The sequence below is a fragment of the Pecten maximus genome, chromosome 18, assembly GCF_902652985.1.
Source record: "Pecten maximus chromosome 18, xPecMax1.1, whole genome shotgun sequence".
NCBI classification, from domain to species: domain Eukaryota; kingdom Metazoa; phylum Mollusca; class Bivalvia; order Pectinida; family Pectinidae; genus Pecten; species Pecten maximus.
In genome coordinates, this window is record NC_047032.1 from 18,335,600 (window position 1) to 18,395,734 (window position 60,135).

At 36.8% G+C, this 60,135-nt stretch overlaps 3 protein-coding genes across 3 annotated transcripts; 1 reads left to right on the plus strand and 2 right to left on the minus strand.

The window, feature by feature from the left end:
• Window positions 1-343: 343 nt before the first annotated feature.
• LOC117316841 (poly(U)-specific endoribonuclease-like) lies at window positions 344-6,524 on the minus strand. Its single transcript, XM_033871623.1, has 5 exons — window positions 6,390-6,524; window positions 2,807-2,966; window positions 2,209-2,411; window positions 1,509-1,729; window positions 344-592 (listed from the first exon to the last, which is right to left on the minus strand). Exons 1-5 carry the CDS (start codon window positions 6,436-6,438, stop codon window positions 365-367), a joined length of 861 nt encoding a protein of 286 aa, XP_033727514.1. The 5' UTR covers window positions 6,439-6,524; the 3' UTR covers window positions 344-364.
• Window positions 6,525-13,661: 7,137 nt separating this feature from the next.
• On the minus strand, window positions 13,662-31,373 carry LOC117316842 (zinc finger protein 704-like). Its single transcript, XM_033871624.1, has 7 exons — window positions 30,705-31,373; window positions 28,181-28,338; window positions 27,536-27,786; window positions 18,931-19,031; window positions 18,640-18,817; window positions 18,280-18,438; window positions 13,662-17,988 (listed from the first exon to the last, which is right to left on the minus strand). The coding sequence occupies exons 1-7, from the start codon at window positions 31,214-31,216 to the stop codon at window positions 17,779-17,781; spliced, it is 1,569 nt and encodes a 522-aa protein (XP_033727515.1). The 5' UTR covers window positions 31,217-31,373; the 3' UTR covers window positions 13,662-17,778.
• Window positions 31,374-32,014: 641 nt separating this feature from the next.
• LOC117317158 (protein cereblon homolog) lies at window positions 32,015-47,228 on the plus strand. The gene is made up of 6 exons (XM_033871957.1): window positions 32,015-32,136; window positions 35,124-35,270; window positions 36,668-36,723; window positions 42,188-42,267; window positions 43,651-43,742; window positions 45,005-47,228. The coding sequence occupies exons 1-6, from the start codon at window positions 32,016-32,018 to the stop codon at window positions 45,046-45,048; spliced, it is 540 nt and encodes a 179-aa protein (XP_033727848.1). The 5' UTR covers window position 32,015; the 3' UTR covers window positions 45,049-47,228.
• The last annotated feature ends 12,907 nt before the right edge of the window (window positions 47,229-60,135 follow it).

Here is a 60,135-nt window from a genome sequence, read left to right on the forward strand (position 1 = left end):
CCTGAAGTCTTTCTATTGTTTGTCTATATAATGAGTACCTAATATAGATGTATTGACACTATCACAATGTTGATATGTATTTGTTGAGAGAGAGAGAGAGAGAGAGAGAGAGAGAGAGAGAGAGAGAGAGAGAGAGAGAGAGAGAGAGAGAGAGAGAGAGAGAGAGAGCTTCGACAATGTCACATAACTTGTGTCCAGCCTTTTGCTTCAAATATTGGAAGATATTTCATACATCATATACTTTAATAATATGGACGGCGGGGCCATCTCCCGGTTTGACGCTGCATGCTATTACCATAAATCTCCTACAATAACATCATGTACTGACGAAACTCAAAGCGTATTCTTCTCTCATAACATCCCTTTAATCAAAATAGGCTGTAGCGACTTGGTCGCCATGAACGTAGCTGACGTCATAGGATTTGACCGTTAGGTGATTGCCCGCCATATCGAAATTACAGTTGATATTCTGCCTGACGAGAAAACATGTGGTCAGAACGGCGAGGTCAAACTCCGGACTTGTTCCGACCATAAGGGTGGTCAACGGCTTTGTTTTGTCGTACCAGGTAAAATGGACACCCAGCTTTCGGGGCTGTGGATAAAAAAACGAATATATACTATTTCTCAGGTATAAAACACGGGCTTGGGAATTTGTTACAGTCTACATGTATTTATTTATGTATGTATGTATGGTAAATGGCCGGAAGATAGCATGTACAGTGACACGGCCAGGTCGACGGTTTAACAAATTATTAATAACTAGGGTCATGTAAAGACGTGCCAGGTTTAGGAGGTGGAGGAAAACCACAGAGAAAAAAACAAGTGCTATCAATGATTGCGAAGCTCACCGGCATTTATTACGCACGTATAAGCACGTCATTTTGAAATAGTACGTCACATAATATTGCTCCAAGACCTCTAATAGATGTTAAACCAAATTAGAAGGGTGTGGACTCACAAGCTTTCCAAAAACTTACCTCAAAATCTTTACATTGGGTTTTGGTGCCAAAAAAGTTGATGCGAAAAAAAATCACATTTTTTTTTGCATGACTTTGCCATAACATCTAAACCAAATTAGAAGGTTGTGATGTGTATACTTTTGGACTAACAAGCTTTCCAAAAACTTACCTAAAAACTTTAAAGTGGGGTGGGACGCCGACGCCGGGGGTACAGCATTAGCTCACGGTTACTCGTAACCGGTGAGCTAAAAACACCGATATTCGGTTAGTTCTTGGCAACTACCCCACGTGGGTTTCGATGTGGCGACCCAGAGGTGGAGGGCACAAAGTGACAATTTTTAAAGTGTCGGGACACCTTAACCACTCGGCCATCGCGCCCCTGGTTCCACGGATAGACAACCGAGAACCTACTTTCAGTATGAAACCCCCTCCACCAACACAAACACACACACACACAGATACTTTGCATTGTAATGTTGATTATCCAGTATCCAGGCACGTAAAGAGAATAAATGAAAAAAAAACCATGATAAAACTGTACGGCGATACCTGTTTAGTATATACGTATCCAAGGTAATTGATATGGCCCCTTTTCTCCTCGAGGTAAAATTGAATCCAATTATGGAAACCGGAAACAGCTGTGCTGGATGTCTCTCCGACGAACACGTGCTCGAACCCGTTACTTCCGTGGGAATTTCCGGATCTCGAGTACTGAGTGAACCAAAGGCTCTTCAGCATATTACGGAAGTCTGTGGTTGATGTGGTGTAACCTTCGCATTAAAACAAAAAGCAGATTTCGTTATACATATATTACATTATTAAAATAACCCCTCCCCCTGTCGTCGAGTCCTTAGACTGTTATTATAAAAGACCTGTCTGCGACACAGGGACATGTAACAATGCTTCTGGAGGATGGGGCTTGTAAAGTATATACCTGTCAAGAAAACAGATAAACTCGTGTACAGCGATTGTATGTAGAGTGATCCGCTACTGCCGCAACAACTGTACTGTACTATAGTATAACTAGCACCCTTCCGGAGAAACAGTGTTACATGCCCCTGTGACCAGCAACCTCTCGGACTCGCATGAGCCAAAAAAGCCCTTAATTGAAGAAATTGACAGTTCATCACGTTTAGCTACGGATAACACCATTCTGGTATACTAAGTTATCATGATATGTCGTTTTCATGTTCTTCGAAAATGTGAGAAGGGGCAATAACTCCGTAAAAACAATGGTACATAAACATACCTTTCTCGTGCAGAAATCGGTAGGTTTCTGTCATAACCGATGTTTGCATCACTGCCGTAATGAAACGGTCGATTTCGGCAGTTTCCGCCGAGGTCGTGTGCTCCGAGTGAGCAGTGTTCTTGTCAAAGTTATCGAGCAAGGCAATGAAAGCGGAGTATGTTGGTTTTGTGAAGAGATGATTTTCATTAACATACTGGAACAATCTGTAATGAATGTATTTTTCGGACTTTATTCGGACTTCAACGCAACCGTGTTGTCTAAAATATATTTTTTAAAAAAACTAGTTTTAAATATTCATATTTAGAGAAAGAAAATTTTTGAAGATCAAAGACGTTTATGTCGAAATCAAGAAGGGGTAGACTGTCTTAACAATATGGCCAAATCTCAACATATCGATCGGCCGATTCCGTCAAGGCTTGGAATCACGGACTTACCCCGAGGTGTGACTTTTGCCCTAACAGCATGTTTATCAGGAGGTCACTTTTGGATGACACGAATAGCCCGTAATCTCCCCCAAATGATACTCTACAAAATGCTTAAACCTTTCCAGACCGTGTATTTTAATGGTTTGCGTTTAACCGCTATCTCGTTTCCTCACTTCTGATGGGCGTGGTCCGTAGTCGTTGATGTTGACGTCTGTGATTGGAGGTTGTACGTGACATCAGAGAAAGAGGCGCCATTGGTGTCGTCGTTCCATAATCCGGTGATAAAGGACGATAACTCTGTCTTAGAAACGCTACCAAGGGCGAAAGAACAATCTACGAATTCAAAACATAAAATTGATACTTCATTTTAATAAAATATCAATGTAAAAAAATAAGAAATCTCTTGAAGCAGATTTTTTTTCATAACATGCCCTGGTTTAATCAAGGTTCCTTTCAGGAAATCCCTTTAAACATAAACTATTCCATCAGAAAATATTATTGGATTTAAGACAACAATCTTGATTAAGGAACTTGAACATCTGAGGTGTGTGATTCGATTCCTACGAGGGATGGTTGATATGTTATGAGCCTCGTATTGAAGGAGGTACTTAAGCACCGTGGAGAAGGTTAACGGACTTGTAGGGCGCAGGACTTGCGTCCCCTTGCATTAGGTGGCGCGGCGACGCACTCGGAGGGAGAGCGAAGCCTGAATATGGCGAGAGATACGAGTATGAACTGTTTTGATCCGATCTCGGAGAGAGATATCGATAGCTAATCTAATTTTAATTAATTTTTGCATGTTCAGCAATAACTAATCTATCGTTGTGGGGTGTTGGTTTCAGCGAAGAGTTCGCGATTTGCTCAAGCTAAGGCACATTAATGACGCGAGTGGAGCACTCTAAAGTAAACAAGACAAGCAGCATTTGCAAAATGGACATTATCGGTAAAAGAGCAGTGATCCAATATTTGCATAAAAAAGGTTTAACACCTAAGGATATCCATACTGATATGGTAGCAATACTAGGGAAAGATGCCCCTTCATATGCTGTAGTGAAAAATGAATTTAAGCGCGGCCGACACAGCCTTGAGGATGACCTCGTACTAGAAGGCCTGTCAATGTTCCCACCCCAGAAAAGGTAAATAAAGTTCATGATATTGTTATGACTGACAGATGAGTCACAGAAAGATATATAGCCAGTAAAGTTGGCATTTTACAGGAAAGAGTACGTTCATTCTGACCGAGGATCTTGCAATGAAAAAGCTTTCGGACCGATAAGTACCAATAATTCTGACAGTTGCTCCTCCCCGCCAAAGAAGGCAAGGACTGTTCCATCAGCTGGAAAGATTATGGCCTCGGTTTTCTGGGATGCAGCGGAAAGCTCATTAAAGCTGTGTTATTCCATCAGGACAATGCTCCTGTTCACAAGTCTGTCATTGACATAGCTGCCATTCACGATTGTGGCTTAAATTGATTGAGCATCCGCCTAATTCATCTGATTACTACGGAAGAGCATTAGGGCCATGAAGCAAAAAAAAATAAATTCATTTTTTCATGTTAATAACTCGAAATTTCGAGTTATTATCTCGAAATTTCGAGTTAGTAAGTCGGAATTTCTGTACCAGTACCAACAAACTATTACTTAATTAGTTCATAAAACATATAAATACATACTACAAGGAAGTTGAGTTGCGGCCATAGGTATTTCTGGCTAGGTGATTTGCTGCCATATATCGAGAGTTCGAGGCCCTGACAGGGCACTTTAAAAATTGACTTTATTCATCATTTGTGTTTCTATGTTAATCATAAGTATATTCAACACAATCTATCATATTCACTTATTGGGGCATCCCACGAAAGCAAACTAATTTTACTTTTGGTTATTAAGACGAATTGGCTATAAATCATCCTGACCTAAACTGATAGAGAAGATGAAGTTGATTTCCCATTCTTGTGTATATATATGTATGTGGGAGGCCACTTAAAAGGGGCCAAGAACTAAGAAGGCTTATAGTAAATTGAAAGTGGAGGTAATAATGACTATAAGGAGGGGCCTTTCATCTATGCTTTCAGTCTTTGACAAATCACGGAATTACAAGTACAGATGCTATCGAAGACTTTGATTAAATGAATTTAACAATTCTGCTTAAAACTTCATAAAAGTTGAAAGATGGTCACACATGTACCTGTATATACACGTCATAATGTGGTAACCTAGACGTTGAATAAATGAATCGCCTGAAGATGGCCGTTAGGCCTGAAAACGTTAACAAAACACAACAGTTGTCTTGTTGAATTTACATTTTTCAACTATATATACATATACATACAGTGCATTCCTCTTAATATCATGTCCTATTTGTCAGACAAAAACATGATATTTACAGTAGTGTGACATTAAGAGAAACATGTTTTTTCACTAAATCTAGTGCATTACCAATCTCCATAACTAAAATTATTATCTCGAAATTTCGAGTTATTAAGTCGAAATTTCGAGTTACTATCTCGAAATTTCGAGTTAGTAAGTCGAAATTTCGAGTTATTATCTCGAAATTTCGAGTTAGTAAGTCGAAATTTCGAGCTATTATCTCGAAATTTCGAGTTATTATCTTGTAATTTCGAGTTATTATCTTGAAATTTCGAGTTAGTAAGTCGAAATTTCGAGTTATTAACATGAAAAAATGAATTTAATTTTTTTGCTTCATGGCCCTAATGCTCTTCCGTAGATTGCTCTCCATCAGACTTTCCTCTATTTTCAAAACCGAAAACAGCTATTTCAGGCACCCATAGGCAGTCCGATGATGACGTCATACATGCAGTGGATGGCTTTCTGAACAGCCAAGAAAAGGAGTTCTATAAAAGTGGCATTGAGGCACTTAAACACCGCTGGCAAAAGTGTATAGATACTGAAGGGGATTGTGTTGAAAAATAATACAATATGTCCGGTAAAATTCAAATCCTTCAATATGAGGCTCACAACATATCAATCTATACTCGTATCTGGGCGGGTTGTCTCTTAAACGACACCTCGCCTCAAATTAACTTGATAGCATTTGACAGGCTTTAGTATGTTATTAATGGAAGAAGTATTCAGCTACTACAAGGCGACCCTGGCTGAAGGTGCTTCAGTGAATATTCATACTGGAGTAACATGTGGAGTACAAGTGTCATGATCCAAATTAAAATGACCCTAGCTGTTGATGGCCGGGGCAATACTTCATGCGCCGAACAACATACAAATGTACGAGAGGCCAGGCGCATGCCATCATCATGCAGATCATTTGGCGTTAAGTGTCTTGCGCAAGGACATAACCACGTCAACCTTATAGATCGCCCGTTTCTCATCTTCCCGAGAAACACGACCGCTGTTGGTAGTCCTTACCTGAGATTACGTACACCAACGGTCTAACCGAAGGAACAATCGCGGCTCCACCAATGAACGAACAAATAAAAACAAATAAACAAACTTAAATTTCGGAACCGTTACAGATTTTGCCCCAGAGATAACCATACACCTCGTCCAGTTACAGGTAATAATTGTAAACAAAACAATGTTGATACAATATGTATATTTGAACTTCGTACGGGACGGAATAAATTATCTAAACGACAGGAAAACCCGGACTTCGTACAAGATGGAATAAAATATCTCAAAACAAAGATTTGATTACGGAAAAGAACGAGATATAACCTGAACAGGAGAGTGAGAAAAAGGTTTGTTGTATATGTAAAAATGTAGTATATGTAAATATACTTACAGTGAAGACCGACCAGGATAGGAAACAAAATCACACGTCCGCCGGCCATCCTGGGACATGAGCGATGTGGTTCTTAATATAGATAGCACATGAGTGCCTCTATTATCTTATCAGTTCACCGTCAATGTAAACGTAACAAATATTTTCCATTACAGCTGTGCTATTAAAGTGACATCAAGGTAATTTTTTTTTTGTTCGTACTGTAATTTTTTTTTATCATTATTATTGTTATTCCATATATACATGTGTACACATATACATGTATCACGTATATTGCCTAATGAACAAAAACAATTGGATTTCGCTGAAATACGTACATAAAGATGTGAATCAATTATCATAAAAGGGAAATCTCTCTCTGGTTATCATTAATCTTGGTTTGTATTTGTTTTTTGTTCTGTTGTTTATTTTTGTTGTTGTTTTTTGTTTGTGTGTGCGTGTCATATATAATAGCGCATGCGCACAACACACCATACACCTGTAATCAAAAATGGCTTTCCGCGTGAATCATCTGCGGTTAAAAGGTTACAACGTTAGTTTAAAAAAATGGCCAAATGGACTAAAGAAATCCCTAGAATGTCGGTAGGGAAGCAGCACATACAAGCCGCGGCTCTTGGCCGATGTACATATTCTTTGGCTTTGCCGTCAACTTCAATGCTTGGAATATACGTCACATATTCATGACTCTGAATTGAGTCTGACTTATAAAATATCATCAACCACAACTGAAAACAAATCCGAAGTCAAAAAACAGGTGTTTACGTTGTGTCTACAAAATGACTGCCTCGTTTTCAAAAAAGCCACGTGATATTACCAACGCTATATTTGAGAGGGGTTTCCCGACTAAATCGCGTGTAAATATTAGGATGGTATAGAAACGTTATTTATAGTGTATAAAACACGTTCAATCAATAAAAAAAGTTTTACCTTGATGTCACTTTAACATGGATGTCGCGCCTTATCAAGACACTCTGGACGTTATAATCACAGAGACTGGACACGGATTCACAACCCATAGATAATACTGTAGATACTACGGGCCGGAGTACAGCCCCTTGACTTACAACAATTGTCCATATTTTTATTAATGTATACTGATGACATGGTTTTGTTTTCTGAAAGTATAAGTGGTTTACAGTCGATGATTGACAAACTTAAAGATTATACAGAAAAGTGGCCCCTAACAGTCAATGTTGCTAAAACTAAAGTTGTGGTTTTCCGAAAGTCCGGCAGAATATCACAAGATAAAAATGTTATTTTAATGGTACATTACTTGAAAATGTAGATAGATTTGCTATCTTGGTTTGTTGTTAAACTATAACGGTAATTTTAATCTATCGCAAAAACAGTTAGCTTCACAATGCAGGAAGGTATTATTTGCATTAAAGAAAACTTGTGTTTCCATGTTTTTACATTTTTCCACATTATAAGTCTGTTGGACACATACGTAGGAAGTGTGGCAGGGTATAGTAGTGAAGTTTGGGGATTCCATACAGCCCCCGATATTGAAAAAGGACATTTAGATTTTTGTAAAGATATACTTTAAATTAAACGATCGACACCAAATGCTATGGTATACTTTGAATTGGGAAGGTTTCCACTCGTCCTCTTTCGTAAATTGAAAATACTCAAATACTGGTGTTAATTAACTTCTACCAAAAATTGTATATTAAAAGTTACGAATATATGTACAACGACTGTGAGGTGAACCCAAATTGTAAATCACGAGCTGTACTCACTAGGTATGATGAACATGTAGGTTTCCCAACACGTTACAAATATAAGTTATTTCATAGCTACAGTAAAACAACGATTGTTAGACAATTTCAAACAAGAATGTGAGATTTATTTTTCATGTCATCGTCGAAATGTGTTTTATACAGGCATGTTGTAGATCACTTAACGTTGCAAACATATCTTTTAAAACCAATTCCTGCTAATTACAAAAAACAAGAGGCCCATGGGCCTTAACGGTCATCTGACTCAAAATTAAAGACCCTTATACTATTGTAGTATACATTCTCTGTAGCGAGTAAAGTGGCACTGTTGGCCATGGCGGCCATCTTGGATTTATGACCGACCTGAAAAATAACAACACTTGGTCAAGACCATCTCAAAATCATTTCTGGTAAGTTAGAGTTAAATCCCACTGATGGAATTTGAGAAGAAGTTTTAAATAGGTGTTGTTAAGGAAGAACCATGATTGCGCAATCATGTTACAAAATAGCCACCGTGGCAAAGTTTTTACGGGGCCGAAAAATAACAACACTTTGTTGCCTCTCCTTCCTTAACATCCTCACCAATTTCCAGCTCAATGGCACCAGTGGAACTGGAGAAGAAGTCTAAAATGTGTTTTTCAAGATGGCTGCCATGGCGGCCATCTTGGATTTATGACCGACCTGAAAAATAACAACACTTTGTCAGGACCATCTTAGGATCATTTCTGGTAAGTTAGAGCTGAATCCCACTGATGGAATTTGAGAAGAAGTTTTAAATAGGTGTTGTTCAGAAGAACCATGATTGCGCAATCATGTAACAAAATGGCCACCGTGGCTGCCATGTCAAAGTTTTTACGGGGCCGAAAAATAACAACACTTTGTTGCCTCTCCTTCCTTAACATCCTCACCAATTTCCAGCTCAATGGCACCGCTGGAACTGGAGAAGAAGTTTAAAATGTGTTTTTCAAGATGGCTGCCATGGCGGCCATCTTGGATTTCGGACTGACCCGATAAATAACAACACTTGGCCAGGACCATCTCAGGATCATTTCTGGTAAGTAAGAGCAGAATCCCACTGGTGGAATTTGAGAAGAAGTTTTAAATAGGTGTTGTTAAGGAAGAACCATGATTGCGCAATCATGTTACAAAATAGCCGCCATGGCTGCCATGTTAAAGTTTTTACGGGGCCGAAAAATAACAACACTTTGTTGCCTCTCCTTCCTTAACATCCTCACCAATTTCCAGCTCAATAGCACCAGTGGAACTGGAGAAGAAATTTAAAATGTGTTTTTCAAGAAGGCTACCATGGCGGCCATCTTGGATTTCTGACCGACCTTAAAAATAACAACACTTGGCCAGGACCATCTCAGGATCATTTCTGGTAAGTTAGAGCTGAATCCCACTGATGGTATTTGAGAAGACGTTTGAAATAGGTGTTGTTCAGAAGAACCATAATTGCGCAATCATGTTACAAAATGGCTGCCGTGGCTGCCATGTCGAAGTTTTTACGAAGCCGAAAAATAACAATACTTTATTGGCTTTCATTCCTTAACATCCTCACCAATTTCCAGCTCAATGGCATGAGCGGAACTTGAGAAGAAGTTTCAAATGTGTTTTCTAGATGGTGGTTGTGGCGGCCATCTTGGATTTCAGACTGACCCGAAAAATAACAACACTTGGTCAGGACCATCCCAGCATCATTTCAGGCAAGTTTCAGCTCAATCCCACTGGTGGAACTTGAGAAGAAGTTTGAAATGTGAAAAGTTTACGCACGGCGGACGGCGCACAGCGGACGGCGCACGACGACGGACGAAATATGATGACTATAGGTCATCCTGACCCTTCGGGTCAGATGACCTAAAAATATATTGTTAGTTTACGTTTATCTTCCCATTGTCTTCTTATCGAATCAGGTAGACATAGAAACGTACCTAGGCATCTTAGAACCTGTCCTGTTTGTCTTAATGACATCGAGGATGAATATCACTTCATTTTAAAATGCCCCTTGTACAGTGAGCTGAGAATCAAATATATTAAGCCCTATTATCGAATAAATCCCTCCGTCTTCAAATTAGTTATATTTCTATCATCTGTTAATACAAAAGAATTGTGTAATTTAGGAAAATTTGTTTATCATGCAAACATATTACGAGGAAATTATTTAGCAGAAAATTTAGATTTTGTATGATTGTCCCTGGAAATATTTATTGTAATTTAATGTATGTAAATCTTATATCCATGAACTGTATCAGTTTACGATTAATAAATAATTGAATTGAATTGAATTGATACTAATTATATGGACCGTGTGTCACTGGGATGGGAAATCGTGCCACGTCCCTGTGATTATAACGTCCATAGTGTCTTGATAAGGCGCGACATCCATGTATGTATATTTCTATGAAATGTTACACTTAAATCTCTCATTCTCTTTGGACAAAAGAATTCATTGGATTTAAACTGGCCAGTGACACAAAAATCTATATAAGTTTCTTTATTGTACCTTACCCATTGTGTAGCCGAAACAAACAAACAAAGTTCTCAAGAAACAGTGACTGCGCTTACAAACTTCATCTGTCAAGATCCATGATGGACGCGTTTAAACAATTTCTCCCAGTCATTCTTGAAACAGAATAGACACAACATAAGACATGCAATGCATGTATTACGTTTTAGAAATATCCTTCCAGAACTGCTCATAAAACAGCGATAAAAATTATCAAGTGTCATAATCCAAGATGGCCGCCTGTCGACCATTTTGTTTTCCTGGTCAGACTTGCATATTATATATCCTTCCAGACAGAACGTCACAGAAAATAGCGAATGTTTACAAACTGATGGACGTGCACATGAACGACAAATAAAACAAACAATACATATTGTAGGTGTTATACTTTATTGATTTACATGTTGGATGATATTTACAGCGATATTTGTAAATATTTACAAAACACGACAGAAAATAATTCTTTATAGAAAGTAAGTCTTACGGGGTTTTGAAAATCACAATCAAATGGCGTATATTGAAATATGCATGAAAACATAATCAACTGATATAAACTTTAAACAATAACTAACAGTCACGTAGATCCTACAAATATTCATGTATTACAGAAAACATGCATTTATGCAGAAAATAAAACACACTAAATTAATATATTGATATTCTGTTTCTTTCGTTTATTTTTATCACTAAAATATTGCTTTTCGTTCATATCTTTTTCAGACCTCGCTAATTATACTATCGTGATCCGGAGAGTCCATATGGATAAAGAGTTCTCCGGAATAACAATAATACAAATTATCATCGATTATGATAGTTAGCTGGTTTGTCTAATTCTAGCGAGGGCTGAGTTTTTTTTCTTACGTAAAATATGACGACCGTTCGGAACATGGCGAAACAGTGTGTTTCGAATGCACCGACGTAGAGAGTGATCTTTGGCTTTAAACGTGCAACCATCCCCACCTATCTATTTCGGTTTGGGTGAAAGAAAATTCAATATTATGCACACCAGACTAAGACACCAGTGTAGTCCACTTAAGTACGATTTGTATCGTGTAAATCTTGTTGATGATCCAGCTTGCTCATGTGGATATCCATGTGAGAATGCCTTTCACTTTTTATTTGAATGTCGCCTTTATGCTCAGGAAAGACGTATTATGCTACAACATATAAATGCCTTTGGAACAGAACCTAGTTTAAAACTTCTATTGTATGGTAATACTCAATTTTCCGTAGATCTAAATTGTCGTATTTTTAGACTTGTGCATTTATTCATAAAATCCAGCAACAGATTTTAAAATATTTATAAAGTTCTTGTGAACTATTGTGTTTGTATTAAATTTTCATAGTCATTCAAACTTTATGCCTATTTCTATATGTAATATACATGTGTTTATATGTGTAATGGGAGAAGGCCTTAGTAAGTTGCAATAACTTGTGCCTAATCCCTTTTCCTTAATTGAAATAAAATATGTTTAAAGTAAGTAAAAGAGAGTGATCATAGTAAAAACGCTTCGGTCATTCAGATAGCCGCAATGCACACTGGGAAAGTCCTGCCGTTGGACGAGACAGATATAGTTATGTAGTCCCTGGACGAGAAGATATATTTCTAAATTCGTTTAATAACGCAACTCAGATACATGTCTTGATTGTGAAAATAATTTCCCAACTTTGACAAGCGAAAGCTTGTCATTAAAGGAAATCTGTTATTATTTTAGATACCAAATCGTGTTATAATCAAAGACATAACTCGGAGTAAAGACTTTCTCTTCAGCCAAATCTTGTCCATAACGGCACAAATAAATGTATTATACAAACAATTACCATTAAAATGAAAATAAAATGTAATATAGTCATGCATTCAATATTGAAAGTTTCAATTGCAACCGAAATTGTAAATCATACTTTTCTATTTTTCTGTTATTTTTCAAACAAAGACTGTCATTTAAACATTTATCATTACAATCACATTACGATTTCTGTCCAAATTTAAAGACGAAAAAATAAATTAAATATACTGACCAAATCCCTTTAACCTGTACATGTTCGACATGTAAGCTATTTTTGTGTCATCTTCGCGGAATAACTTTCATAACGTGATAAATATGTGAATTCTGGTACATTTTAAAACATATATCCGAATCCTTTTCATTATCTAATGCAAATTTATACGACTTAAAACATCATTGAAAATGGTGATAAAGAAATAGCAATGACAATTATTAATAAAATTTGAAGAAAAAAAAACAACAATTTTTATTCACGCAATCGCAAAATTCACTGGCCAGATACATCCCAAATATACATACGTGTACATAGGAAACGTGATATTTACACATACACAACCTAACTTAAAAATCATACAATACAACTATCTTGTGAACAAAAGATGACCGTTATATTAACCAGGAATGAATAAATCACAAGTGTAAGGAACGACAACTCTTTAAAAGAGTTCGGAAAGGGGGATAACTCTGGTATAAGCAGTAGAGTAAAGTCCCGACAAACTGTCAAGAGGTGTTCAGTGGGTGGGTCTTAATAAACAGATTCGGTTAAATTTTGCAACGATATATCCCCGGGTATAAACTCTTTTCTCTGCCATAGATTTCCTTCTAATTGAGCAAATGAATTCATTGAAGCGTATCACATAAGTTAAAATAGTATAACTAGTTTTATGCTATTTATTCCATTGAGATCATATTTACACCGGGAACTCATATTTGAACCGGGTATACAATACTTTTGTATCATCATTCAGATGACGCCCGTTTCGTTAAATTATGTCCTTTATATCAGGTATGATACCTCCTTAAATACCTCAGAGAACAGTGTAGAGCAGTCTTGCGGAGAGTGACTTACATCACGTGTGAAACACATCCGAGGTGCTCCGGTAGCGGAACTACTTTTGTGTCATTCGGAACACCACGTCCGATTACAGTGGCCTACATCGTCTACTATAATGACTATTGTCTATACTGTAGAACCGAACTCACTTTGGTTACATGTAATGCGCATGTAAAGAGAAACAAGAAGTTACAATGCGCATGTCTAGTCGACTTTACTAAACCACTTGTTCCGACTTTAGCAACTAGACTTCGTTTGAGCATGCGTCACCATTTGAAATTGCATCAGACGGAAAAGCCGAACTATAGTAAAAAGTTTACGTCCTAATTAGGCCAGTACCTTTCATCAAAGATGACCGCAGCGGATCGGCCGAGGTGTTTCGAATGAATATTGTGTATAATAGAGCGGTTTCCCATCCACAAGCTGACCAAGCTCGGCATTGCTAATTGTTTTAACAGCCACAAAAGATTGGACCATGCAGCTGAACTGTGATAAACCGTCACTGTATTATGAACCATCCGGATTAACAAGGGTATTAGTAAACGTTTATATAACTTCGCAATTACTAAGTAAAATAAATAAGCATTTTAGATATGGAAGTGTATCCATTCGCTCTCACCTTTGATAACAATTTTTTGATCATCAAATAATGCACAACTTAAAGAGAAAAATATGGTGTCATTAAATTGACAATATCAAGAATTATGGATAATTGTCTTACAAAACGTAATCAATATTTTCTGATTTCAGAATAAGTAAAATAAGCCAAGGAAGCAAATCAAATATTTTCGAAATAATATATATATATCAATGTTATCATACATTTTCGTCCCAACATTTAAGCATGAACAACTTTACAACAAAACGGCTTGTCTTTATGGTTCCTATCAGCAGGTAGAAAAATAATCATTTATTTTCAATGATGCGTGACTTCATGATGAGTGAAAAAGGTATTTACAAGATGTGTCTTACATGTCTAATGTAAATAGGATCCAAAAACGGAAAATAAAATATAGTTACATAAACACAGGGGCCACATGCATCAAGTAATAACAACACATTCATCAATGCTACATGAATGTACCTGGCCCCTGTGTGTACACTGTTAATAATACACATAACGATAAAAGCACTAATTAAGATCTACAGTGACAAAAAATATATAATTTCTAAAACGGTATATGTTAATATATCCGGATAGATCTACAGCTAGGCCGTCATGCACCCCTCCACCAAAACGTACGAACATAAGTAAACAGGAAATGTAATTTAGCAGTGGACAAGACGTGACTCAAATTTGTTAAAGAAAGTGACATTTTCTATTATTCTAAACAGAAATTTAAAATGAAATTCAATAACATGTAAATAAAATTATTCTTTTTATTTATTGGCATATGGTTCTAGTTTCATCAACTTAACTTTTAAAGTTTCTAAAAAAATTCTCGTGTGAATCAAAGCATTTCATAATTGAAGAAAACTTTCTAACATTTGATTTATATCGGGTTTTTAAAAAAAAAATCTAGTAATGATTTTCTACGGAAAATTTTAGGTTAAAGAACGATGATGAAACAGAAACCATAATGAAAGTATCATGCTAACTTTATTTCAGATACATTGTATACGTATGTTTCAATTTCGAGATTCATTTCTTTAAACAATTTTCATCTACTTCTAGATTTTGAAAAGACCGAAAAAAATAATTATTTCCATTTAAATGTTTTTTTTTTTTTTTTTATTAACATCAGAGACCAAGAGATGTTTTCTTTGCCTTTAAAAAAAAAAGCATTTCCGTGATTCAGAATAACCAACAGTTCCGCAAAATGGAACCGAGCAGCGTACCAGTCTACCATGTATGGAAAGGACTGCATTCCGAGATATTACAAAAAGGCAAAATTGAAATAACAAGCCTACGTCGAACAACAGCAAATATATATACATTCCTTTTTTTTTCTGGTTAAATTCAAATATAAACTTAACAGCTTTAAAAATCAACAGAATGATTGCACTGAACAATAGTATGAAAATCAACATAAACATCCAATTCAAAGATTTTAACAGAAGTAAATGACACGAAATGCCCTTGACATGCATCAATGTTGTTATCTCAAAGGGTAGATAACCCGTAGATATTCATCATATATAGTAAGGTAGCATAACATAATTTTTCCTTGTTTGGTTTACTAATACAATACGTATAGCAATTCATCAGCGTCATATTTGTTAAAACGGAATCTTTTTCGTCGGATTTAAAGAAACCAAACCAGTTTTAAGACATGCAAATGGCAATTTGTTTTCATTAATCCAAATGACCTACTATAGAACAAGTTGAATTTTCGTCCATCAATTGTGTGGTTTCCAAACAATGACACGTCATAGGACCATTCAGTTTCCATTTGGTAGCTTTAGAAATGAATGGATGTTCCTGTTTCCCTTACTGTGGCAAGTTAACTATACACAGCTTTATTAAATTTTAGTCTAGCTTGGTGGAATGGCTCTCTGACATGTAACTCGAAGGATATAGTTATCTCCCTTAGTAATGAAAAGAACGACAAATCTTTGTTCCTGAATAAAGAGGAGATACTCATGTAATCGGGTCGTCAAGGAAACCAATACATTGTTTTTTTTCTCGGAATTGAACAACAAAACAAAGCATACAGTCCATATAAAATACGGAATTCTATAAGTAAAGGGCGATAAGAAAAAAAAACAAAAGTCGGACCAGTATCCGGTCCAACCTTTGTACAAAATGAAAGTTGGAGAGCAAAAAGTCTGAAGGGCGTGGCCTAGTAGGGGGCGTGGCATATTTCTGCGATAAAGGAGACATGTTATCGACAAGACATAGCTTGATGTCATATGGATATAATATTATGATATATATATATATAATGATATTAATCTACTCTTAAACTAAAAAACAATTTTAAAACAGTATATGATCACAATATGAGTGGCAACATTTAACAATTAGCAACAAGTATGAAAGACATTGAGAACGTCGCTCTACCATCATTACCAAGAATAGACTGGTCAGCTATTCACATATCTATACAGTTTGGGCGAGTCTACTTCCTAAAAGAGAGGTAATGCACAATATTGTTCCCCTCAATATCACAATGCATACAATATGTGTAATAAAATGTGTAAATCGATCAGAAATTACAACAATTTAATATATGGATTAAATCGTAAATCAGCCGCTGAATTCACACACAATGACCAGAATCTTAATGGTTATCGAGATCATCACTGGGAGTATTTGTTTTCTTATCTGTTACAAATTAATATATTTAACAAACCTAACTTACCAGAAATAACATCTAATGTTGAGAATCATAAAAATTGATGTTTTTTTTTTCATACATGGAGTTTTCCCCCCTTTATACGTATTCTAGTTATTATTGGGGGGAAATGAGCAGAAGAAAAATCTCAGATTAAAATAAACGTAAACTAGTTCAAATGTACGTTTTTTGTAGATGTAAATGTTCTCAACTTAGTGTAATTTATATAAGTTATATGGTATGTTTATGGCGATAATGTCTATGATATTGACGTCAAAGTTTAATACTGATTCCATTTTCTCTAAATTTTTAAGTTTTCAAATAATATCAAATTCATATTGGACATTGCCTCTTATTTTATAAATCATCAGCAAACAATTCATCAACAGAAACATCACGACATATAGCAAGTTATGACATTGACTGTAATGACACCGGCTCCTCGATTAATAGTCACACGCAGAAGGTCAGGAACGACAATTCTGGTTAGAGATCGCGATGTGATTAACTTCAGTTATCTCCCATTGTGTTAATAAAGATATATTGCAAACAATATTTCCATTGGATAAAATGTGTGAATATCGTAAAAAATAGACATCCGGGTTTCACGGATTTTCTACATCCGGGCATTGTGAACTCTGTGATATGGAGATGGTAAATTTACAGATAATGATTCAGTGTGGCAACCAGTGCACAGGTTTGGTAAACACTGATTTTCCCTGAATATGGTTTTAAATTGTGCGCACGATTCTCACAATTTTATTAAAGAATAACCAATCACCAGACCAATGTTCCCACCGTATTAATGAGTGACCAATCAGACTTCAGCTTAATGATGCAAGACCTGTCTAAATATGGTATTCTTAAAAAGCTTATTTTTGATTGGTCAACTTCAGACTGTGGAATGAGTCAGCATTATCACTGATTCCTTATTGTTTGTGTCCAGACACTCCATTGTTGTGGACCAATCAAATCTGATCTCCCATTGGAAAGACATTAAAACGTTTCTGATTGGTCGAATGTTTTAATGGAATGAGCTCGACACTTCAGTCCGCAAATCGAGAGCAAGCTTTCTTCCATTTACACTGTGTGCACCACATGTCTCTGTTTTCCATTCCATAAACTTTCCGACATTTCCGGACTTCACTTCGAGGCTTCTTGTGAGACGAGAAAAGGTGAGATTTCGGAGACTGTGCCTGATGTTGCTGAAGACGTTCCTGTGGAGATGGCTTCGACGAACGGACAGAAGGTGACATCTGAAAAGGAAATAAGAAATACATCATATGGACGAACGGACAGAAAAGTGACATCTGGAAAGGAAATTACCGATATACAAACATCATATCTAGAAAGAGCACCATTAAGTGTTTGCATTGAATGGACGAACGGAGAGATGGTAAAATCGAGAATGGACATCACAGAAATAAATCAACATTGGATCTGAAGACCATTTGTATGACGATTACACCAGTTTTATATATCTCATATATTATGTGAACTATGTCATCGCAGTGTGTGAATCGGACAACGAATCTTATATTACTTACCGACAATCCAGATGAGGAAGAGGTATTGTTATTTTGCCATGACAACGACCTTTTGATCTGTGGCATAGTAATTGGAAGAGACCCGGATGAAGTCACTGGTTGAAATCCGCCAGAAGGCACTGACGAAGCGAACATGTTGCCGACATTTTGTCTGTGTTCCTGCAAATATAGAATGGTACAACCTCGTATAAATCGGCGACCTATATAGTTAAAGAAGTGACGTATTACATTATAAATAGAGTGGAAGATTCTCTTTTTTTTAAATTATTTTTAAAAATGAAATTTGCTATCTCCTTCTTCCGGTTGCCGGTTAATATTACTCGTTCAAATCAAAATGAAACTGCGTACACTTAAACCGACCTTTTTCTGGTAGTCGTGATCGGGGATAGGTCTGCCGAACTCAATTCCAGTTGGTTCTGGGGGTGATGACGTGCACATGTCGGAAAACTTTTCTGTCACGTGATCCACTGTAACCTCGATCTCGGTGTAGTAAAATTCTTCTTCATGATCAAGGAGGTTGCTGTCGGATTCTGAAAGCCTGAAAGTAGAAAGGTTGTCATGATTTTCACTCTGCACAAAAGCATAACAAGTGTTATCAAATATATCATCGTTCTAGGAAGGAAGGAAGGAAGGAAGGAAGGACAGACATACCCAAGATGTGCCGTTCGAACGTGAGCTTCGATACTGGATACAGTGTCGTGGATTTTGTTGCACTTCTTCCACGTGCACTTGAACACCGTCTTTTTGTGACCCTGCAAATATAAATGGACTCTTCTGGTTAACACATTCTAGCGCATCAGAGTTACGTCCCTTCATTTTTTGTCCGTACATTCAGATGGTAAATAGCGAAGCTGCGATACGTAGCTCTGGACGACGGACGGACGATTTCTTACAGATGGTCGTCCTGCCTAGAGCAGTGTAGGCAGGGTAAATATTCGTTCTAATATAGCGATAGCTTGAAACACAAATTAGAGACATGTTTATGAGATACACCACAGGAACAATGAAGACTGCCATGTTTCCCCGTGTCGTCCCGACTGTTTTAGGTCTCCTGTTTCAATTGTCAATCAATTTTCATTGTGGATCATTTTCTTGTGGATCAATGACATTTAATGTCCTTTTAGATCAAAACAACAGTGAAAATTAAACCAGAAGCTAGCACTCATTTTATCTATGGAGCCGTCATTGGTACCCTAACAATTCAACTTCATTTGGCCTCTCAACGAAAATTTCTATAACGCGTGCATACTACGGTCAATGTAATTATATTATACACTTTATATGGAATACTTGCTTGCTAAATGGAAAAGTATTTCGAACATTTAACATTCTACGAATGATACAGTAATTGGTCAAATACTGATCTTTAAATCTAGTCCGTGTGGTAGCAGAATTCCCAGAGGGCGAGTTGAGGAAGCAATATTTATCCATTATTATTTATTATAATGTTTTTTAAGAATTATCCATTTGCATTTTTTCTTCTAACATCTTAGGACTTAGGAGAGATTATACAATGTACTTATTCTATTTCTTGATAAGATTATACAGGTGGAGACCACTGAGTCTAGAACTGGTTTACACAGACGTCAGTTCAGTGTACATGTAGTGTGAATGCAATATGATCGTCTTTGGTTCAATATGGGACAGTAATTCCTACTGCTCACGTTAACCGAAAATTTCTCATTCTATGTTAGTCTTTTAAACGAACCATTTGTAATAATCATGTCAAAGAAAATCCGGTTAAGGACACATGCTTGGAAAATTGATAAGCATAAAGGCGATCGCCAGTAATTCTTTTCTAAGCATACAACACTAGCTTCCGGCCATCGACTTAATGATGCCCCTACTTAACGATGTCCCTATCGTTATCTGGTGTGTGTGTGGTTGACATTTTAGCTATAATTAACAATATACATTGACCATAGATGAGGGGGTGGACAGCGTGGTCAGTGACCTCTCCGGCCATTACGGTCAATTAAACAGTAAAAGCCCCTGTTATTACACATCTAAAGCATACCCAGATTTAACTTAATTACATATCAAATGAAAATAAAAAATCTATTAAACCAGAGACGTATAAGATTATTCTCAATGTGAAGCAATGCACATCCTACCACTATGCTAAAGGGAAATTTCCTCTAGTCTGAGCTAGTGGGATTACCTTGTATTGTAACTGATCAGTCACCTCCCGTAGTTAAATTCTAAAATTGTATGTCTGTAGTGACGTCATCAGATTTGTCTTAAATATTTGTTCGTTACAGAGTTATTTATAACACATTAAATGTAAGTTTTTACTTTACTTATAACTAAAAAAAACTATTAAAATGAATTCTACGTAAACGATATGAAATTGAATTGATATGTTTTCAGATCTTATATTCTGATGTCTGGTGCCGGGCTGTCAATCACACGAAAAGTCAAATCAATAAAAAAAGTTTACAATTTTTACTTCATATATCCACCAAACTAAAGTCAAGTTTTATTAGTTAAAACCATGATATCAATGACTATTACGAACTCATACACCTAACACTTGATACTGAACTCTTGAAATTAGAAACCAATTTTACGACAGAACGTACAAGTTTTATACTGGTTTTATTAGTTAGGAGGTTTTGCACACATCGCAGTCTACAACAACTACGGTCAAAATTGTACAAACTATTTTTATGATTTGGTTTTAGGATATTGACTAACTGGTCTTGTATGATGATAAAAGCTTTACTTATGCACGTAACTATGTCCTTATAAATACACACAAAAGACCGCTATATCAACTGGCCAAGACTTGAACAGCTGCCTAATGACGGCATAGCGCAGTAATATTATTCATTTCCGGTATGCCAATGCACACTTGTGATAACATTGATTGACAAATGACCCGGGGTCATTTCGGTGTATCCTAAATCCTCATTAAACTTGGATCACATCGTGACTTTAACACAAGCGATATGTCACGTGATCGTGGCGTTTTATACATAATTTCTCCTAATTTCTGCCAATCCTAATTACGAGCGTATATCTTTACCAATGCGAAAACAATGTCTTGTCATAAATGTTTCCCATACAATTACGAACTAATTCGCCAGTAATTAGCAAATTCAAAACAATGTTTTCTATCTTAGGTTGGATTCTCCTTTAGTTCTCTCTTCAACTTATATCAATATTTTAGGAAAACAAGTCGCTGGTTTTCCCTATGTAAACAACAGGTCATCAATTGTCCCTATTAGAAACGTCTATTGACGACAGCTCGCCTAAGTATATATATTTTTTAATTAGAAAGTCCCACTCTAGAAATGGCTATCCATAACACTTGTCGCATGATGATGAGCATCGCCGGTGTAATAACATGCAAAACCTTGCCACACGTGTGTCTGTTACGTATAAGCGTCACCGCTGGAGTATATATCATTACGCTGGCACTTTGCCACTTTCCTGGTCATGCGCTTTATAATTGGCACCAATATTTACAAATATGTACTGGTTTATATCATGTGCTCATCATCTGACGTTTTTAAATGTCAAAGATAACAATAAACAAGGAACCCGAGTGCAGGCTCTCTCTTTTGTTTCCACCATGGAGGTTATAGAATTCTGCGATTTCTCCCAGAGTGCTTTCGGTTTATTTTTATTTTAACGTCCTATTAACAGTCAGGGTCAGTAAAGGACGTGCCAGATTTTGGAGGTGGAAGAAAGCCGGAGTGTCCAGAGAAAAACCGACGGCCTACGGTCAGTACCAGGCAACTGCCCCACGTAGGTTTCGAACTCGCGACCCAGAGGTGGAGGGCTATGATAAAGTGTCGGGACACCTTAACCACTCGGCCACGGCGGTCCCCTCCTAGAATGTATTGCGGCCAATTCCCCCCCGACAGGTATTTACGCTCTAGTAGTTGGGCCTCGTATGTTGTTCAGTGAGGTAGTCACCAACTACTACAAGGACATCCCGCATCAAAATGACCCTGGCTGTTCATGGGGCGATAAAACAGCACATATTGTCCTAAACACTTACTCGGATTCACCTCTTCAACAATTATTACGAATAGGCAAAGATTATGATAGGTTAGTGTTACCGAACTGGGGCTAGTAAGCTGATCGCCCGTCGTCATTCTAGAGTTAAAATGAAGCGGGTTGTAACCCAACCCCACATGTTCTTCGTATCCTCGTATAGTTTCCTCAGTCTACTTGTGTTAAAATAAACTAAATATTACTCTTACGGTCGCTGTATAATTATATATAATCTGTCCATGGGAAAGATATTTTACTCGAATTGCTACAAGGAGACGCATTGCATACGAAGCGATAAATGGCATCCCATAAGAGATTTAGGACTTGCCCCCCCTGTGATCATTTTTATCATTCACATGTCTGTCTACTTTTGACAAGGCTTCTCAACATACCTATTGGCTACTCAGGTTTAGTTATCTTGAGTTAACAAGGGCTTATAGCTACATATATCTTTGTTCGCCACAGAGCTTACAGTTGTTCGCCGTTTATATTGCAGTTCATTGACCCGGAGTACAACCTCGGGACTCTAATCTAGGTCAGTGTGGAAATAGGACACATCAGGATTCCTGGCGATCTAGTAGGGGAACGCGGCGATGGTACAGCATATATAAAATGCAACCAAACTTAGAAATTCGGCAAATATGGCTGTATAATGTTATATTTTAATTCGCATTCTAATGTGAGAGAGAAGCCTACACAGTAGTTATAGCACAGGGACTTGGCATAGAATCCCAACCCACGGTCGACATATACTTATGTAAATGTATTACATCGACTGCTGGCTGATCATGTGTACCAATTCCCTGTGGTTTATAACGACTATCCGGCATGTGCTGTTTGTACAACACAGGTGTTTTCTGACGTAGACAGATATATATAAGTAGACACAGACCAAACCCCCATATAGATATATTTCTTTGTAACTACGTAGGATGATAAATGAATACGCATGTACAACAAAGACTATTACAATTGTATGTAAAAACTTCATTTCAAAAAAATGATAAATCAATTTAATAATTCTAATTTTACAATCCCTTAATTAAGCAACTTCAGGAAAGAATTTATGTATGTGGCCTAAAATCATTTTCGATCCATATTGACTTTAAACGACTTTGTCATAATTGTTGAAATGGCGTTAACGTTATACATATCACTTCTGTTTTCTTTTCTTTTTTGTTTCAATGCGGAACGTATCTGGGTTTATTATACAGTTTTATATAATGTAGTAATAAATTCGGTCACTGACTGTAATGACACGGACAGGGGATAATAATCCGATAGTAATGAAAATTGACACGAGTTATCTTCTTTTGCTTTTGTTGCAAATAAATACTACGCCTTTCCATGCTAATTTCCTTAAAATCTGACATTTTCTGGGGGAAACACACGCATTAAAACAATATATTCAAATTAAGAATAAAGAAAAAGCGCTTAGTTGTAAAAATGTTAAGTGGTTACACGGAGAATCCAGGTTATTTATTGACGAAATTGCACCGTACAGCTGTTTATATACCACAAACCATATGTATGTGTGCATACACGTACACACATGTTGATATGGTCAATGGTATTACACAAATGTGCGGTCGACACGGGGTGTCATACTGGTTTCTAGGTAACGGCCGGCGAGACGGACACATATCTATTATACTAACCAGTACATCCTTTTATGACCCGGCCATAATACCGTCCAAAGTTACGTCAATCCTGCTGAGGTGTGAATGTTTTCAATCAAATTCTCGGCCATTCCCACGATAACATCAAATTCTGCCAACTCACCACTTTGACTAGCTTGTTTTTTAACATCAGGCTATGAAAGGCGATTGTTAAAATTAACAGTGATTTATTCAAGTTGCTATAACTGAATTGTTTCCAAATTTTAATAAGAAAATAAGTTTTATATTTAATCACCGCCATCTTATATTTTTGTCCCTCTTTGATAGTTTCGAAGCGTCGCCGTGTTAAAATACTTTTTTTAAACCGATGCTATTATAAACAATTACGTGTAAAATCGTGTTTTTACAGGTATTTCGGCAAAATATTTTATAGATTACAGGTTTTCCAACGATTTTTCACCTTCCTAATATACAGTAATTAAACGTACTTTATTAGGCGTAACGTTTTAGCGTACATATGTACATGTATATCCAAATTTTAACAGATAAGTGCATTGATGAACTGGCGCGCCAAAATTATAGAAATGGTATATATAAAAGTGCATTAAGTGCAATCATGATTTAACGTAATGATTCTAGCGCGAAAAGCACTAGATAACCGCTAAAATATGTACGTTCACACAGTTCACAGTATGCCGGCCGCAATATCAATTAGATTGTCTTGGTATTTGGGGCCAGATGAACTTATGAGTGGGTCAGGAAACTTTCTCACAAGCTCAAAGAAACATTGGTAACTCGCAAAGATGAATGGTGGCAGAGTAAACTAGTTTATTATCTCGATCCTTCACAAAACATACTCAACAGCTAACATTATGGGAATATAGTGTATTTGAACAAAACCAGAACAGTTGGAATCAGACGGATACACGTTTGACCATTGATTTGACATGTAAAATATTAGGTACTGGTGATATAAGAAGCTGTAAAATACCAGGTACTGGTGACATAAGTATTACGACGTTATATACGTGAGGTGAAGTGTCCGGAGCGGCCAATTACACCGCTGACCGATAGCTGACCCAGTGTGGACGTCAATATTTCGGACAGGTAACCCCCACCGAGATTCCCATACAACGTACACGTGGTCACCGTACACGTACACTATAAATCGAAAACAAAGGACGAACGATATTGGAGGCGTTTAAAACAACTTGATAGCATGATAATTCTTAATCCAAATTTCATATTATTGTAAATTTACATGTATTGTATTTTGTAGTCTATCTCTGTATACCTGTATAGGTGTTGAGATAATAAATGAAATGAATTTGAATTTGAATTTGTTTTTAAGTGGGAAGGTGGAGGGGGAGGGGGGTTTGATTTTTTTTTACCACACGACCGACCTCCGTGAGAAAACTTCATCTAAATTTACATATTGTTACAAAGTTAATTTATTTTTCTGATAATATGTGAAACGGTTCGTTGTTTTTGAATTAGTACACGTTTTATTGTGTTCGCTACCAAAAATAATCCATAATCAATTTTGGAACGTTTTTTTTTTTTTAAATCGTGTTTACATTTTATCATAAATAAAAAAAGGAGTTTGAACAATGACATCAGCATTATGAAGCAGTGCACAATTCTTGGTTCATCTGACAAACATAGCAATGATATATCGATACTGTTAACATATTACAACAGGTACATGTGTAATCCGAGTTTCCTCTGGCCCTGGCAGCAGACTTGGACATTCTGACAGATAGGCGTCTGAATATCGAAACCTGCATGGTGTCAGGGTCAGGAGAAACTCGGACTAGTGCCCGTGCTGTGATCATATTAATTGTGTAATGAAACACATAGGGTCCGTGTTTTTAGATTAAGGATAAACATCATTTATCAACACATCTAATTCTAATTTGCAGCAATTTGACATCGATGCCAGATTTATTCTGCTCGATTCGGGCTATCGTAACAATCAGCATCATTGTCCTCATCACAGCTGCCCATACGACGCGATGATTCAGATATATATAGAAATGATAGGTCATACACAGGTTATATTAACACACATAATTTTAAACCCCTTGTGTTACAGTCAGGCTTGGCATTTTGTTTTCGCTCCGAACAACAACAGATAGAATGTTGTAAACACGTACTGCACCCACAAACTCAGATAAATACGGAGGGGCGATTTTCAATTCACGGAACAGCGTAAACAATCGGTAGCTAATACACATTCTCGAAGCCTGGCGCTATAAATAGACGCTTTGACAAGCTGTCACGTGGTCATGATTGATCTTTACGGACAGTGAACCTGGTCTCGGGTCAATTTGCCAACGTCACCGGCTTAATTCTACGACAAACACAACTATACCCATTTAACGTAAATGTAAAGCATGTGACTGGAAACTTCGCAGAAATCTATGAGCAAGTTTGTTTTGTATACGTTGCAGAATAATACCACAGTAGCGAATATACACACACTTAATGGTGGCGAAATAACGTCAGCATGACCCAGGCTATAAATAGCCACATCAGCTAGCGATCAGCTGGTGGAATTAGGTCACGGGCTACTGAAATATATCCTCAGGACTCGTAATAAGCATACATACCTATACACACCTGTGGAATAACTTACCTGTACTGGCGAACAGTTTAAGATCCACTTTTTTCGTTACATATATTGCAGTATCAGAAGCAAAACAATATACATCCAGAGATCGTCGACCTGTTTATGTTTAATAAGTTCAAAGTCTGTAGTCCATTCTGTGGAGCTATTGTTCTCTTATCACGATAGTACATTTTAACCAGAGGCAGTTTCTATATATGTACATATATATACATTTGTATATAGCTGAAAAAATGTGACCTCTGCTAAACGATGGGAAATTGGAGAGCGGGCGTATCGCTGGGTTGTCGGTATTCACAGTACCTATCGTTAATCGTTTATTATTATCCTGCCAGCTGACTTAATTTATCAGGTATTTCAAAGATGATGTAGTTCTCAGACCCGTTAATACGGAACCTATAGTCTCATTAATCCGAAAGTCGAACTTTGGATGGTTTTTCACGGTGTAGATATATATAGGGATGTACATACATGTACATATTAATTGAAGCTAACGTGTAGGGGCAATACGTATGTAGTAGCAAATCAAGATATGTCCGCTTGCATACAAACCACCACAGAGACCTTCGAAATCTGCTTACCGTGCGCTACAGGCAGATACAGTAACACACGGCTTGCTATAATAATGATGACACAGCGGAATCTATCCCGGAACGTAGTTTCCTCTCTTAAAGATGTTTATTAAAATTACTTAAATATAGATATTGAAAAAATATCCAACCACCATACTTGCTCGATATTTCCTAATTGAGAGGCTACCTAAGGAAAGAGACCATTAAATGTTAAACAGAAATACCAAACTGTATTCTATTGTCAAAACTAAATCTATGCTGAACGACCGCCTGTGTAAATAGGTAACATGTCTAAAACCTGTGTAAAGAGACCAGCTGTCTAAAACCTGTGTAAAGAGACCAGCTGTCTAAAACCTGTGTAAAAAGGAACATGTCTAAAACCTGTGTAAGAGATCATTCACAAAATTTGAAAACTTAATTCACTGGCCTACCTCGTATCCGTGGCTTCCGACCCTCTTTCGTTTTGGTTCCATGTTTTCCACATCATCGTATTCATCGTCATTTTCTTCGAGCACGACGCCGTCATCTTTCGGATATGACCCAAAGAACCAGCCGCCGGACGCCGCAGGGGCACTTTCACTGAGATTGCTGGAGAGAGGCGGGGAGGGATCACTTCTTTCCGAGTGAAAACCGCTACTGGCTACACTACTGGACAGAGGGGCGGGGCTCTTGTTGGTCAGATCTGGCAGACATAGTAATGGTTTGGTCAGATTTTGTTTATTTTGACTAACCAAAGAACAAACAATTTTTGACGTAGCGTTTTTCATGTATATCTTCGTTAAAGATAGCAAACCCCTACTTAAATTGTTATATACATTTACGTACTCATTTTCAATTCATTATACTAGGAAATATTAAATTGCGGATATGTATGGAGTGCCTATATAATTTCAATGGAAATTATGGATTAGACTTGGAAACTCAGACTATGAAACGAGGACGTTCATACGTATTATAATAAATGTCAATAAATTAGTAAAACGAACACCTGTCACCACAGGAAGACAGTTCATTACAGTACAGTAACCAAATATAATAAATATAAGCGTGTCAGACAAAAAAAATCATCAAAACACCTGTTAGTTGTGGCGACTGAAACTTAGGAGACTGCGGACTACATGACAGACTCGTGAGAACCATCGCCGCTATCGTCTCATCCATCATCACCACGTCGTTTTCCTCTGTTTGTACACCGTCTCTCTCTTCATCATCACTGCTTGGTCGACGGTACCGCCTGGGGGGAAATGACGTTCGTTAAATCCAGATTTTCGAAAGGTGGTAGCATTCAGGGATGTAAATGTTAGGTAGGGGTGGGATATGATGGGCGTGGGACACTCTGGGGAGGTAGATGTTAGGTAGGGGTCGGGATACGATGGGCGTGGGGACACTCTGGGGAGGTAGATGTTAGGTAGGGGGGGGGGGGGGGGGGGGGGGCTCTAGGGAGGTAGATGTTAGGTAGGGGTCGGGATATGATGGGCGGGGGACACTCTGGGGAGGTAGATGTTAGGTAGGGGTCGGGATATGATGGGCGTGGGGCACTCTGGGGAGGTAGATGTTAGGTAGGGGTGGGATATGATGGGCGTGGGACACTCTGGGGAGGTAGATGTTAGGTAGGGGTGGGATATGATGGGCGTGGGACACTCTGGGGAGGTAGATGTTAGGTAGGGGTCGGGATATGATGGGCGTGGGGACACTCTGGGGAAGTAGATGTTAGGTATGGGTCGGGATATGATGGGCGTGGGACACTCTGGGGAGGTAGATGTTAGGTAGGGGTCGGGATATGATGGGCGGGGGACACTCTGGGGAGGTAGATGTTAGGTAGGGGTCGGGATATGATGGGCGTGGGGACACTCTGGGGAGGTAGATGTTAGGTAGGGGTCGGGATATGATATGGGGGCGTGGGGGACCTCTAGGGAGGTAGATGTTAGGTAGGGGTCGGGATATGATGGGCGTGGGACACTCTGGGGAAGGTAGATGTTAGGTATGGGTCGGGATATGATGGGCGTGGGACACTCTGGGGAGGTAGATGTTAGGTAGGGGTCGGGATATGATGGGGGGGGGGGGGGCACTCTAGGGAGGTAGATGTTAGGTAGGGGTCGGGATATGATGGGGGGGGGGGGGACACACTCCGGGGAGGTAAATGTTATATTAGGGTATAATGCATTAATGCATGGTGACGTTTAAGTAGGAAAAGGAGACATCCTATGGAAGGAGATATGTTATGTAGGGGTCTGATTATGATGGTCAGGGAGGGGCATCCTTTCATTTCGGTCCTATGTGCCATCGGGATCAAACTGACTCTAGTCTAGTCCTATCAGTTTTTTGAAATATAACGTCTGGAAAAGGGGTACTACTACACTGCAGGTTCTTGGTTTTCGCCCACCCCTCTCCAAAAAGTCAAAGGAACTATTAAAAAGTCTAGTCCCCCTAGCTACCTACCATTCCCGAACTCTGATGAAAAGTTATATTCACCTTAAAATCTTACAAACTTTACTGGTGTTTAAAATCTCACATACTTTACTGGTGTTTAAGTCTAGTTTGAACATATTTTATTGCAAAACGTTTGACAAAAGAATTGTTATCAGGTGTCAAAGGGTCAAAATTTATCCATCGATATCAATGGAATGATTACGTAATATTAAGTTAATTAAGGGGTTGTACACACGTTTACCTATAATTAATACGGTCACAAGTCCAAACCTGTTCATCGAAAGGAAACGACTGTCAGTTTCACTTCAATATCACAACTATCTGACAGTAAGCTTTAATACCATAATAACGTCAATTGTTGTATACATATATCTGTTACAACTTAGGAAAACAATAATAATTGTTAAATATGTCCTAACAACTAAAGAAAACAAAAGTTCGTTACCTCTAGACCTGTTAATTATGATTTTTTTTTTAAATTTAAGTTTGAATGTCTATAATATTACCGTCGTGTCAGCCGAGTCGCGCTGTATGTGGTTCGTAAATGCCGTACAGTTTTCTTTTTTCTTTTCTTCCGATATAATATTTCTTCCTTTTCAGATTGATGGTTTGTAAGACAAAAACGGCACTCACGACAACCAAGATACATATTCTCCAATGTATGTCTCAAATAATTTCCCAAGTAGATCAAACAGTCTTCTATCAATTGTACCTTCCTCCACTTTTCAAAACTTTGAGGATCGCTACATATAAACGTCTATATATTAATCTTAGAGCTGGTATTAGCTAGTTCAATGGACACGCTCTCTGTGATGTCTATATAAGTACAGTATGTATACATATATCACTAAGGAGAAGGTCAGAGTCCTCGGTACGTGCGCCGGCCGGCGTCTATTTTTAAAGCCGATGTAACTAACCGGCCCCAGAGGTTTCATCACACCCTGTAACTATTGTATTATGTCATTGATTTTCACCTGGAAATACTACACAGGTAAAAGATCGTTAGGCTCATATGGTAACTGATCTATATACACACACATATTTAAAATGTACACGTAATTCACCTGATAAGATCAACTGAATATAGGAATACCAAACCAGAGACTTGATATACACGTCTCTGACCAAACTGATTTAAATTTTAGAAAACATTTATAAATAGTAACTTACTGGGACTTGGACGGGACATCGATGACGTGAGACACAGCCCTCTTTTTGTCTCCTTGGACATTTAAATCAGCAAGTTTTGAATAGTCTGTAGCCTGGTCGACCAGTCGAGCTGATTTCCTACTTTCCATCAGTCGCAAATCATCTATTTTCCGGATAAGTTCAATCCCGTCGCCGCTTTGTGTTGGAACAATTACAATGACCTCGTCCTGTAAGCGGTTGTGTTCGGCTACAGAGCCCTGTACCTCCCGCCCGTTCAACGTCAAATAAACTTTTTGTCCGTGCTTCAATGTGATTGATGAGACATTATTGAATCCTGGTCCCACAATATCACTAGCATTTACATCTCTCTGGTAACCGTCATCGAATCGGACCGTGTATTTCGGTTCTCTGAATATATCTCCTTCGGCCGGGTGATTCTGAATGGTACCAGGGTAATATCGGCCATCTTGCCAAGCGGCACAAATTTTCGTGCCTATAATTGAGCGCTTTGCTAGTCTCCGATTTCCAAACATCTTGAGTAAGTCACATCAAGAACATCCAAAAATTAAGTTCACAAAGTTTCACATAAAAATATTCAGTAAGTTGGCTGTATTAGACTCACAAAAATCAGCTGGCAGAAGTAAACATATGCCGGTATATTGCGCCGGTTTGTTTTGGTGCTAGGGTAGGCGGAGCTTATTTTCCGGTATCAACAAAACCTCGTGATTACTATCAGTGCATTCATTGGCTTATTGAGACACACCTCCGTGTTTTCATTTGCCGAAGGAATTTTCTACCAAGGTCATGGCCGAAGATATATTCGATGATTTAGGTAATACACTCTATCGGACTACTTTTTGATATATCCATGTATACAAAGCACTAAAGTATATTCTAAAATATCAAAATCTGCAAACGCCGATAATAAATTTAATCTAAAACACGTAGAATCGATAAAAATATTCGGTGTTGGCTCGGAGATGAATCTGTCAATCAAAAAAGTTGCATCACAATGTTTATGGAGAGTATGACTTACATAGTTCCACCATTTATCTAACGAATGACATGTCGTTTTCAAAACTACTTAGAATCAGAAGGACAATTTTAGTTTACTATCCATTGAATATTCTTATTTTTACGCACTATCATTGCAATATTGTGCCTTTCTTTTATATATTAAAACGGGAAATGTGTAAGTTAACATAGCATGTCGAGGGGGTGAAATTGGTAAATGCAACAGCCATTGTTTATATCGCCCTAAAATGCGGTTGCCCACGTGACAACTGTCAAACTCGGAGAATGTAAGCAAATCCCACAATGCATTTGCACAAAATGGCATCCTCCAGTGGCAGGTGCTCGTTGTCGGCCTCAAATGTTCTAAACTTTCTTTTTTCGTTGATTGTCGTATATTTCAGCCTCGATAGTGTTAGTTCTGTTGCAGACGAAATAACAGGTACCTATTACAGGAAATGCCATAACCGCAATTCGCATGTTTCCGCAATTTACTCTCTCTCGTACTAACAGTCCATGCACAGGGACACGTTACAATAGTAATGTATGTATAAAATATATGGGGGGTCGATATATATCGACCCCCCATATATTTTATACATACATTACTATTGTAACGTGTCCCTGTGGTATATCGACCCCCCCTATATTTTATACATACATTACTATTGTAACGTGTCCCTGTGGTCCATGTAAAGTTGCCCGGCAGCCTAACAAAAAATCCCGAGAGTATCACTATGTCCATTGCAATCTGCCAAGCGATATATAATAGCCTGATCGGCCTCTATGAAATCACTTTTTATAGCTTTATTTTTCTAAGTTTAATGTTTAGTAGATAATAATACAAAGTCACATAAGATAATAATGACAGCCATATGTTACTTGCAGACTAAATATTTCAAGAGTTTATTAACATCGACACATATGATTGCAACAGAATTTACTATTTGTTTTTCATAGTTATCAATGTGTATGTTGTTACAGAAAAAAGTTTACCACAATCAACCTTCAGGAAATTTTGTTGTTCGGGTCAAGAAAATAAGTTATGTTTTTTTTTTGCTTACTGGACCAATATCATTCTTGGATAATATTGGTTAGATGATCATGAATGACTATATCACTGGACCAGTCGTACAATGTATAGTACAGATAATAATCAGTAGGAACTATTGCAGAAAAGAGTTCTTGCACGATGAATATTGCTAAAAAGCATTCAAATGTTTAACATATTAACTTTTATTGCATTTTCAAGAGAGAAGAAAAACATGTTCATTAATATCGATACTAGCTTTGAATAATTGCATTGAAATTTGGCATTATAATATATATTTAATTTCTTGAATATGTGATTTTGCTTTCGTCCAATGAAATTTATTAACCTTGCCTGTTTGGGCTGATTTTGAACTGTTTCAAAGTCCATATTGAATGATTTCCTAATTTATTTGAATGACATGAAAAGCTAAAGCTATAAAGCTGATGAAACCATTTTCTGTGCATATTCTCCTCAGCGAAAAATGACGTCTTCCAACTGGAAATCATGGAAGAAATGGTTGATAAATATCCCTATATCATGTAAATTTGACTGAACTGTCAAGCATGTCAAAGTTCATTCATTATTCTGAACAACTAAACATAATAAATTGTGGTTATTCAAAATCATGGACTTGGCCATTTTCTACTGTTCAGGCTAAATTGCATATTATGATGGTTTCACTGTTAAATTTTAGACACTTATGTAAACTGATCTTAACAAAATTAGTATTTTAAATAAGTGATGTACATACATAAATGGCTTTTGAGCATTTTCAAGCTGTTTTATTAATTGCATCTTGCAGCAATATGAATATTGGTTAATATAGACACAAAATGACACCAAATTAGCACAATTGGTTGAATTCTATGCTTCATATTTTTCTACGTGCATTTACCATCAGTCATATATGAAAATTCAATCGAACACCATAGTTTTAGAAGTAAAATATAAACTCATTTTGCTTATGAGATTAGTTAATGCTATTTCCAACATTCAAAAAGGCAATAAAAGCCTTAATTGTCAAGTTGTTAATTAGTTTGTTATATTGACTGTTCAATATTTTTTTCAAAAAAAATTTTTTGCAGGTGAAAAAATCTGGCAAATCTGAATTTTCCATCATTAAACAAGAGGTTGATATTACGATCTAAAGAAGCTTTTAAACATGATTTTCTCTCATTTTCTTGATTTTCTAAAAGGCCCTATAAAAGACAGTTTCTCAAAGGTCAATTTTGGTAGACTTTTTCTTTTCCTTTATGACATAGAATCATGTACTTCATAACCATTCCAAAAAATAAGAAATCAATTCTGTTACAATTATGTCCCGCTTTTGGCTATGTTTTGAGTAAAGTGATAGGACTAGATGGTATATATGTAGTAGGAGTTGAAAAATGCACTGCAAGACCGGGGTTTGAACCCGGGACCTCCGAACACTAGCCGGATGCTCTACCAATTGAGCTACCTGGTCGCCGATGATCGACCCAGTCCAGTTCTGCTACACTCTTCCCTCTGGTCGCCGATGATCGACCCAGTCCAGTTCTGCTACACTTTTCCCACCCTTTTTAAGTCTTCGCCCCTGAAGACTTCACAGCTCACAACCCAGGTTTGGGTACCCCCTTGCCAAGTATTCACCTCACTTGAAACAAGGTTTGGTCACAGGCACCAAATGTAGTATGAGTGGAAAAATGCACTGCCAGACGGGCTTCGAACCTGGGACCTCCGAACACTAGCCGGATACTCTACCAATTGAGCTACCTGGTCGCCTATGATCGACCCAGTCCAGTCCCGCTACATATATCTATCTACATCTACATGATAGTAGCTACTTCCTCTAGTTCAGGGACCTCGATAGCTCAGATGGTTAGAGCGCTGGCCATGTAAACTCAGGTGAAGATCTTGTGGTAAAATATGTTTCGTGGGATTAAGGCAGCTGAGAAATGGACTGGCTTGTACTGTCATGGTTCTGTCCCTGGGCAAGACACTTTACCCTAATTGCTCTGGATGGAATGTGATGGGCATCCAGTATGTTGTTCAGTGAGGTAGCCACCAGCTACTACAAGGAGACCCTGCCTCCAAATGACCCTGGCTGTTCCTAGGGAGATAAACCCAACAAACAAATCTATTGCTGGAGCACAGATTGAACCGATGAATAGAGTAGCATATTTGTGTCAGTGTCAGTTTGTGTCGGTAATATTGTATGTCATGTAAAATTTACTGATGAAGGGACGGGGGTATGTCTTTGTGAGTCACTGTTTACTTTTCCTTTATTTCAGTTACCGGTACCTAAAGCTGCCTTCTGACATACCAAATTTTTAAAATACAAATAATTTCAAACTGCATTGAAAATTATATATGAGTGTATTTTTGTGATATTAACTCTCCTGTTTCTTATTATTAAGATTTCTTGCTGTGTCGTAAGTGTGGACACGAAATTGTTCGGGCAGCACACTTAATCAACATTCCAAGCAAGATGGCGCTCAGACAAAGAAATTCAACTCTTGGGGGTGTTCCAGAAATTCTTATTCAACAATTTAGAAATCCACATGGTAAGTTACCACACTACTAAATAATTAATTTTTCTTTGTTTTCATGGTAAATACTCAAATCTGATTGGTCGAAAAATTCTTTTCATTCTTCTATGAAAGAAACTCCGAGAATGGCGCGAAAAATGTGACGTCACAATACGACAATTGACGTTGCGTACGCGGATTCATACAGTTTGCAAACAAAATTTGTTTCATACCCCGATGAAACTAAAAAAAAATGACATCAATGCTTAAATGAAGACTTACGAGTGTTATAATTTTGAAATGACAAAATACAGAAAATGCACAACACACAATACTCAAAGATTCCCCGTATTTAAATACCGTAGAGCTGGTTATTTTTGCAGATTTGCATTTCAAACAAAAGAATACAATTTTTACAAATCAAAACTTCACGATGATATTTCATTTTCACAAATATTGCTTCCAATGTCAAATTACATTGCCCAGTGTTTAATTCATAATTGTTGGTTAAATATTCGCAACCATGTCAATTAAACTCACGAAATAGCAAAAACATCAACCCTGTGAAAATAAACAGCTAAATGGAATACTTATTTAAACAAAAATGTTGACATCCATTTTTGACCCACTGAGAGCCACCTGGATTAAAAAAGATAAAAATTGAATTAAAATATGATTGCTGAAAACCGATTCCATCACAGTGAATACTTTATATACTTAAAAGTTGCGAGTACTGGTGGATTTTTTAAAGATTAGTAATTATTCATGTGATTTTTTTATAATTGTTGGGTGTACATATTCAAAATTTCATAGGCATGCAAAAGTTGATGTAAATTTGTACAATCATGACGATGAAATACTTATTTCAAGGCATGAATTTCCATTCAATAATTTTTGTCTTACCATGATAAATATACATTTCGTGGCCATGAAAGAAGTTACAACATGATTAATACTGATAGTGTCTGAATGTGGTAACTTCAGGCATTTTTCATGGTTGTGGCATATTTGTGGTTATATTTGACTGGGTATTTCATGGGGAAATATAAATTAGTGTTGGTTTTGTGAACAGCTATTTGGCCCTCTTGATAGGCCGTAACACAATTAAGTAAATGAAATACATGTACACATTTTAGAAAGTTTTTTAAGCAGCATTGTAATAATAATTCTCATTAACGCATATTTTATGAATTAGCATCAGACAGGTTTATATCAATACAGCTAGATTGTATATTACTGATTAGATGTATTGATAGATGAGACAAGTGCCTGTGAAATATATTGGTATATTGCTGTCGCCCAGGGCACAAATTTCCAACCCATTTTCCAAAATTAAGCATGTACATGTATATGATACATGTATATGCACTATGGGTTGGAAATTTGTCCCTGTGGCCTTGGTGCTGTTGTTTACATTCAAAATTATTTTTCAGATACTCATTTTGAAGTTATAACAACAGGTAAAGCAGATGTTATAGAAGATTTACAGGTAAGTCCGAGTTAAGTTACCAGGTAAGTCCAAGTTAAGTTACCAGATAAGTCAGAGTTAAGTTACCAGGTAAGTCTGAGTTAAGTTACAAGATAAGTCTGAGTTAAGTTACCAGGTAAGTCTGAGTTAAGTTACCAGGTAAGTCTGAGTTAAGTTACCAGATAAGTCTGAGTTTAGTTACCAGTAAGTCCGAGTTAAGTTACCAGTAAGTCTGAGTTAAGTTACCAGTATGTCTGAGTAAAGTTACCAGGTAAGATTGAGTTAAGTTACCAGGTAAGATTGAGTTAAGTTACCAGGTAAGATTGTGTTAAGTTACCAGGTAAGTCAGAGTTAAGTTACCAGTAAGTCAGAGTTAAGTTACCAGGTAAGTCTGAGTTAAGTTACCAGGTAAGTCCAAGTTAAGTTACCAGTAAGTCAGAGTTAAGTTACCAGTAAGTCTGAGTTAAGTTACCAGTAAGTCTGAGTAAAGTTACCAGGTAAGATTGAGTTAAGTTACCAGGTAAGATTGAGTTAAGTTACCAGGTAAGATTGAGTTAAGTTACCAGGTAAGTCAGAGTTAAGTTACCAGTAAGTCAGAGTTAAGTTACCAGGTAAGTCTGAGTTAAGTTACCAGTAAGTCTGAGTTAAGTTACCAGGTAAGTCTGAGTTAAGTTACCAGGTAAGTCCGAGTTAAGTTACCAGGTAAGTCTGAGTTAAGTTACCAGTAAGTCTGAGTTAAGTTACCAGTAAGTCCGAGTTAAGTTACCAGATAAGTCTGAGTTAAGTTACCAGATAAGTCAGAGTTAAGTTACCAGTAAGTCTGAGTTAAGTTACCAGGTAAGTCTGAGTTAAGTTACCAGGTAAGTCTGAGTTAAGTTACCAGTAAGTCTGAGTTAAGTTACCAGGTAAGATTGAGTTAAGTTACCAGGTAAGTCAGAGTTAAGTTACCAGTAAGTCAGAGTTAAGTTACCAGTAAGTCAGAGTTAAGTTACCAGGTAAGTCTGAGTTAAATTACCAGGCAAGTCTGAGTTAAGTTACCAGGTAAGTCTGAGTTAAGTTACCAGGTAAGTCTGAGTTAAGTTACCAGTAAGTCCGAGTTAAGTTACCAGATAAGTCTGAGTTAAGTTACCAGTAAGTCAGAGTTAAGTTACCAGATAAGTCTGAGTTAAGTTACCAGGTAAGTCTGAGTTAAATTACCAGGAAAGTCAGAGTTAAGTTACCAGTAAGTCAGAGTTAAGTTATCAGGTAAGTCTGAGTTAAGTTACCAGATAAGTCAGAGTTAAGTTACCAGTAAGTCTGAGTTAAGTTACCAGGAAAGTCAGAGTTAAGTTACCAGTAAGTCAGAGTTAAGTTATCAGTAAGTCAGAGTCAAGTTATCAGATAAGTCAGAGTTAAGTTATCAGTAAGTCAGAGTTAAGTTACTAGTAAGTCTGAGTTAAGTTACCAGTAAGTCTGAGTAAAGTTACCAGGTAAGATTGAGTTAAGTTACCAGGTAAGTCAGAGTTAAGTTACCAGATAAGTCTGAGTTAAGTTACCAGTAAGTCTGAGTTAAGTTACCAGGTAAGATTGAGTTAAGTTACCAGGTAAGTCTGAGTTAAGTTACCAGTAAGTCCGAGTTAAGTTACCAGATAAGTCTGAGTTAAATTACCAGGAAAGTCAGAGTTAAGTAACCAGGTAAGTCTGAGTTAAGTTACCAGATAAGTCAGAGTTAAGTTACCAGTAAGTCTGAGTTAAGTTACCAGGAAAGTCAGAGTTAAGTTACCAGGTAAGTCTGAGTTAAGTTACAAGATAAGTCTGAGTTAAGTTACCAGGTAAGTCTGAGTTAAGTTATCAGTAAGTCAGAGTTAAGTTACCAGTAAGTCTGAGTTAAGTTACCAGTAAGTCTGAGTAAAGTTACCAGGTAAGATTGAGTTAAGTTACCAGGTAAGTCAGAGTTAAGTTACCAGATAAGTCCGAGTTAAGTTACCAGGTAAGTCTGAGTTAAGTTACCAGTAAGTCTGAGTTAAGTTACCAGTAAGTCCGAGTTAAGTTACCAGATAAGTCTGAGTTAAGTTACCAGATAAGTCAGAGTTAAGTTACCAGTAAGTCTGAGTTAAGTTACCAGGTAAGTCTGAGTTAAGTTACCAGGTAAGTCTGAGTTAAGTTACCAGTAAGTCTGAGTTAAGTTACCAGGTAAGATTGAGTTAAGTTACCAGGTAAGTCAGAGTTAAGTTACCAGGTAAGTCTGAGTTAAATTACCAGGCAAGTCTGAGTTAAGTTACCAGGTAAGTCTGAGTTAAGTTACCAGGTAAGTCTGAGTTAAGTTACCAGTAAGTCCGAGTTAAGTTACCAGATAAGTCTGAGTTAAGTTACCAGTAAGTCAGAGTTAAGTTACCAGATAAGTCTGAGTTAAGTTACCAGGTAAGTCTGAGTTAAATTACCAGGAAAGTCAGAGTTAAGTTACCAGTAAGTCAGAGTTAAGTTATCAGGTAAGTCTGAGTTAAGTTACCAGATAAGTCAGAGTTAAGTTACCAGTAAGTCTGAGTTAAGTTACCAGGAAAGTCAGAGTTAAGTTACCAGTAAGTCAGAGTTAAGTTATCAGTAAGTCAGAGTCAAGTTATCAGATAAGTCAGAGTTAAGTTATCAGTAAGTCAGAGTTAAGTTACTAGTAAGTCTGAGTTAAGTTACCAGTAAGTCTGAGTAAAGTTACCAGGTAAGATTGAGTTAAGTTACCAGGTAAGTCAGAGTTAAGTTACCAGATAAGTCTGAGTTAAGTTACCAGTAAGTCTGAGTTAAGTTACCAGGTAAGATTGAGTTAAGTTACCAGTAAGTCCGAGTTAAGTTACCAGATAAGTCTGAGTTAAATTACCAGGAAAGTCAGAGTTAAGTAACCAGGTAAGTCTGAGTTAAGTTACCAGATAAGTCAGAGTTAAGTTACCAGTAAGTCTGAGTTAAGTTACCAGGAAAGTCAGAGTTAAGTTACCAGGTAAGTCTGAGTTAAGTTACAAGATAAGTCTGAGTTAAGTTACCAGGTAAGTCTGAGTTAAGTTATCAGTAAGTCAGAGTTAAGTTACCAGTAAGTCTGAGTTAAGTTACCAGTAAGTCTGAGTAAAGTTACCAGGTAAGATTGAGTTAAGTTACCAGGTAAGTCAGAGTTAAGTTACCAGATAAGTCTGAGTTAAGTTACCAGTAAGTCTGAGTTAAGTTACCAGGTAAGTCTGAGTTAAGTTACCAGATAAGTCTGAGTTAAGTTACCAGGTAAGTCTGAGTTAAGTTACCAGGTAAGTCTGAGTTAAGTTACCAGTAAGTCTGAGTTAAGTTACCAGGTAAGATTGAGTTAAGTTACCAGGTAAGTCTGAGTTAAGTTACCAGTAATTCCGAGTTAAGTTACCAGGTAAGTCTGAGTTAAGTTACCAAGTAAGTCTGAGTTAAGTTACCAGTAAGTTTGAGTTGTATTACCAGGTCAGTCCAAGTTAAGTTACCAGATAAGTCAACATTAAGTTACCAGGTATAAGTCAGAGTTTAGTTACCAGGTACGTCAGAGTTAAGTTACCAAGTAAGTCTGAGTTGCATTACCAGTAAGTCTGAGTTGTATTACCAGGTAAGTCCAAGTTAAGTTACCAGGTAAGTCAACATTAAGTTATCAGGTATAAGTCAGAGTTTAGTTACCAGGTAAGTCTGAGTTAAGTTACAAAGCGATAAAGTCACTACCCACAATTAATGATATTAGATATGGCACTATTTTTTCGATTTTCATTGGCTAAGACATGGTCACATGAATATCAATATTTTGTGATATTGACCTGATGTTTCTATTTTCAGAAACACCAAGTCAATGTTGCGTTTTCAATGTTTTAATCATTGTGATGTCACAATGAATGCTCCAGTGTAAATTTCCTGTTGTCAAGATAAATATAATGTAAATCCAACCATTTGCAAACAAGTTTCATATCTAGTAAAAAAATTATGGACCTTTGAATCAATTCGGTCATTGTGGGGACTAAATTTGGGATCATATCTTTTCTCTTCTTTCTGAACAACTTTCTTCTTCCTAATGTCTCCCTTGACAATGCCTCACTTTTGGCCCTCAGTTGAGTGTTCGCCCCTGTGAGGAAGGCTTTGGGTTCTGTCCCCTAGCCGAGACCTACCAGAGTCTTTAAAAATGATAGTTTCTACTCCTGCTTAGAACTCAGCATATTAGGAGTGGGACGACTGGTTCACCCGTTGTCAGTATAATGTGACCGGGTGGGATGTCCTGCTGGGTGTCTTCGGCAGTATGCCTCAGTGAGGTAGCACTATAAATCAGCAAAAACTCCGGCCTATCGCAAGGAGACTTAACACAAACATACCACAGCCTCCCAAAACACACATACACAACCACCACATGCACGGGAGTCCGTCCTTAAATGACCTTAGCTTTTGATAGGACGTTAAACAAATAAAATCAAACCAAACCAAAAGTGGTGTTATACCGACCTGGTAGAGAGCTTTGCCCTCAGTCTATATTTGATTCTATCGAGTCAGTATAACACCAAAAATCCATAATTGATAAGTATTGTGTGGTTATATATGTTAACTTAACAAGTCTGTCAGAAAGTTAATACCAAATATAGAACTTTGCTTGAATCAAGACCTCTCGTCACGTTACCAAGAGTGTATGTGAATATTCATCCAGCAAAAGAATTTTTTCTCTTGCAATTTTTTTAAGAATTCACTGTCACTATTTTAGCAGATTTTAGTGTTTGACTCCTACGGGGGCAGTTTGTGTAAATTCTCCCATAGCTGAGATCACATGCTGTTCAGTGCTGCTATGGCTGTGTCCTTTGTGGAGACTCCAATTATTCAGTGAGGTAGCCACCAGCTACTACAATGAGAATTAACTTCAAAATGACTCTGTGTTCACTTGTCTATCAATCCCAGCAAACAAACAAGATGGTTTTGCAAAATCATATTGGAATTTCTTTCCTTTTCTATCATCCTAGGTGGTATGTATCAAAGTGACGTTCTGTTTATAGCTTGCCTTATGCCTATGCCTTTGTTTACCAATTACAACTATAAAAAACTTGACCTGTAATCTGTTCTAGTTTGGTTGATATTGTGTATAGTCATTTAAGGGCATCTTCCCCTGTACGTGAATACATGTACTCGTATTGAACACTCTTGGCTAGTGAAGCTGGGGAGATGCATGTAGTGTTTGTGTGTGTGTTTGGAGGCTGCTGTATGTTCCTTGTGATAGCACAGAACTGATTTTATAGTGATGGTTCACTGAAGCATACTGCCGAAGACATGCAGCAGGACACCCCACCCGGTCACATTATACTGACAACTGGTGACTCCCAAATTGTTATGTGATATGCATACGTGTAGTGTATGTACTTCTGGAAGTTGTGGTATGTTTGTTTTTGTCACCTTTTGATAGTACGGAAGTGATGCTGACTTTATTATGCTACTATGATTATATCTGATGATAGAACAACAACATTTAATGACTGCCATTGTTTTGCAGAAATACAGTGATGACACATGGTTCCCTAATTACAGCTGGTGGATAACTACATGTCCACAATGTGGCCAACACATGGGCTGGTGAGTATCTTACGCTGCACATACAGTGAAACCTGACTTTACCGACGCTGTATGGGACTGAGTTATTGTGTCAGATACAGTGAAACCTGACTTTACCGACGCTGTATGGGACTGAGTTATTGTGTCAGATACAGTGAAACCTGACTTTACCAACGCTGTATGGGACTGAGTTATTGTGTCAGATACAGTGAAACCTGACTTTACTGACACTGTATGGGACTGAGTCAATGTGTCAGATACAGTGAAACCTGACTTTACCGACACTGTATGGGACTGAGTCATTGCGTCAGATACAGTGAAACCTGACTTTACCAACACTGTATAGGACTGAGTTAATGTGTCAGATACAGTGAAACCTGACTTTACTGACACTGTATAGGACTGAGTTAATGTGTCAGATACAGTGAAACCTGACTTTACCGGCACTGTATGGGACTGAGTTAATGTGTCAGATACAGTGAAACCTGACATTACCTACACTGTATAGGACTGAGTTAATGTGTCGGATACAGTGAAACCTGACTTTACTGACACTTTATGGAACTGAATCAGTGTGTTAGATACAGTGAAACCTGACTTTACCGATGCTGTATGGCTGTGATGAGCACATTCCCATTAATAAGCCCATTCATGCTTATTGATGCTCAGTGAATCGTCTTGCAATAAGCCCACTGCATGCTGTTGAACCCCAGGGCTTATTTCAGGGTTTTATGTAGATACAGTATTCTACCACAAATAAGCCTCCCCCTTTTCCCACTTCACCTAGTGAATAATTATTGACCAAAAGTAGTAAGGGGCTTATTTGCAAGCATCCTCCCTGTTCATGTGCCCCAGTGGGTTTTAGACCTTGTTATAGACTTTGACACAAGTCTATAACTGATATATATCTTGGTTAGAGAGGTCACCTCAATGCTTATACATTGCACAACTTCAATATGATTTATTTTATCATCCTGGTTTTCTTTTTATTTCTCAACTCCTTGTCTTAGCACTTTCAGACTTATCTCCCTTCTTTTCAATTATACAGTATAGCAATAACTTTACTGCCGATGGAGACTAAGAATGGTCTCTGTGATTCCTAATAGCACTCATGAAAAATATCAAAATATTAGCTACACTCAGGAAATATATTTGGTATTACTGAAGATACCGTTAGGTAGTCTGTTTATTACATTTTATAGCAAAATATACCGAGGCAGCTCAATCCCTCCCAGAGTTCATTGCGGTCCCCAGTAAGCGGCTCACAAATGTAGGCCAAATCATTACGTTATGTATTTTATCTTGCATTATGACGTCTCATAACATGATGGAGGGTTATATGCAAATCTTAATTTACTCCATATAATGTATCATAGCTAACACAATCTTTGTCAACTTTTTCAGGATATACAGAATAAATTCCGAGGGAACTTCAACAGATGGCGGACCAGAACTATTTTACGGCCTTGTGTTAGATAATTTACTCGATCTACAAGGTAGGCCTACATATGTTATGTGGAGTGATGTTAGACATATGATTTTCATAGTCAAACCATTGCTAAGTTATGTGGATTGAGGAGCTGTTGCTGTCACAGGGAGAAGAACAACTTGTCAGGGGTGCAAGAAACATTATCATTCCATGATTAAGCGACAGGATTAGAATTCTTAACCCAGACCAAAGATTTACCTCTGTTTGTCTTTATTACAAGTCATGCTGAAGTTGTGATGTCACAACAAACTGTTTCCTTAAACAAACAAGGAGCTGCAAAAGCTCAGCCGGTTAGAGAGTTGTCCTGCGTATGAACCTCAGATGAAGATCTGAGGTGAATGGTTTGACACTTCCTACCCGAGTTCGTTTGTGTTTCTCACAACTGACTATTTTCTTAGATAAACAAGAGGCTACAATAGGTCAGTCAGTGCTTTAGAGTGTTGGCCTACATATAAACCTTTGGTGAAAAATTAACACATTTTATATCTGTTTTTCACTTTGAAACAAATTTACACAAATTAATTTTTGTAACATTTTGGTAAGTTGATATGATAAATATTATAACCGGCCAAAGATTCATAAACATTTATTAACTTAAGAAAATTCCTTGATTTAAAATTGTTAAGTATAATTAAAAATTAATCTACAGGAAAGGTGCTTCGATAGCTCAGTTGGTTAGAGCCCTGCCATGTAATCTCAGGTGAAGGTCAGAGGTGTGTGGTTCAATGCTCCCTACCCATGTCGGGATGTGTTTCTCGGGATGCTGAGAAACAGGCCGGTCTGTGCTGTCTTGATTGTGTCCCTGGGAAAGAAACTTTACCCTAATTGCTCTGGATTCTCTCATATGCAGCAATGCTGTTTAGTGAGGTAGTCACCAACTACTACAAGGAGACCCTGCCTCAGAATGACCCTGGCTGTTCACTTGGCAATCAACCCAACAAAGATTTCTTATAAATCCAAAAAAAGTAAAGGTGTCTCCATGTGACACTTTAATATCTGAGATAGAATCTTAATTCTAAGAAAGAAACTTATTTGTATCTGTCAAATGTATCCATTGGATTTATTGTGCCACAAATATATATCGACCATAGATGGGGAGAGTATCTGAATTCTGTGCCGTGCTACTATACCTAGTACATGTAATGTCTAATCCATGGCTTGATCTCCTGTATTTTTTTTTTTTTTTATGGTTAGATCAAAATTCTTAGGATGTATATTGCATGTAGAAGAATTATGTGGTTAAAGTTTGATTTTTTCTCCATATTTCAGAAGCAGAATCATTAATCCATTTTCCAAAGGCCTATGGATTCTGATTGGGAGTTCTCTGATGGGAGATTTGTACCACAGTTCCAAAACTATGCAAATACAGAAGAGTCTACAAATAAAGGACTAGAACGAATATTCATACCCTGCCTACACTGCTCTCCGACAGGGTATGAAGTCCCTCCCATTGCCGATAGTGTAGCAAGCCCCGATGTAATTCACATCGGGCAGTATATTAGCTATGATATGATAATTTCCTTCGATAAAAAACACATGTAAATTGATGATTCTGGTATCTATTATCAATATTCAATCCACCAACCTGCGCATTACGTCATTTCTTTCACAATAAATGGTAAAATCAAAAACGAGCAAGACACACGGAGATATCAGTTCAAACATACCACCATCTTTGATACAAGTCCTTATAAGGAAATAAAAATAAATTGATGCTAATGAGATTTCCCGCGAGACAAAGAGATTTGGAGATATATACCTCAGTGAGCAATGTCAAGCATTCTGAAATTGAATAATTACACCAAGTAAGATGCACTTTCTTCACAACCCTTACAAAACACTGGTTGAATATCTCTGATAAGGTTTATTTTTCATCGTAGTAGCTTCATCCATATACATGTATGGTCACGCATACCATATCCAGATTAGCATCCTCGTGAGAGTTCTTCGAGAAGTATCATGGCGGATTATGGAGACAAACCTGAGTAGTATAATATTGTAATGTGCGAATTAAAGATTTCCAGATGTGACGGTAGGCTAAAACATTGCTTAAATTGTATTATAAATGTTTAATTATACAAAAATATTACTCCAAAGTTACATGACATCTGCTATTTGTAGCATTTTCGAGGTTCATTGTTTTGCAACGCTATCGTCAATGGAAGGGAATCGTAGCTCTGATGACGACCATCTGTCAGAAATTGTCCATCCGCCGTCCAGAGCTACGTTATCGCAGCTAATAAAGGACATGTGATAGTTTGAATATAGATTTTGTTCATGCAGCAATGTTATCTGAAGATTTTTTTATTGCAAACTGAAAGGCTGTATTTAATTTTATATCTTTATCCAGCACTATGCCCATGCCTGATAATAAGTCTATTGATAAAAAAAATGCAATTCACTGCCCAGTTATATAACTGATCCATCCCCCTACATTGTGTCAAAGGTGTTGTCCCCCAGGGCAGCAGGGTAATTATTGCAACTCTCAAATGTGATAGATGGATATTTTTAAGAAAAATTACTCATGAATTATTATGTGAAACACATTTTTAGCTCACCTGGCCTAAAGTGCCAAGTCAGCTTACAACTTAGTGCGTCGTCCATTATTAATCATCCCTTCATTGTCAATTTTTTCATTCAAAGAAATTATCCTCAATAACTGATATTAGACCTGAAGCATACTGGGGTAAAAAGCTACCAAGTTTGCTCAAATGAATGACCTTGACCTACATTCAAGGTCGCAGGGGTTAAACATGCTAAAATCTATAAGTAGCTTCTCATTAACCAAGATACACCTGATATTGCGTTTGTGATATGCTGGGCTGAAGGAGTTAACTATGTTAAAATCTTCAAATAACTTCTCTTCAATAACCAGGAGGTTATGCGTCCTTATATAGGGTCTGTAGTAAGCTGGGATGAAGAGCTGCATATTTGTTCAAATAAATGACCTTGACTTATATCCAGGGTCACAGGGATCAAATTTATTTAAAACCATTAATCAAGTTCTGAAACCTCAAAAGGCTTAGTGGTGGCATTTGGCCAGTGATATGCTCAGATGAACAGTGACCACTTTAGGGTGTTGATATTCAAATAAATGACAATGTATTTTCAAGGTCATAGAAAATTAAAGATGTTTAAAATCTGTTAACAACTTCTTAACAATCAAATCACCTCGGTGTGTTCCAAAGAAAAATTTTGTAGGCCAGTGACTTCATTCATTCAGTATAATGTTTACTACTCAATATGATAATATGTCATCAAAGTATTGTTCTGTATGTACGTGAAAAGCTGACTTCTCTAAGCAAGGTGTTTATGTCAGCTCATCCCGAAGGTGATGTTCGGCCGTGTGTGACTACAATCTACATAGTCTACACCTGGTCAAGCTTATATACAGACATTTACGTACCTGCATTCGCTTGATCGTAGACTACTCTTGCCATTGTCGGCATACTATACTTGTTTGTATATTGTATTCAATCATCTTTAAGGTATATTAGGCTTTATTACATTTTTACCAGTGAAATATTGAAAATTATTCATTCTATAAAAGTGATATTTCACTAGTGAAAATATCACTTTTTAGCCCACCATCATCAGATGGTGGGCTATTCAAATCGCCCTGCGTCCGTGGTCCGTCGTCCGTCCGTCCCTCCGTCCGTCCGTCCGTCCCTCCGTCCGTCCGTCCGTCCGTAAACAATTCTTGTTATCGCTAATCCTCAGAAAGTACTGAAGGGATCTTTCTCAAATTTCATATGTGGGTTCCCCTTGGTGCCTAGTTATGCATATTGCATTTTGAGACCAATCGGAAAACAACATGGCCGACAGGCAGCCATCTTGGATTTTGACAATTGAAGTTTGTTATCGCTATTTCTGAGAAAGTACTGAAGGGATCTTTCTCAAATTTCATATGTAGGCTCCCCTTGGTGCCTAGTTATGCATATTGCATTTTGAGACCAATCGGAAAACAATATGGCCGACAGGCAGCCATCTTGGATTTTGACAATTGAAGTTTGTTATCGCTATTTCTGAGAAAGTACTGAAGGGATCTTTCTCAAATTTCATATGTAGGCTCCCCTTGGTGCCTAGTTATGCATATTGCATTTTGAGACCAATCGGAAAACAACATGGCCGACAGGCAGCCATCTTTGATTTTGATAATTGAAGTTTGTTATCGCTATTTCTGAGAAAGTACTGAAGGGATCTTTCTCAAATTTCATATGTAGGCTCCCCTTGGTGCCAAGTTATGCATATTGCATTTTGAGACCAATCAGAAAACAACATGGCCGACAGGCAGCCATCTTGGATTTTGATAATTGAAGTTTGTTATCGCTATTTCTGAGAAAGTGGTGAAGGGATCTTTCTCAAATTTCATATGTAGGTTCCCCTTGGTGCCTAGTTATGCATATTGCATTTTGAGACCAATTGGAAAACAACATGGCCGACAGGCAGCCATCTTGGATTTTGACAATTGAAGTTTGTTATCGCTATTTCTGAGAAAGTACTGAAGGGATCTTTCTCAAATTTCATATGTAGATTCCCCTTGGTGCCTAGTTATGCATATTGCATTTTGAGACCAATCGGAAAACAACATGGCCGACAGGCAGCCATCTTGGATTTTGACAATTGAAGTTTGTTATTGCTATTTCTGAGAAAGTACTGAAGGGATCTTTCTCAAATTTCATATGTATGTTTCCCTTGGTGCCTAGTTATGCATATTGCATTTTGAGACCTATCGGAAAACAACATGGCCGACAGGTAGCCATCTTGGATTTTGACAATTGAAGTTTGTTATCGCTATTTCTGAGAATGTACTGAAGGAATCTTTCTCAAATTTCATATTTAGATTCCCCTTGGTGCCTAGTTATGCATATTGCATTTTGAGACCAATCAGAAAACAACATGGCCGACAGGCAGCCATCTTGGATTTTGACAATTGAAGTTTGTTATCGCTATTTCTGAGAAGGTACTGAAGGGATCTTTCTCAAATTTCATATGTAGGATTCCCTTGGTGCCTAGTTATGCATATTGCATTTTGAGACCTATCGGAAAACAACATGGCCGACAGGCAGCCATCTTGGATTTTGACAATTGAAGTTTGTTATCGCTATTTCTGAGAAAGTACTGAAGGAATCTTTCTCAAATTTCATATGTAGGTTCCCCTTGGTGCCTAGTTATGCATATTACATTTTGAGACCTATCAGAAAACAACATGGCCGACAGGCAGCCATCTTGGATTTTGACAATCAAAGTTTGTTATCGCTATTTCTCAGAAAGTGCTGAATGGATCTTTCTCAAATTTCATATGTAGGTTCCCCTCGGTGCCTAGTTATGCATATTGGATTTTGAGACAAGTCAGAAAACAACCTGGCTGACAGACAGCCATCTTGTATTTTAACAATTGAAGTTTGTTATCGCTATTTTACAGAAGGTACTGAAGGGATCTTTCTCAAATTTCATATGTACGTTCCCCTTGGTCCCTGGTGTTGCATTTTGGGACCAATCCGAAAACAACATGGCTGACAGACAGCCATTATCGCTAAATCTTAAATTTTATATATAGGTTCCCCTTGTTTGAAAAGTACTAGAGGGCTGTTTCTGAATTTACACAGATTAGTAAGACTTAGAGGAAGGGAAAAGTAGAGAAAAGATCGATCTGACATGGAACCTATAAAGATCATTCAATGGTGGGCGCCAAGATCCCTCTGGGATCTCTTGTTCTGATAATGAGAAATATTAATGTAATAAACAGAACACCTAACATTATCTTCAGTAATACAAAATATATTTTGCTTGTGTGGCTAATATCTGTGATATTTTTCACTTGTGCTGCACACTCGTGGAATATATCAAAATATTAGCCACAGTCGTGAAATATATTTGGTATTACAGAAGACACTTAGATATCCTCTATACAGTGTATGTACAGTATATCTCTATATGTACAGTATATCTCTATATGTACAGTATATCTCTATATATACAGTATATCTCTATATATACAGTATATCTATATGTACAGTATATCTCTATATATACAGTATATCTCTATATATACAGTATATCTCTATATATACAGTATATCTATATATATACAGTATATCTCTATATGTACAGTATATCTATATATACAGTATATCTCTATATATACAGTATATCTCTATATATACAGTATATCTATATATACAGTATATCTCTATATGTACAGTATATCTAGAAATAAAATCCAGAATAATCAGCAATCAATGACTTCTATAGTTCTAAACAAACTCAAAATAATGTATAACAAGGAACGTTCATTGTGTGTAAACTTTTGTTGTTTTCGTGGAACCACAAATATAAATACAACATAATTTGTTGAATGTATTAGTGTTATATTATTGTTGCATGGGCTAATCATGAAAGTTTATACCAATGAAATAATTTTAAAGTTCCAAACCATGAAAGAAAGTTACACGAAAATTTCATGATATAAGTAGCGATACATGCCCATCGGGCCGTTTGTTTATTTTGTGCCATAAAATTGCCTGGAAGCATATATCATTATAATGTCATATCACATGGTTTGTACAGACCTTGAAAAGTACTAGAACTACAGAGTTTGAGTGGTCCAAGCATTTTTCATTTTTCCATTTTTTCAAAAGATCCTGGAAAAATGCTTGTATATTGACATTTTATCCTGGAATTTTATATAGTGTTATTTTTTTTGTACTGTCAGTTGCTGACTTTGATTAAAATCAATTTATTTTTGTTTGCCTTGTTTTATGAATTAAGCCATATCTTCTTGACTATTCATGGCAATCAACTATGATGATTCCTAGATTACAAATGTATGACTGTTTGATAAGAAATGTCAGTTTATGATATTTTTGTTGTTGTTGTTGTTGTTTTCCACCATTATTTTTAATTTTGGAAAAAAACGTTTAAAAAGTGCTTGAAAAATACATTGATGGTCCTGTGCAAACAAGGTATTAGTCGGTCCAAGTGTGAAACTCGGACATTTAAGACTACCTTTTCCCTTTGGATGATTTGAAGCATTAAATCATTATTGAAGGATTGAAGCTGAGACATGCAAAGTACTGTTAATTACCTGAAAATGGCTGCGAGAGATGATAATGATGTTAATTAAATGTTGTAAATTTTTATGAATATAAATAAACATGTATGTTTACTACCATGTATGATTGTTCAATGAGTTCAGACATCTTTGTCATATTTTTGTGTGTTAACTTACTAATTATAACAGGACCTATATTGACATATCATGTGAAAATGTTTTGATATCACAGAAATCCAGATAACATTATGACGTCATTATAAAGACATTGAAATTACTTATAGAGCTAAGGTCAGGGGAAATTGTTTCAAATTGCGAATGACATGGAAAAGCATTTTCTTTTCAAAACATTTTAGGATCATTGTATTGATAAAATTCCATGAATGATTAAAAATATAAAAATATTATATTTGAAAGTGTGTTTACAGTAATTAAAAAAACAAAAACAAATCAGAAAAAAGTATATATATCCCTGAAATGAAAATATTGTTGGGCTTATTTCACACATATCCTTGAAACTTCCTGAAATGAATGCAATCTTCTTTGTATTCACTTCTTTTTACCAGTTTCCATCTACCTTTGTTTTACGTATTTTGTGTAAATCTTCAATATATTTATATGTGTCTTATGAAAACCTATATAGAGATATATTTTATGTACAAATCTACAAATACATACTTATATATATATGTCATTCCTACAAAATGTTGTACCTCGGTATATACTATGAGTTATCTCCCTTAGAATGAATGTCTGGCTGGGCCTATTGAACCCTTGTCTCAGTCCCCCATCTCTGATCAATTTAGTGTTTGCCCTATCTCTCAGTTTCCTGGGGTGATTGTTTCCCTGTAAATGGCAAAACTATATTGTTATTGAAAAAAATAATTTTCACTTACTGGTATAAAGATTAACTGTAATACCATAAGAACTGAATAATTTGTGCAGTTTTTTTGGACTGAAATAAAGTTTAAAGTTGGGGGTGTGCAAATTATACAGGTAGAGACGTTTTCAAGTTTATTTTACAGAAATAAGATTGTCAATTCTCAATGTCCGCCATCTTCGAAAAAGAAGGAAATTTCTCTTAGAAACTTGAAGATTAATAAACATGCACACAGCAATTTATTATTGTTAAATATGTCAGCAGATAATAAAGTGATGTATAGTTACCTACTATATGTGTTGATACTTAAGTTAATTAGGGATTCATCAGAATTAAATATAAATCAGTCCTGGAAAAACGTAACTAAAGAATGATGCAACAACACCATATTTTCACAAATTCCTTTAAAAAAAAAATATATATACTGTAAACGTACTTATTTTAGCGCAATCAAATTTTAGCGCATTTGCAGATTTCAGCCAGTTAGCGCAATGATGAATTAGCGCATCCACAGAACTTTCTATAGAAATGGAACGTACAAAAAGTAATTAGCGCAATCATAATTTAGCGCAAGGCTTCCAGCGCGAAAAGCGCTAAAATAAAATTACCGCTAAAATATGTACGTTTACAGTATATATATATATAAAAAGGAGGAATATATTCATGCATTGTTATCATAAACAGATTGATAAAACAATTAGCCTGCATTGTTATCATAAACAGATTGATAAAACAATTAGCCTGCATTGTTATCATAAACAGATTGATAAAACAATTAGCCTATTAATCGTATTGTATAAAAGTCCGCCATGATGGTAGGTACTTTTTGGGTCAAAATTTACGAACTGAATTTTTTATTTGATTTGATTTTCATCAAAGCTGGGGTGAAATTTCCACGGATATTATTAATTCAATGTTACAGTCACAATGCAAACTAATGTACCGGTACACAAAAAATGGGGGAAAAAAAGAAAATTGAGATTTTAAGTTGAATATTACATACTTTTGTTTGTTTTATTTTTGGTAAGCCCTAGTCAGGATTTTCAAAACCTGGCAAACTTATTAAGATATTTCATGATTTTTATTTTCAAACATATTAAAAAAGCATTCCAGGAATTATATACATGTACATTCAGAAAAGCTAATTGTCCCACTAGTTACTATGTAGATATATAAAAATAATATGCCTACATAATTTTCATTTTTTATGTTGTTTGTTATTTTCAGTTTCATTTTAGGACATTTGTTTGTTTGTTGGGTTTAAGATTATATAAATGTACAAGCTGTAAATGGTATGGATTTGAAACTCAAATATTTATCAAAGTGCAATTGTATTAATTTCACTCATTATTGTTAGAGTAATAACTCTTCTAAGTAATAATTCTTGAAAATAATTTGTAAAGTTTAAGTAGTTTTTTTAGGTCATTTTAGTCTCGGGAAGGAAAACGGAACAACCAGACCAGTATTCGAACCCAGAGCCTGTGACCTGTAGATGTGTACTCACACCATTTGAATTACTAGTTAGAAGTACCGAGCCTCCTGTGTTCAGTCTAGTTCAATTCTGTAATAGAAATAGAATTCTGACTTGATTTTTTTCTGTTAGAAAATTCACTTTTCTTTTCTGCAAGTTTAATTTAACTTAAAAGGAGTACAAATTAAAAAAAAGGAAAAGTGTAGGTTATTAAATTTCCCTGGAGAGTATACCTACTATCAGTATATACTGTTTAATGAATGTGTTATATCAGATTGATAGGTCTGCGGTGGCCGAGTGGTTAAGGTGTACCGACACTTTATCACTAGCCCTCCAGCTCTGGGTTACAAGTTCGAAACCTACATGGGGCAGTTGCCAGGTACTGACCGTAGGCCGGTGGTTTTTTCTCCGGGTACTCCGGCTTTCCTCCACCTTCAAAACCTGGAAGGTCCTTAAATGACCCTGGCTGTTAATAGGACGTTAAACTAAACAAACCAAAGTAACATTCTTCTTACATTGATTCTCTGCAATCTCATTGGTTGAGATTTTTAGGTCACCTGATCATGAGACGAAGTCTGAAGTGACCTACTTAAGTGTTCTAATTGCCTTTTGTCTGTCGTCGACTGTTGTCCATCCATAAACACTTTACATTTTGACTTTTTCTCTGGAACCCTTGAATCTATTTCATTGAAACTTTGCAGAAACCTTCCGCAGCTAAATACCAACCAACATTGTGAATCATATGGTCCCTGACCACCAGGGCACAGGAAGGAGGGGCAAAAAGGGGTCAGATTGACTCTAATTTTAAAAAAAAAGCTTCTTCTCAAAACCAAAATAAAATACTATATAGATCGAAGGATCTTGAGGTGCTTAAGAGTCAGATTGACTGAAATATTTCAGAACTCATCTTACTGTTAAGGCCCAAAGGGCCTCTTGTTTGTTTCCATAATTTCCTTCAGAATGATTGGCTGAGAATTTTTGATGTCATGATTTTCTGCAATCTGATTGGCCAATACTTTTTGGAGCCATGATATAATACTCATTACAGTAAAAATTATCCTTTCTAATGCTCTTGGTGGGAATAAAGAGATTTAATTTCTTCACCCACAGAAATATCAACTGTGACATTTGGCTCTGACTTTTTATTTGATTTTGTACACATAATGTGCCATATCAGCTTGATCATTTATAACAATTGAACACATTAGTTTAGTGAAAATAGACAACTTCAAGTACATTTTGGTAAATTTTGGAAAGGTTTTCTTTGAATTGATTATTTTTACAATTAACACATTTTGTTCCTGTTTTTGACATTCAAACAAATATACACATGAACATTTTGGTAACTTGATATGATCCATGTCAGGGTATCCAGTAGACCCTTGAGAGAATGTTCTTTTTTTTTCTTCCCAAAATGAGATACGACTTTTGAGATTGAAGCGACATGTGTATTTGACATATGTTTTGAACCTTCAGATTTCTGAGAAATAGAGATTTTTACTTCTGAAATTGCTAAACATCAAGGGTCAACTGTTTTCCTGAATATTATGACTAGCTGTTGTTTCATCAATACTTATCAACTTAAGAATATTCCTTATTTTAAAATTGAACACAGGAAAGCATAACAGAACTTAAGGAAGGCTAACTAAAAATTTCCCTTTAGATTCTGTAATGCTTTCCTATAGAAAATTTCAATTTAAGGAGTTTCCTTAGTTACAGAACGTTGATGAAACAAGGGTTTGGTATGTTAATTTAATATCCATTGTAGAATCTCTCTTCCCATTGTGTCAACGTGAAAAATTGTATCTCTATTGTTGAGATGCACCTGTCTGCATCACACATATGAGATAAATATATTCTTAATTGTCTTACCCTCGGCTGATTTGATAGAAATCTCCCAACCCTCTTAATGTAAACTTTATTTATTTTCAACAATTGCGAAGCAAGTTATATCAACTTATATTAATCACGCTTGTTGGCCCGGATGGAAGCGCACGAGGGGTCTAACTGGGAAAACCCATGTGGTGGGGCAGGTGAGCCCATACCTTTTCACTTCCGATTGGGGAATCAAACCCCGGCCGCCTAGGTGAAAGGAAAGTGTGTTACCACTTTGCCACCAGACCACCCAACCCAACCCTCTTAGAAGAGCAGGGTTTGAGGTTGGGGATATTCTTCATTGTCTAACCCTCAGCTGATGTGATAGAAATCTCCAACCCTCAGGGAAGAGAGGGTTAGGGGTTAGGGGATATTCATTGTATAACCACGGAGCCGAGGGTTACGTAATTAAGAATACTACCTTGAGGGTTGACAATTTCTCTGTCACACCATCAAGGGAGAGTACAATTCTATCAACCATTCCCCCACTAAGACAGGAATGTTTATTCGAAACGTTGGAAAAAATTGCACTTTTTCATGTGGATAAAAGATAATTCCGGAAATGATACTTTTTTATATTGACCATATGCTGTAGTTACCAATAAATGTCTATACTTATAATATAAATATCAATTGAGTTGTTGTCTGTTGTCATTTTGGGATTTCCCACAATTTCAATAAGGAATATATGCATACGCTTGGTGATGAGTGTAACACATTATGATCTGTGTTTCACCTCACGCAATGCTTGTAATTCATCAGGAGTATTTTGCTATAAAAAACTTCTTCTCTAAAACTATTCACTGAGTATCATTCATATTTGCCCAGGACCATCCCTAGATGGTGAGGATTCACACTTGTACTAGTGATGGGGCTAACCCCCAGGGGCCTGAGGGATGGGGCCCAATAGGGGAAATATAGTAAATTATTTAAAATCCTTCTTCTGTAGGAATGAAAGGATTTGGTCCATATTTGATCTGAAGCGTGCTATGGTGAATTGTAAGCCATTTTGTATGGATGAATTTAACAAGACTTGACAGACCCTCAATGTCATTTTTACCGAATATTAATCTAGCCCCAAAATATCTGAAAATGTCCTATAAACACTAGGGAAGGTGACCCATTACAAATAGACTGTAACACATTCTCAGTTCTGTGCTCATAAACATACAATGCATTATATAATTGATAAATTAGTGATAAATCCTATATTTATGTACATTTATTAATATTCATATATGTGTAATACCAAATCATTACAATGAAATAAGGTAATCATGTACAACATGTCTATAACACCTGTTAATAGACATTATGCATGTTAAAGATTATTATCTCGTAAAAATCTAGATAAAATTGATGGAGATGGACAGCACTGGTATTGTGACTTGACCTACATATATCGTAACTATCCAATGTGGACACAAAGGCTCCAACATTGACAACATTTCATCGAGAACTATAGTAGCTCAATACAGGATGTACAGTGTCAACATGCACATAAAAATGAAGCACAATACTCAGATTTGTAATACTTAGTATGCCACCAAGGTCGTACACACACACTTAAAGTAAATTAACTCTTGATTTTTAGGTCACCATCATCAGATAGTGGGATAATCATGTTGCCCTATGTCCGTCGTCCGTCCATCCCTCCAGCTGTAAACAATTCTTCTTATCACTGTTTCTCATAAAGTACTAAAGGGATCTTTCTCAAATTCCATTTGTAAGTTCCCCTTGGTCCCTAGTTGTGCATATTGTATATTTGATCGGAAAACAATATGGCAGAGAGGTGGCCATCTTGGACTTTGACAATTGAAGTTTGTTATCGCTATTTCTCAGAAAGGATTAAAGGGATCTATCTCAAATTTATTATGTAGGTTCCCATTGGTCCCTAGTTGTACATATTGCATTTTGGAACCGATTGGAAGACAACATGGCCGACAGGCGGCCATCTTAGATTTTGACAGTTGACATTTGTTTTCTTTCAGAAAGAACTTCAGGGATGGTTATCAAATTTAATAAGTAAGTTCCCCTTGGCCCCTAGTTGTGCATACATGGCCGACAGGCGGCCAACTAGGATTTTGACAATTGTAGTTTGTTACTGCTAGATCGTAGAAAGCAATGAAGGAATCTTTCGCTAATTTCATATGGAGGTTCTCCTTGGTTCCTGGTCGTGCGTGAACATTTTGAAACAGATCAGAAAACAAATTGGCCAAAAGGCAGCCATCTTGGATTTTGACAATTGAAGTTTGTTAGCGCTAGTTATCAAACATCATATGTAGGTTCCTATTGATCCCTAGTTATGCATATTCCTATATTGGACCAACTGGACAACAACAAGCTAACAGGCAGCCATCTTGGACTTTGACACTTCATTAACAATCTCTTTATGTACTAAATGGCCATTATCTTTCTCAAATTTGATTGTAGAATTTGGAATTTGATAATTGCAGGTTGCTTCTGCTATATGGTGCTATATAAAATTCTTAAATGGTTTGAAGAAATAGTGAAAGAAGAGAAAATATCAGTCTTTCATTTGACTGATATGGATCAATCAATTCTGAGCGCCAAGATGCATCTTGTTAACGTTTATTATTCGATATTTTCAATATTTACATTTTTTCTCGAGCTTCGAAATTCTACTGAATTCAAATCAAATTTTCATTAGGGACATCATACAGATCTTTCGTCCTTCTATGACTCTTCAGTGATGTTAGAGACACTGCGCACAGATGTTTCGTCCTTCTGGGAGATGATAGGGACAGTATACAGCTGTTTGTCCTTCAATGACCCTTTCGTGTTACTAAGGACAGTATACAGCTGTTTGTCCTTCAATGACCATTTCGTGTTGCTAAGGACAGTATACAGCTGTTTGTCCTTCAATGACCCTTTCGTGTTGCTAAGGACAGTATACAGCTGTTTGTCCTTCAATGACCCTTTCGTGTTACTAAGGAAAGTATACATCTGTTTGTCCTTCAATGACCATTTCGTGTTGCTAAGGACAGTATACAGCTGTTTGTCCTTCAATGACCATTTCGTGTTGCTAAGGACAGTATACAGCTGTTTGTCCTTCAATGATCATTTCGTGGTGCTAAGGTCACTACAGCTTTTTCGTTCTTCTGGGACTATTACGTGATGTTAGGGACAACATGCATCTGTTTCATCCCTCTATGACTCTTCAGTGATGCTAGGGACACCATACAATTGTTTCGTCCTTCTAGGACTCATCAGTGATGTTAGGGACACCATACAGCTGTTTCGTCCTTCTAGGACTCTTCAGTGATGTTAGGGACACCATACAATTGTTTCGTCCTTCTAGGACTCATCAGTGATGTTAGGGACACCATACAGCTGTTTCGTCCTTCTAGGACTCTTCAGTGATGTTAGGGACACCATACAGCTGTTTCGTCCTTCTAGGACTCTTCAGTTATGCTAGTGACACCATACAGTTGTTCTTCCTTCTAGGACTCTTCAGTGATGTTAGGGACACCATACAGCTGTTCCGCCCTTCAAGAAATCGTCAGTGACGTGAGGGTCACCATACAGCTGTTCCGTCCTTCAAGGAATCGTCAGTGACGTGAGGGTCACTATGAACATGTATGCCAAAGCAACCATAATTTTAAAAAAAGGGAAATCAAAGTACTGAAAGACTGTAGCGCTAAAACTCTTGTGCAATTTTATCGCTTGACAATATTTTGCATGTCTTTTTATCTGTTGGAATTGTATCACAAGCAAGATTTACCTTATTTTTGAGCAAGTCAATATTCAGTTCTCTCATTGGTTCATTACTGTACTTTGACAGATGACACATTTGAACCTCACATGTCAATTGAACATTGAATATGGTTGATGTTAACTTGTTCCAGCAAACTTTTTTTATTTCCATTACAGAGACGCACCAGTCAAATGTAACTAATTTAGAGCCTTTTGATTTTGTGAAGTAGTTTCAAGGTAGGAAACGAATTTCAGACGGACACTGCAACATCTTGAAGCGTTTTATCTGGGTCATTGTATTTAGATTATATTAGTGATAATAATTTAAATTAAGACTCTTCCGACTCTCAACTCTCAGATTGATTGGATCTGAAAGAATGAATAATTTGGTCGAGCTCTACTAAGTTTAAAGGAAACTATGCATATTCTGATTCAGTTATTGCAAGGAAAGGAGTATCTCTTGTCAATATATTGACATATATATATTGATATATAAAAGCTAGTGGCCTTCGAACATGGCCGAGCTGTTAAGGCATTTCAACTTGTTACCAAGTTTGATAAAAAATCTCTCAGAAAATTAAGTTTATTTGAGAAAACTGGCAACGAAATTTGGAAACCTAAATGGCAGTTAACCAGGTCACCAGAAAAAAAGGTCCAACATTTGTTGCATAGAAGTGAAGTATGAAAGTTGGACGAACCCAAACTAATTATACCCCCACCGTCTTTGTGATATGTTTAAATTCTTTACTTTATGAATACATCAATTTGATGGATTTTTTTAATGTATGTAATGGCAGTTTGTTGGGAACATGGATTTAGTCCAAAATTGTATGAACAGGAATACGACAGAAGTAATGACAAAGAATAAGTTAAAGGTGTATACAAGATTAATTGATCACCATCATAACTAACAGTGTACACGATACTTCGGTACAACCACAACTAATCATCGTTACGTCAACAGCTGATGTCACTGACATAGTACATGCTACTTTGTCTTTGTTTCATCTACAACTAATACAACTGGCATTATGATGTATTAACATCCCTCCCTTCTTTAGCTTAGTAAACTCTAACTGCGAATGAATTAGCGTATAATCTCTTTATTCATTCAAATAATCACATATAAACAGGAATACAAGAACACATTTGTAAGGCATAAAATATAAAGTATCAAAATTTACCATGGCTTGTTTTTTTTGACTAGCAATACAATTGTAGATAATAGATTTATGAGGCCAGATACAAGGTTTCTCACAATACCTCCATTCTAATATCATATCCTACATTACAAATCAGGGATTTTCATAATATTCATAATTTCATCGCATACAGTGGTAGAATCATTTCACTTTTGGGTAAGCTCTTCATTTTCCACTAAAAGTGTGTTGTCGGCAACAAAC

What these genes read in the sequence shown, in the direction of transcription:
- LOC117316841 (XM_033871623.1), bottom strand. Translation starts at nt 6,438, where the DNA reads ATGGCCGGCGGACGTGTGATTTTGTTTCCTATCCTGGTCGGTCTTCAC. An exon ending in TATCCTGGTCGGTCTTCACT is followed by an intron (nt 2,967 to 6,389) that starts GTAAGTATATTT and finishes TTGAATTCGTAG; the next exon opens with ATTGTTCTTTCGCCCTTGGT. An exon ending in GATACGTATATACTAAACAG is followed by an intron (nt 593 to 1,508) that starts GTATCGCCGTAC and finishes TTTTATCCACAG; the next exon opens with CCCCGAAAGCTGGGTGTCCA.
- LOC117316842 (XM_033871624.1), bottom strand. Translation starts at nt 31,216, where the DNA reads ATGTTTGGAAATCGGAGACTAGCAAAGCGCTCAATTATAGGCACGAAA. An exon ending in GATGTCCCGTCCAAGTCCCA is followed by an intron (nt 28,339 to 30,704) that starts GTAAGTTACTAT and finishes ATTTCCCCCCAG; the next exon opens with GCGGTACCGTCGACCAAGCA. An exon ending in TCGGAAGCCACGGATACGAG is followed by an intron (nt 19,032 to 27,535) that starts GTAGGCCAGTGA and finishes TTATATTTGCAG; the next exon opens with GGTCACAAAAAGACGGTGTT.
- LOC117317158 (XM_033871957.1), top strand. Translation starts at nt 32,016, where the DNA reads ATGGCATCCTCCAGTGGCAGGTGCTCGTTGTCGGCCTCAAATGTTCTA. An exon ending in TGTTGCAGACGAAATAACAG is followed by an intron (nt 32,137 to 35,123) that starts GTACCTATTACA and finishes CTTATTATTAAG; the next exon opens with ATTTCTTGCTGTGTCGTAAG. An exon ending in ACAATTTAGAAATCCACATG is followed by an intron (nt 35,271 to 36,667) that starts GTAAGTTACCAC and finishes ATTATTTTTCAG; the next exon opens with ATACTCATTTTGAAGTTATA.